Consider the following 72,089-nt stretch of genomic DNA (forward strand, 5'->3'; position numbering starts at 1 on the left):
AAAAAAGCACTCGATGGAAGTCCTCCCTGCATCATCCACTCTCCAACCTCTATCCCTACACACCGTAGCAACGCACGGGCGGTTATGCTTCTTTTTTTACCCGGTGCAACGCACGGGCATTTGTGCTAGTTATGACAAAAAGGGAGAGTGTGAATTCTGACATGATAATTAATCTGGTGGTACATAATTGTAGTATATAGTGACAACAAAAATCACCTTGGAGGGAAATAATGGTCAGACAGATTAACGAAGCATGCAATAAGAAGTTATGATTTTCCTAAGAAAAGATAATGTAAATATGTCCATGGAATCAAGGATTGCCAGATGCATCAGCTAGAGGATCATGCTGAGGATGAAAAGGAAAGAAAATTCCCCGGTGTATCTTATTAGTTGATGGGCACAACAATTATATGAAGAGGAAGATCAATTATTGGAGATATACTTAATGCCTCCAGACTTGAAAATAAGATGAAAACAATAGTTGGTTTATTATTTGGAAGGCACTTTAATCTCGAAAAGTTAGCTATCAATCAGGACCTCGACCCTTCATGTAAACTCTGTCCGGTACTGTGGAACGGTAAAGACCTGGAGAAACCGGTTTGCACGGTGAGAAATGTAACACTACACAGTTTTTTAGACCTTTCATGTGAGTATTAGTGCTAACTACATTTACTCCTTTTGTAGGATAGGTATGAGTTGAGGAAGCAGGTTTTATTATACTTGCTCAAACATCGTTGAACAAAGCTAAAGACAACTTTCCAGATATTGTGCGATAATTTCTTAAGCGTCTCAAGTAGATATCAATCATTTGTAATATAGTTTTAGTTGGAACATCACTTCATATGTATACATTGTCAATTTTCAATTTTGTTATCATATGTGAAGACTTCAATTGTTATACAATTGTGACGATGTTATATTCCTCTACCTGTGAAATTTAATATGCATTAAATTTATATAACCTCAACAAAATATTTCAGAATCCTGTGGCAATGCACGGGCATTCTACTACCTAATGTTTGAAAATTATTATGAAACTTGTCTTGGCAGTACATGAAGCGTTGATTTATTCTTATGTGTACTAACCTATATCATGAGTTCTTTTTAAGATTTGTGTGGATGAAGTTTTTGAGACGTAGTTGAAACAGAGATATGAGAGGATTGAATGAGATACAAAAGCTCAAGCTTGGGGATGCCCAAGTCACCCCAAGTAAATATTACAAGAAGTCTCAAGCATATAATCTTGGGGATGCTACGCATCCCACCTCTCTTCGTCAACAACTATTAGTTAGACTATGCTGATCCTAAGTTTTTATTCAATCACATGACATGTGCTATTCTTGGAATGCATTTATGTTTTGTTTGTTGTTTGAATAAATGTCAAATCTAGAAATATTTATTGAGAGAGAGTCCTCACAAGATACTTAATTGTTTTAGTATTCACTGATCTTCACTTATATCTTTTTAGAGTAGTTTGATGTTCACTCTTGTGATTAACTTATATCCTAAGATAAAACATTTAATGGATTGAATGTCATAAATGTGAAATTATATATGTTTCATATGCTTGTCCCATGGTGAGTAATGACTTCACATACTAGAAGTATAAGTGGTAAAATTTATTGGAAGTTAGTAAACGTAGCATTGGTCACTTCAACATTTCATGAAATAATATTGAAGGAAGAGAGAACTATCATATAATATACTATCTTGGACATCCTCTATGATTGTGAGCCCCCATTAATTATTTTCCAACTTGATCAAGTAGTTGATGTCGGCCGGGGAAGACAACATAATGGTTATGTTTGTTTATATTCACATAGAAGCTATATTCTCAGGGATCCTCTAACATGTGATGCTTTCTTAGGATCTTTTGCTAGCCCAAAATTCGTACTAAGTAGAGATACTACTTGTGCATTGAAAATCCCTTAAACCCAATTTCTTGCCATGAGATCCCACCATATCAACTTATGGATTGAATAAGATCCTTCAAGTAAGTTGTCATCGGTGCAAAAAGAAATAAAATTGCTCCTAAATATGTAAGATCTTTTATTGGAAGCTAAAATAAGCTTTATATGAACTTGTGGTGGTAAAGAAATAAAAGCGGTAGACTGCATAATAAAGGTTGATATCACAAGGGAAATATAATGTGGCATTCCTTTCCATTCAGAGTTTGCACATCCAAAAATAAAAAAAGTGCATGGCAACCTGTGCTTCCCTTTGCGAAGGGCCAATCTTTGGCATTTCTCTATTTGCTTTTCTATAATTACTTTTATGAAAGAGTCAATAATGTTCATCCCAATTCCAATCTATTAATTCTTTAGTGGCAAGCATCACGTGGTGGGGAAACATCCATGCACATATATCCAATTGAATATAGGTGATCATGATTCATTATTGTTGACATTAACCCTAAGATAAATAAGTTGGTAGGTGAAACATTAAGCCGCTATCTTCCTATGTGTTTGACCAAAACTGTCTATTATAAAAATATGCTTTGAGTGTCAGCAATCATGGAAGACTAAATGATAGTTGAGTAGGTGGAATTTTCTAAATCAAAGCTCTTACATAGACCCTTTCTAAAAATAAGATGAATTGTAATTGTTCGATGACGGAAAACATAGTTTGTTGGTTTTGAAGAAAGTTTATGGATTTACTTTAACATGTGAGTAGCTTGCTATTTAATCGTGAGGAATTTTATGAGAGAAAGATGCTGGTTATGATGCTCGAAAAGTAACTAAAATTATCATTGATAAAAAATATATACTATGCTAGAATTCACACTTCATAAATTACTTCTTTTATCATTTAACTACTCGAGGACGAGTAGGAGTTAAGCTTGGGGATGTTGATAAGTCTCCTACATATTGATAATTTATGAAGTATTCATGCCATATTTACCTATGTTTACAATACTTTTATATGGTTTTGATGCACTTAATATATTTTAATTAGAAATAACCCGCATTGACACTATTTTTAGGAGAGTTACCGTGGTGTTGTTTTTTGTTCACAAAATAAAAGTTCTCGGAATCGCCCAAAACTTTTTGGTGATTTGTTTTGGAATATATAAGAAATACTGGAGCAAAGAACCATCGGAGAGGGGCCATAGGGTGCCCCCAAGCCAACAGGGCGTGGCCACTCCCGAAGCGCGCCCTAATAGCTTGGGACCACCTCATGGCTCCGTTTGGCATGATTCCAACACTGAAAAATCCTATATATACATAAACCCTCAGAAATAAACCTAGAACTTCCACTCCACAGCCGCAAGCCTCTGTACCAAAGACAACTCATCGGGAGCCCTGTTCCAGCAACCTGTTAGAAGGGACAATCAACACTTGGCGCCAGCTTCATCATTTGACGGTTTGTATGTCAAAGATGGAGCAGTTCACTCTCGGGGCTGAGGGTATGTACCAGTAGTTATGTGTTTGATCTCTCTCTCTTTCTCTCTCTCTCTCTCTCTCTCTCTATCTTGTTCTTGAGATGTCATGATCTTGATGTATCACTAGCTTTATTAATATAGTTGGATCATATGGTGTTTGTCCCTTGCTATCTTTATGTGATGAATTGAATCGTTCCCTTGAGACTTTGTTATGATGGATTGAATATTGGATTTGAGATCACTTGATGTATCTGTTGCATGTTCACATGGTGACAATGGGGTGTTCTACTGATTCACTAGATATATATTTTGGTACTCAACTTACGGATTCCTGTGGTGTCATTGGGGTAATCTATGCATATGGGTCGATACACGTTCTTGTCGTACTTTCTTCGATAGAAATCTTTGGGTACTCTTTGAAGTTGTTCGTATTGGAGTGAATATGATGAATCTGAAATTGGTTGATGCATGTCGAATAATTAACCCACGGATACTTGAGGTCACTTTGGAGTATCTAGGTGACATTAGGGTTGATTGATGTGCATCATAGGTGTTATTCCAGTACAAACTCTAGGTCTGTTCGTGATACTTTCATCATAGGTGCATCATAGGAATAGCATAATAGATTGATCAGAAAGAATAACTTTGAGGTGGTTCTAGTACCTACAACAATTTCATCTTATGTTCTACACTAGATATGAACTTTGGGGTGATTCTTTATCGCACATTGAGGGATGATCGTACAATTCTATTATGTTAGCATTGTTGAGAGATTGCACTAGTGAAAGTATGAACCCTAGGTATTATTTCCAAGCATTGCAACGCCGTTTATGCTCACTTTTGTTACTTGGTACCTTGCTATTTTCAGATTTTCAGACTACAAAAACTTATATCTACTATCCATACTACACTTGTGTCACCATTTCTCTTATTTGATTGCAGGGTCATTTTAGGGAGACCATCTTCATCTTACACCTCTCATGGATTGATAAACCGTAGGTCATCTACTTGAGTGAAAATTTCTACTCTCCTACAATAATCTGTGCTTACAGGCCCAACAAATTAAAGCCTACGAGAATAAAGTTGCATAGTAGACATCAATGAATTGTTGGTTTATGAACAGATTATTCACTGAAAGTAATTGACTTTTCTGTGAATTCTATTATGTAGGATTATTATAGCTTTGTATTTCTCCCGATCTATCCGTTTGTTTAGCCAACTAGATTGGTTTATCTTCAGTGGGACTCGTTTGTAGTAGCAGGTTCAATCTTGAGGTGCTCTATATTCCACTGACAGAACGGGATAAGACACATATTTGTTTTGTTGCTACTAAGGATAAAATGATCAAGTCTGAACAAATTTCTTGCCTTAATTTGTCTACATCATGTCACGTTGCTCCAAGCATTACTCTGTTTGCATGCACTTAATACCTAAAGAGGCAAGCATAGAAGCGCTCTAGAATTGGCATAACCTTAGTAGATGCATAATCATTTTGGTCTAATTGGTTATGGATGTTATGCCTATATGGATTATCATTGTCATGAGTAACATCATAACTATGCATTTTTCTATCAATTCACCAACAATAATTTGTCTATGCTTTGCTTTTGAGAGTGAAGCTTCTAGTGAAAACTATGCCCCCTAGGTCTAGTTAATCAATTTGCTGAAAACTACAAATCTCACTGCCTTTTATTACTTCTTAGTTTACTTCTACTTTCACATATGTATCTCTATCAGAATTAATCCTTGCAAGTAACGCGTCCAAGGGGATTGACAACCCTCTTGCCTGCGTTGGGTGCACATGTTTGTTTTTGAGTCTGTAGGTACTGATGATGGGAGTTTACCTTGATTGTCCTATTGGTTCGATAAACCTTGGTTCTCAGGTAAGGGCAATAGTCACTGCTACTATATTGATTCTCCCTTCCTATTCGGGGAAAAACCCAACTCAGGTCACTCATAACCCACAAGTGTAGGGGATCACAACAGTTTTCGAGGGTAGAGTATTCAACCCAAATTTATTGATTCGACTCAAGGGGAAGCGAAAGAATATTCTCAAGTATTAGCAGCTGAGTTTGTCAGATTCAACCACACCTGAAAGATTAGTGTCTGCAAGCAAAGTATCAGTAGCAAAGTGGTATGATAGCAACGGTGTCAGAAAAAGATCTATTGATGGCAGACTATTCCTAACTGTTGTATCAATGTCGCCAGTAAATAGCACATGGACGGGGAACTATTCTTCCCCTGCAACGGTGTCGGAAAAGTCTTGCAACAAGTAACAGCAGCAGCAAGTAGCAGTAGTAGTGACAGCAGTAGCAACAGTAGTAGCGACAAAGTAACATAGCAAGGACCAGTAGTAAAAGACTCGTAGGCAGTGGATCGGTGATGGATGAGTATGACAGATGTGATTCATCATGTAACATCTATAACACGAAGAGATAAGTAACTAGCTCCCGTTCATCAATCTAATGTAGGCATGTATTCCGTATGTAGTCATACGTGCTTAGGGAAAATAACTTGCATGACATCTATTGTCCATCCCTCCCGTGGCAGCGGGGTTCTAATGGAAACTACGGGATATTAAGGTTCTCCTTTTAATAAAGAACCAGACCAACGCACTAACACTTGGTGAATACATGAACTCCTCATACTATGGTCATCTCCGGGAGTGGTTCCGACTATTGTCACTCCGGGGTTGCCGGGTCATAACACATAGTAGGTGACTACAACTTGCAAGATAGGATCTAAACACACATATATTGGCGACAACATAATAGGTTCAGATCTGAAATCATGGCACTCGGGCCCTAGTGACAAGCATTAAGCATGGCAAAGTAGTAGCAACATCAATTTCAGAACATAGTGGATACTAGGGATCAATCCCCGTCAAAACTAAATCGATTACATGATAGATCTCATCCAACTCATCACCGTCCAGCAAGCCTACGATGAGATTACTCACAAATGATGAAGAGAATCATGGGATTGGCGATGGAGGAAAGTTGATGATGACGATGGCGACGAATTCCCGTCTCTGGAGCCCAAAACGGACTCCAGATCTGTCCTCCAGATGAAGAACACGGGATGGCGGCGCCTCCATATCATAAAACGCGATGAATCCTTCTCTCTATTTTTTTCGGGCGAGGTGGAATAAATAGAGCTAAGTGTGGAGGCGGTGGTGCCATGTGGGCCCCACAAGCCCTCACGGTGCGGCCAGGGGGGGTGGCCGCGGCCCAGGGGTTTGTGGCCCACTCGCACACCTCCTCCGGTGGATCTTTGTGCAGGTATTTTTCATTAATTCCAGAAAAATTCTCCGTAAATTTTCAGGACATTCCGAGAACTTTTATTTCTGCACAAAAACAACACCATGGCAATTCTGCTGAAAACAGCGTTAGTCCGGGTTAGTTCCATTCAAATTATGCAAATTAGAGTCCAAAACAAGGGCAAAAGAGTTCGGAAAAGTAGATACGACGGAGATGTATCAACTCCCCAAGCTTAAAGCCTTGCTTGTCCTCAAGCAATTCTGTTGACAAACTGAAAGAGACAAAAGGAAAACTTTGACGAACTCTGTTTGATCTTGTTGTTGCAACTATGCCTAACTCATAACCAGAATTTCAGCAAGATCACAAGAAAACCACATAAGCAAATGACATCTAGGTCTCACGGTAAACTCATATCAATGGCATAATCCACTAGCGAGAAAATAATAATAAGCCTCAAATGTCAACACTTCAATCAAAACAACATGAAGTAGTACGAATAGATGGTATCTCGCTAGCTCTTTCCGAGACCGCAAAACATAAATGTAGAGCACCTTCAAAGACCAAGGGCTGACTAAACATTGTAATTCATGGCAATGAAGATCCAGCCACAGTCATACTCAACACAGTTAAAAGCAAAGCATAAAAATGACAGAGGTGCTCTCTAATTGGTGCTTTTGTAAGAGGAGGATGACTCAACAGGAACATAAATAAACAGGCCCTTCGCAGAGGGAAGCATTGATTTGCAGAGGTGCCAGAGCTCAAGATTTGAAAACGGAGATAATAATTTTGGGTTGCATGCTTTCAGTGTCAACGAAATGACTAAGAGTTCTCAACATCTTCCATCCTACACATGCTATAGGCGGTTCCCAAATAGAAAAGTAAAGTTTTGACTCCCCCACCACTAATCAATCACACTCCACGGCTAGTCGAATCCTCGGGTACCGTCCATACAAACATCAATCCTGGGGTAGTTTTGTTTGCAATTATCTTTTCGATTTGAGCATGGAACTGGGAATTCTAATTACCGGCCCCTTTCTCGTGAATGATAGTGAATAAACACATATCAAGGATAACATGCCTAGCATGGAAGATGCCAATAGCCCCCTGTCACCACATGAGCGGTTCGGGCATGCAAAACAGATTATTTCTTGAAGGTTTAGAGAATGGCACATGCAAATTTACTTGGAACGGTAGGTAGATACCGCACATAGGTAGGTATGGTGGACTCACATGGAACAACTTTGAGTTTATGGAGGTGGATGCACAAGCAGTATTCCCGCTTAGTACAAGTGAAGGCTAGCAAAAGACTAGGAAGCGACCAACTAGAGAGCGACAACAGTCATCAAAATGCATTGAGATTAACCGACATTGAGTGCAAGCATGAGTAGGACATAAATCACCATGAACATGAACATCAATGCCGCCAGTAAATAGCACGTGGACGGGGAACTATTCTTCCCCGGCAACGGTGTCGGAAAAGTCTTGCAACAAGTAACAACAAAGTAACAGCAGTAGTGACAGCAGCAGCAAGTAACAGCAGTAGTGACAGCAGTAGCAAGGAACAACAGTAGCAATAGTGGTAGCGAAAAAGTAACATAGCAAGGACCAGTGGTAAAAGACTTGTAGGCAGTGGATCGATGATGGATGAGTATGACGGTTGTGATTCATCATGTAACAACAATAACACGGAGAGATAAGTAACTAGCTCCCTTTCGTCAATCTAATGTAGGCATGTATTCCGTATGTAGTCATACGTGCTTAGGGAAAAGAACTTGCATGACATCTATTGTCCATCCCTCCCATGGCAGCGGGGTCCTAATGGAAACTACAGGATATTAAGGTTCTCCTTTTAATAAAGAACCGGACCAACGCATTAACACTTGGTGAATACATGAACTCCTCATACTATGGTCATCTCCGGGAGTGGTTCCGGCTATTGTCACTCCGGGGTTGCCGGGTCATAACACATAGTAGGTGACTACAACTTGCAAGATAGGATCTAAAACACACATATATTGGCGACAACATAATAGGTTCAGATCTGAAATCATGGCACTCGGGCCCTAGTGACAAGCATTAAGCATGGCAAAGTAGTAGCAACATCAATGTCAGAACATAGTGGATACTAGGGATCAATCCCCGTCAAAACTAACTCCATTACATGATAGATCTCATCCAACCCATCACCGTATAGCAAGCCTACGATGAGATTACTCACGAACGATCAAGAGCATCATGGGATTGGCGATGGAAGAAGGTTGATGATGACGATGGCGACGATTTCCCTCTCTAGAGCCCAAAACAGACTCCAGATCTGTCCTCCATATGAAGAACAGGGGGTGGCGGCGCCTCCGTATCGTAAACCGCGATGAATCCTTCTCTGTGATTTTTTTCCGGACGGGACAGAATAAATAGAGCTGAGTTTGGAGGCGGTGGTGCCACGTGGGCCCCACAAGCCCTCACGGAGCGACCAGGGGTGGGTGGCCGCGGCCCAGGGGCTTGTGGACCACTGGCACACCTCCTCTGGTGGATCTTTGCGCAGGTATTTTTCATTAATTCCATAAAAATTCTCCCTAAATTTTCAGGACATTCCGAGAACTTTTATTTCTACACAAAAACAACACCATGGCAATTCTGCTGAAAACAACGTTAGTCCGGGTTAGTTCCATTCAAATCATGCAAATTAGAGTCCAAAACAAGGGCAAAAGAGTTCGGAAAAGTAGATACGACGGAGACGTATCAGTCACAAGTAGCAAGGATTGTTGTTCTGAAATATGGAATTATTTAGGTTTTGTCCAGCCTTTTATATATATATATTATCGGGACCCCGATCCTAAGCCATAGGAATCCAGCCTATAACATATTGCATCCCTTTGTGGTCTCATGCACGGTTATCCCCACGGCTGCCACCTTATCTTAGCCGGGACCGTTTGCGCCTTTTGACTCACGTATGCATGAAGAACCCGGGTCGACATATCTAGTCATAAACTCAAGTGGCTCGACTGTACATGTAACATCCCAATTTTCCTAATTGGGAATGTTTTACATTGTAGCTAAGCATATATGCATATTGAGTGAAATAAATTTTTGCACGTGAGTTTTCCTTCGTTTTTGTTTTGCATTACCATTTTCCCTCGCACGAGAAATGCCCGGAGAAAACTCTCTTGCACGCAAGAAAGAGAGCGGAGGAAAATGACACTCCAAAGTGCGGGCAAATTTCTGAAATATTTGAGCCAAGAAAACCCAAAGTTCTTTTGCAAAAATAATTGCAAAAATAAATAAAGCAAATTTGGGAATTTCTGAAAAAAACATTTTTTTTAAAGTTTTTATTTTGCTTTGGAAAAATGTTATTCGGGTAGAGATTTTTTTCTGATTTTTTTGGTATATAATACCCTATATAAATATTTTGATTTATTTCCCTTTTTTTAGCTTTTGTTTTCTGTTTCGGAAAAATGTTAGAAATTAGGAAGGTTCAGTTTTTTTTAACCGCCGCCGCCGGGCGCACTATAGGCTGGGCCGAATCCCCACAGCCCCGGGATCCCGAATCCCTTTGATATAGGGCGACCGCCCCTTCCTTTGCCTCCTCTCCCTCACTTACCTGCGGGCCCCCTGGCCAAGCCAACCTCCCCCGTCGGCCTTCCCTTTCTTCTCCTTCCTTCTACTACAGCCGAGACCGACTCCTCCCACGAAACCAGGGATTTCTTCCCCGAGTTCTACTCCCTCTCCTTCCTTAGCCCACCCCTCCTAGCCTATAAATACCCAGCGCCCCGAGCCGACCCCGTTCCCACCCTCGCCGCCACCCCGCCCCGTCCCCTCGCCGCCCGAGCCACCGCTGCCGGAGCCCAAGCTCCTGCCACCGTCTACCCCACTGGAGCAGCCCCCGCCCCCGAGCCCCTCTCTCCCCCGAGCGCCTCCCCCCGAGGAGGAGGAGTGCCCCGCCGCCGCCGCCCCATCCCCACCGCCCCGGAGCTCCCCCTCCCTCGCCGGCAGCCACCCCCTTGTCGGAGCTACTGTCCCAGCACGGTAGACATCTCTCCCCCTCTGTTCTTTTTCCTTTTCTTTTCTTAGCCGTTGGATCTTAGCTATAGGGTCTAGACTAGATTCCTAGTTACCTCTTCGGTTTATCTTAGAAAACCAGTGGTTTTTTTAGTTCACTTATATTTAGCCAGCAGTTTTTGCTAGCCTTCGGCCGTTTGCTCAATGCCATGAATCAAACAGCACCCGCAGCCAACAGTAGCTTGCCACGTGTACCCCATTGGTTAGCTAGCTAGTTTTATAGTTTTCTGCCTGTTTGCAAAAACAGAAACTTTCTGTTTTGTTTTAGCGACAACGTTTTATCCCAAAGTCCAATGACATTGATTCTTTTTCCAGTAGCTCACAAATTTCCTGTAGTTTTTAAAAACATACAATTTGTCGATGTTTGAAATTTTTAAATATAAGTTAGAGCAGATTTAGTTTAAACCTTTTTTTGCCTATTCCAGGAGTTTGAAAAATGATTTTGAGTTGATTCTTTTTGCTACTGCTTCCTAGTGATAACATATTACTGTGGTAGAAGTTTCAGAATTCTTAAAGTATTTTTACTGGTGTTTTCAACAGAAACAAGTTTCTGCCATACCGGCGCACGTTGAATTCTTTTGCTTAGGCTTTTGCAAATCAATACTTGTGATGTTATTTTTACTTGTGGCTTGATTGAAGTGCTTATGGTGTGCTTTGTGTTTGTATCGGTAGATCATCCGGAGTGCGAAGCGTGTTACTTAGAGGCGCTCGAGCAAGACAACTATCACCAAGGCAAGTCATTTTGATCATGTTATTTAACCTATGTTTCGATGCATGGTAGATCACCTTTCTTTTGCCCAATTGCATGCTGCCTAGGTACTTGGAAACGTTAGCTTAAGTTGTAGTATCATGTGGTAGGAACACAACAACCCCGACACTTGGCCCCGGGACGACTATCTCTTAATGCTATGCTTGAGTAGACGGGTTATCGCTTGAGTGTATACCACGAGTGATGCGAGATTCATATAATAACCAAGACCGGATTAAGACAAGATTTTCAAGACCTCGGACGCAATGCAACTCTGGGTGAAGGACGGTTGATCAGCTCCCTAGAGAACCCAGTGGATGCCCGGGATGTTGGAGAGGCCATGTCATCCTACGGAAAGCTTCACCCAGGCTCGAAGAGACGGACGGAGACTTCAAGACTCAAGGCTTACCTGCACAGCCACAAGTCATTATGGGCTCTGGCTTGGTTGGACAACGTGGCGACTCTGGACAGGCGGTGCTAGCAGATGTAGACGAACGGTAGGAATGGATGGGCACCGACAGGGATTCAGAGGGACCCGTTGAAAGACCATGTTTTGATCATCCGGTCTTCAAACACCCTGAAGTGCAAGGACAACCCCGAGGCGATCAAATCTTGTGGGGAACGTGTGCAAAACTCTGTAGAGTGCCCAACCTAATCGATTAGCCGTGTCCACGGTCATGGACAACTTGAGCCGAAGGCATTGAATTTCCCCTGAACTCTCGACACAACTTAATAATGATGTGGGTGTTAACAACTATTCGGGTACGAGAACTGGTTGGCGGAACCATCTCGTTAACAACAAACATTGTAGTAATATTTTGCTTTCAACCCCTTTTGTTGCAGGATAAAACTGGCTTTATGCAAAACTTAGCCCCACGGGCCAAATATGCATGTAGAGATAGTTGGTTATTATTTTGCCCCTCTCTTTGATGACTTGCCGGCATATTCAATATGCTGACCTACACGGCTACAACGTATCATGTTGCAGAGTACTTTTCCGACCATGAGTGAGGCTATGATTCTACGCTCAGCGACATGCCCTTGGAGTCGGATGGACTCGTCTACCTGATGCTTCCGCTTAGTCTTCGTTAGATAATCTCATGAGTTGGCCTTCAACCACTTTATTGTAATCCTTTATTGTAATAAAGTACTCTTTATGAGATTTCGATTAATAAAGCTATGTGATTGAACTCTTGAATATATACATTATGTACTGTGTGTGTACCATCATGATCTTGGGATGGTACAGAAACACCAGAGGCTTGACTCGTCTCGAGTCGGGTCGCTACAGAAATGGTATTCAGAGCACACGCTGGCCTTAGGACGTAACCTCTAGGAATGGAAAAGCCTTAGGAAGAAAACTATTTTCTCTTATGTCTATAAATCTTCTATTTTCTCTTCTGATCATTTCTGACTTCTCTCCGATTTTCCAATGTTTAGATGGCCACCTTCATCCCTGTTAAGTTCACGGAGTTTTGCCAGCCCGACACCACTATGCCGTTCGGAAAGGAGCTGGTGCAGATCACCAGGGATTTGAGGATTGCTCTGCCAACTATCACAGGGAAGCCAACTTCGTCTTACCTGGAGGATTCACGCTACAGGATCGAGGTGCATATTCCCGGAAGGACATTCCAGCCGCGCACTGAGCCGATGGATTTCAAGTTCATCGCACCCAACTGGATTCTCGGAAGGGACATGGCGATCCATTGTGCACTCGGACATATCAAGGAAGAATACAAAGACTGCCCTATTTCTCCAGACCTATTCACCGTATCCCGGAGAAACGAAGACGGAGATATCATCTCAAGCAAGACCAAGGACGCTCTCTTGTCTTATGCCCAGACCTTGGAGAAGCCCAGCGGGACTCTGGAGTATCACGTGATCAAGGACGCCGGGAAGATCAAGCAACTGTCACTCCGCGAGCTCGAGCTTGAAGATGCAGCCCGGGAAGCCCACTATGAACATGAACTGGAGGTGAAGGACTTTCTGGAGCGGATCGAGAAGCTGAATACTCGAGTTGCATACCTGGAGGAGGAACTGGACATGGGCGAGAACCTTCATCCCGAAGGAGACATAGCCCCCTTGAACAGCGACGACGGGGACTATGAAGAAAGCTCCACCGAAGGATCCGTCACCATGTTTTTCTAAGGAGGACACTTAGACTAGACCACCAAATTTACTTTATCGTTATACGCTTTAGGCCGATGTTTAGGATTATTGAATTTTGTATCCCCGTGTGAACCTTTGTGATGGTATTGAATGAAATGTGTGGTGTGATACTTGTGTGTTGCATTCATATGGGTAGTGTAATTACTCTTAGACCATTATTCTATGCTAATCTCCCCCTCTACAAACACCAAATGCCTCCGAGACGCGCCCCTGAGTCCAACTTTCCGCCGGAACTCACCCAGTTGATCCAGCAACAAAACACCCTGATGCAGCTGATCATCCAGAACCAGAACAACAACAACCATCATCCACCTCAGGCTGACAATCTCACCCGTTTTCTGAGGTTGAACCCTCCAACTTTCTCCAGCAGCATTGAGCCCATTGTGGAAGATGATTGGCTCCACAAGATGGAGCGTGAACTTATCACTACTGGTTGTTCTGAAGCTGAGAAGGTGCGTTTTGCCACGCATCAACTTTAAGGTCCTGCAGCTGCTTGGTGGGAGAACTACACCACCACTTATCCCATTGCTGGAGTCACTTGGGAGCAATTCAAGCAAGCCTTCCGCACCGCGCATGTCTCAGCTGGTGCAATGAGTCTGAAGAAGCGTGAGTTTCGCAATTTACGCCAGGGGAATCGCTCTGTGGCCCAGTACGTCGATGAATTCAGCATGCTCGCCCGTTATACACCTGGAGATGTGACTGATGATGCGGCCAAGCAGGAAAAGTTCTTGGAAGGACTGAATGATGAGCTGAGCATTCAGTTGACTGTAGCAACCTGCAACAACTACCAGGAGCTGGTTGATAAGGCCCTCATCTTGGAGGGGAAACACCAACAGATGGAGAACCGCAAGCGAAAGTATGGGGTTGGAAAGTTCAACTCCGGCACTCAGAAGAAGCCTCGCTACACCCCTTATCCAGGGAATACCGGGACTGGATCCGGTAAGTTTGGAGGACCCGTTCAGCATAACCACCCAGTGCACAACCATGGAGGCCACAACCATGGAGGAAATGGGAACCACTACAACAACAGCAACTTCAAGAATGGCGGTACTGGCACTCAGCAGCATTCAGCTCCAGCTCAAAAGGATCTGACTCACATCACTTGCTTCAAGTGTTAGAAGACGGGACACTATGCCACTGATTGTCCCCAGAACAAGCAGGGAAATGGAAACGGCAACGACAACTCTGCAGCTAAGAAGCCCAATCCTTTTCCTCGAGCTCAGGTGAACCACATTGATGTTGAAGAGGTCTATGATCACCCCGATACTGTGGTTGGTAAGTTTTTACTAAATTCACATCCAGTATTGGTACTTTTTGATTCTGGTGCAACGCATTCATTCATATCAAGGGTAGTTGTGGAAAAGTATAGTTTGCCAACTAGAACCCTCAGCCAACCTATTAAGGTCAGTTCCCCAGGAGGCATGATGACAGCCGGGATATGATGCCATGCTTTGAGTCTCAACATCGGGAACCATAATTTTCCCAGCGACCTCATCGTATTAGAGTCCCAGGGATTGGATGTAATCCTAGGCATGGATTGGTTGGCCAAGTATGAAGGGAATATTGATTGTGCCCTTAAGTCTATTTTGCTCACCACCCCCGAGCAGAAGCGGATTAAGTACGTGTCTCAGCGCCCGACACGGAGTAAGCGAGTAAACTCTCTCACGGGAGTAGTTCAGGAGGAAGTACCGATTGTACAGGAGTACCCAGATGTATTTCCAGAGGAATTTCCGGGCATGCCACCCGATAGAGAGATTGAGTTCTTGATTGAGCTATTACTCGGAACAGCCCCGATATCCAAGAGACCCTATCAGATGCCCGCAAATGACTTGATAGAAAACAAGAAGCAAATTAAGGAGTTATTGGACAAAGGGTATATTCGCCCAAGTTCTTCACCTTGGGGAGCCCCAGTGCTCTTGGTTGAAAAGAAGGACAAGTCCTTGAGAATGGTTGTCGATTATCGTGCATTGAACGATGTGACCATCAAGAACAAGTATCCCTTGCCGATGATCAATGATCTGTTTGATCAGTTAGTTGGAGCTCGCATATTCTCAAAGATCGATCTTCGATCCGGGTATCATCAGTTGAAGATTCGTGAACAGGATATACCCAAGACAGCCTTCACCACTCGATACGGCTTGTATGAGTACACGGTCATGTCATTTGGACTGACTAATGCTCCGGCATATTTTATGAATCTGATGAACAAGGTATTTATGGAATACTTGGACAAGTTTGTCGTGGTGTTCATCGATGACATACTGATATTCTCCAAGAACGAAGAGGAACACAAGGAACATCTGCGTCTAGTTCTGGAGAAGCTTCAAGAGCATAAGCTATATGCAAAGTTTAGCAAATGTGAGTTTTGGTTGAAGGAAGTCGGATTCCTCGGACACGTCATCTCAGGAGAAGGAATGGAAGTGGACCCTGGCAAGGTCGCAGCAGTCACCGAATGGGTAGCACCCACTTCAGTCAAGGAGATCCGCAGTTTCCTCGGACTTGCCGGATATTACCGTAGGTTCATTGAGAATTTCTCAAAGATTGCCAAGCCCATGACAGAGTTGTTGACGAAGGAATCCAAGTATATTTGGACTGAGGAATGTGAAACCAATTTTCAAGAGCGGAAGAAACGTCTTGTTACAGCCCCAGTGCTGATATTACTGAACAGTCGGAAGGATTTCCAGGTTTAGTGTACGCTTCTCGTCAAGGACTTGGAGGAGTGCTCATGCAAGAAGGCAAAGTTGTAGCCTATGCATCCAGACAGCTCAGACCTCATGAGTTGAATTATGCCACACATGAGTTGGAACTAGCAGCCGTAGTGCACGCTCTCAAGACCTGGAGACATTTCCTGATCGGAAATAGTTGTGATGTTTACACTGATCACAAGAACCTGAAATATATCTTCACGCAGAAGGAGTTGAACCTAAGACAGAGGCGATGGCTAGAGTTGAGCAAGGACTATGACATGAGATTGCATTATTACCTAGGCAAGGCAAATGTTGTAGCCGATGCGTTGAGCCGCAAGAGTTATGTGAACACGCTCACAGCTGGAGGATTACCCCAGGAGTTAGTCGATGATCTCCGAGAGCTCAAATTGGAGATAGTTCCAAGAGGATTTGTTGCCACTCTAGAAATTCAGTCCACTTTGACAGAAAAGATCCGCGAAGCACAGGAATCAGACAAGGAGATAGCTGAGATTAAGCAGAAAATGGAAGACGGGAAGGCTAAAGGTTTTCGTGAGGATGAACACGGAACTTTATGGTTTGAGGATCACATCTATGTGCCCAATGATCCCGAACTCAGGAAGTTGATACTTCAGGAGGCCCATGATTCCCCGTACTCGATACACCCCGGTAATACCAAGATGTATCTGGATCTGAAAGAAAGTTTCTGGTGGAAAGGATTGAAGAAAGACATTGCCGAGTTCGTAGAAATATGCGATGTTTGTCAGCGAGTAAAAGCCGAGCATCAGAAGCCAACAGGTTTGCTCCAACCTCTGCTGATACCCAAATGGAAATGGGAAAAGCTTGGCATGGACTTCATCACAGGATTACCCAGGACCCGTTCTGGCTATGATTCTATTTGGGTTGTGGTCGATCGTTTGACCAAGGTAGCTCACTTCATTCCGGTGAAGACTACTTACACGAGTGCCAAGCTGGCCAATATATATATGACGAGGATCGTATGTCTGCACGGAGTATCGAAGAGCATTGTGTCTGATAGAGGGACTCACTTCACATCAAAATTTTGGCACCAACTGCATGAAACGTTGGGAACGAGATTGGAGTTCAGTACAGCTTTTCACCCGCAGACAGATGGACAGACCGAGAGAGTTAATCAGATTCTGGAGGACATGTTGAGAGCTTGCGCACTAGACAATGGGTCTAGTTGGGATGACAATTTACCGTATGCCAAGTTCTCATACAACAACAGGTACCAGACCAGTCTGAAGATGGCCCCTTTCGAAGCTCTATACGGAAGGAGGTGCAGAACACCGTTGATGTGGGATGGAGTTGGAGACCGACAACTTTTTGGTCCCGACCTTATCCGAGATTCTGAAGAGAAGGTCAAGCTAATTCGTGACCGACTCAAGATAGCTCAGTCCAGGCAGAAGAGTTATGCGGACAGCAAACGCAAGGAAGTAACGTATGAAGTGGGAGACCGAGCATATCTTCGGGTGTCTCCACTTCAAGGAATCAAGAGATTCGGTGTGAAAGGAAAATTAGCCCCTCGTTTCATTGGCCCCTACAAAATTCTTGAACGTAGAGGCGAAGTTGCATACAAACTGGAACTGCCGGAAGGATTTTCCGGAGTTCATGATGTCTTCCACGTTTCCCAGTTGAAGAAATGCCACGCTGAGATGGCCGATGTTCCGTTGAGAGATACAGTGCCCCTAGAGGCCATACAGCTTGACACTGATCTGACGTATGAGGAGAAACCCGTCAGGACTCTCGAGACTGCCAACCAAGTTACCCGCAGCAAGATCATCAAGTTCTGCAAGGTGTTGTGGAGCCACCACACCGAGGAAGAAGCCACCTAGGAACGAGAAGAGGATCTTCGTCGAGACCACCCGCACCTGTTTTCTAGCCAACCCGAATCTCGAGGGCGAGATTCATCTTAAGGTGGGTAGGTTTGTAAGATCCCAATTTTCCTAATTGGGAATGTCTTACATTGTAGCTAAGCATCTATGCATATTGAGTGAAATAAATTTTTGCACGTGAGTTTTCCTTCGTTTTTGTTTAGCATTACCATTCTCCCTCGCACGAGAAATGCCCGGAGAAAACTCTCTTGCACGCAAGAGAGAGAGCGGAGGAAAATGACACTCCAAAGTGCGGGAAAATTTCTGAAATATTTGAGCCAAGAAAACCCAAAGTTCTTTTGCAAAAATAAGTGCGAAAAGAAATAAAGAAAATTTGGGAATTTCTGAAAAAAACATTTTTTTTAAGTTTTTATTTTGCTTTGGAAAAATGTTATTCGGGTAGAGATTTTTTTCTGATTTTTTTGGTATATAATACCATATATAAATATTTTGATTTATTTCCCTTTTATTATCTTTGGTTTTCTGTTTCGGAAAAATGTTAGAAATTAGGAAGGTTCAGTTTTTTTTAACCGCCTCTGCCGGGCGCACTATAGGCTGGGCCGAGTCCCCACAGCCCCGGGATCCCGAATCCCTTTGATATAGGGCGACCGCCCCTTCCTTTCCCTCCTCTCCCTCACTTACCTGCGGGCCCCCTGGGCGATCCAACCTCCCCCGTCGGCCTTCCCTTTCCTCTCCTTCCTTCTTCTACAGCCGAGACCGACTCCTCCCTGGAAACCAGGGATTTCTTCCCCGAGTTCTACTCCCTCTCCTTCCTTAGCCCACCCCCTCCTAGCCTATAAATACCCAGCGCCCCGAGCCGACCCCGTTCCCACCCTTGCCGCCACCCCGCCCCAACCCCTTGCCGCCCGAGCCACCGCTGCCGGAGCCCAAGCTCCTGCCACCGTCTACCCCGCTGGAGCAGCCCCCCCGAGCCCCTCTCTCCCCCGAGCGCCTCCCCTCGAGGAGGAGGACTGCCCCGCCGCCGCCGCCCCATCCCCACCGCCCCGGAGCTCCCCCTCCCTCGTCGGCAGCCACCCCCTCGCCGGAGCTACTGTCCCAGCACGGTAGACATCTCTCCCCCTCTGTTCTTTTTCCTTTTCTTTTCTTAGTCGTTCGATCTTAGATATAGGGTCTAGATTAGATCCCTAGTTACCTCTTCGGTTTATCTTAGAAAACCAGTGATTTTTTTAGTTCACTTATATTTAGCCAGCAGTTTTTGCTAGCCTTCGGCTGTTTGCTCAAAGCCATGCATCAAACAGCACCCGCAGCCAACAGTAGCTTGCCAAGTGTACCCCATTGGTTAGCTAGCTAGTTTTATAGTTTTCTGCCTGTTTGCAAAAACAGAAACTTTCTGTTTTGTTTTAGCCACAACTTTTTATCCCGAAGTCCAATGACATTGATTCTTTTTCCAGTAGCTCACAAATTGCCTGTAGCTTTTAAAAACATATAATTTGTCTATGTTTGAAATTTTTAAATATAAGTTAGAGCAGATTTAGTTTAAACCTTGTTTTGCCTATTCCAGGAGTTTGAAAAATGATTTTGAGTTGATTCGTTTTGCTAATGCTTCCTAGTTATAAAATATTACTGTGGTAGAAGTTTCAGAATTTTTAAGGTATTTTTACTGGTGTTTTCAACAGAAACAAGTTTCTGCCATCCCGGCGCGCATTGAATTCTTTTGCTTAGGCTTTTGCAAATCAATACTTGTGATGTTATTTTTACTTGTGGCTTGATTGAAGTGCTTACGGTGTGCTTTGTGTTTGTATCGGTAGATCATCCGGAGTGCGAAGCGTGTTACTTAGAGGCGCTCGAGCAAGACAACTATCACCAAGGCAAGTCATTTTGATCATGTTATTTTACCTATGTTTCGATGCATGGTAGATCACCTTTCTTTTGCCCAATTGCATGCTGCCTAGGTACTTGGAAACTTTAGCTTAAGTTGTAGTATCATGTGGTAGGAACACAACAACCCCGACACTTGGCCCCGGGACGACTATCTCTTAATGCTATGCTTGAGTAGACGGGTTATCGGTTGAGTGTATACCATGAGTGATGCGAGATTGATATAATAACCAAGACCGTATTAAGACAAGATTTTCAAGACCTCGGACGCAATGCAACTCTGGGTGAAGGACGATTGATCGGCTCCCTGGAGAACCCAGTGGATGCCCGGGATGCTGGAGAGGCCATGTCATCCTACGGAAAGCTTCACCCAGGCTCGAAGAGACGGACGGAGACTTCAAGACTCAAGGCTTACCTGCACAGCCACAAGTCATTATGGGCTCTGGCTTGGTTGGACAACATGGCGACTCTGGACAGGCGGTGCTAGCAGATGTAGACGAACGGTAGGAATGGATGGGCACCGACAGGGATTCAGAGGGACCTGTTGAAAGACCATGTTTTGAGCATCCGGTCTTCAAACACCCTGAAGTGCGAGGACAAACCAGGAGGCGATCAAATCTTGTGGGGAACGTGTGCAAAACTCTGCAGAGTGCCCAACCTAATCGATTAGCCGTGTCCATGGTCATGGACAACTTGAGCCGAAGGCATTGAATTTCCCCTGAACTCTCGACACAACTTAATAATGATGTGGGTGTTAACAACTATTCGGGTACGAAAACTGGTTGGCGGAACCATCTCGTTAACAACAAACATTGTAGTAATATTTTTCTTTCAACCCCTTTTGTTGTAGGATAAAACTGTCTTTATGCAAAACTTAGCCCCACCGGCCAAATATGCATGTAGAGATAGTTGGTTATTATTTTACCCCTCTCTTTGATGACTTGCCGGCATATTCAATATGCTGACCTACACGGCTGCAACGTATCATGTTGCAGAGTACTTTTCCGACCAGGAGTGAGGCTACTATTCTACGCTCAGCGACATGCCCTTGGAGTCGGATGGACTCGTCTACCTGATGCTTCCGCTTAGTCTTCGTTAGATAATCTCATGGGTTGGCCTTCAGCCACTTTATTGTAATCCTTTATTGTAATAAAGTACTCTTTATGAGATTTCGATTAATAAAGCTGTGTGATTGAACTCTTGAATATATACATTATGTACTGTGTGTGTACCAGCATGATCTTGGGATGGTACAGAAACACAGAGGCTTGACTCGTCTCGAGTCGGGTCGCTACAGTACAGAGACAGACATACATAACCCAGCAAAGTAGGTGTCGGTCAACAGCGAGTGTAGACGACTCTTAGCAAGCTACAAGGACTCCATTACTCCGCATGACATTTCCTCACAGGGACAGACACATCCGCTAAGAAGGATACATGCCGGTCAACCAATGTGTCCGGAGTAGTAGCGAACTACCAAGGCTCGGTGGAATCACAAAGGGGCATTTCTCTGTATAGAGAGCTACTAAGGCATACGACTAGGTGTCGAATCCCATACATATCACAATGCATCACACATACGCATGACATACTAGATATGCATAGATACAACAATGGCATCACAATATAACCATACAACATCACGACATTTATTTAGAAGGCTCGGAAGAGTCTTGCATAATATGTTCATACAAGCGGGGGTCACACGACCCGACACTCAAAGTCATACAATCAAAGTCATACAAACCAACGGAAGCATAATAGATGTCTGAGTAGAGATAGATGAAAGGATAAGGCATAAAGCCTGACTATCTACAGATCCCTTCTGAAAGGGGCCAGATCGTAGCTGGGACACCAGCTACTCATCATCATCGATTTCTAGAAAGAACCCACCTGTTGGCTCGTGGGTATCCTCTGCAACAATTATTAGGCAAACATGAGTACAAAAGTACCCACCAAGACTTTAGAACATATCTATCTACTCATGCTCAGGTATCAATAAAGGGGGTTGTGGTGTTTCATGCAGTAAGCCAACTTTGACTCTTGGCTAGACAAAGCTACATTTTTAAATAGATTTGACAACTTTGTTTTCTCGCACACGAGTCCACTAACTCCACAACAATACGCCATCATGGAATCATTCCCGTCTTCCTACGGAGATGCCATCCATGACACTCACACTTATCTTGATACTTTTATGAGTAGCCATTAAAGTTATCTATGAACAACATATGTCTCCAAGTAGTCCGTATCCGCGGATGCGGCTATTCGAATAGATCATAACCCTGCAGGGGTGTACTTCTTCAAAGACGCTCTCGCCACTTATCGCCATGTGCACGTCATGCACCTCGGCAACCTTCAAGCGGAAACCCAGCGAGGGAGTCGGCCACGACCGTTAACCACGCTAATACCTAGCCCAGGTTTATCGCCTATTTGAGAGTAACCCGCACAGAAGTCCGGCTGAGGTTTCCGCCACGGCCCCAAACGATGTGCATAGGGTTTCCAGGCCGACCATCCGGGTGCCACTCAGTACACCGTGCCATAGCCTACCGCATCATAGCCCACCTCTAAGGTTAGCACTATGCATGGCCTCCAGCATGACTACAAACACCAGAAACTACTTGCAACTCCTGGACCGGGTGCTAGGCGATTAATAAGTCGAGAGGGTCAATTAAGTATCCCAATGTGTGGTAGTATCTAGTCTTGGATTACATACACGGAACTCAGTTCCTAAGGACGGTTCCAATGAAACAACCCGCCATGTACTCCTACATAGCCTTTCAACGGTACCTTTACCAAATCAGGTTCCACACTGAAACTTTATCACTAGAACACACTCATCCATTCCTGTTCATCACCCAGATGAAACAGACCTGACACAACTTCTAGGCATAGCAAGTATAGCAGGTATAATCACATCACATCTCAAACGTATACCAGGTATGCTAAGTTCCATGGTTTGGCTATTTACTGTGACAATGACAGGTCATGCAAAGGAATAGGATCAGCTACCGAAGTAAAGCATTTGAAATAGTTTCTCCTAATTTAATAAGTGGGAACAGGAGCAAGAACATGGGATGATATTGGGATGATCAAAAGGGTGCTTGCCTTGTTGCTCAGCAGAGGGGTAATATCCGTCAGTCGGATATTCAGTCGTATCCGGAGGGGCGGGGCCTATCGAATAACAATCACAATTAATAGCAATCATATGCAACAATCATCATGCATGAACATGGCATGAAATGAGGAGTGATATGATTCAATGTGGTTGGTAAAACCTTTGTTTGCATCTGGTTTCAAACCCAAATTCAAATATTATTTGAAATGACATATTTATTGTAATCATTTAATTGATTTGACATGATGTTGTTTCATAACTTTGTTTTTCATGCACGAAAGTAGCACCATTGTGTTCATTGAATTTTTCTGATCAATTTGCATATATTATTTGTCTCCTTTGGAGTTATAATCAAATTTCTATGAAATTCCAAAGTTTGCAATTGTTCTAGAATTATTTTAAACCCAGAATTGAATTTATTGCATCACCATGACATCAGCAGGTCAGCTGGCCGTTTGAAAGTCAAACCTAACCAGTGCGACCCACTGGTCAGTGACTCTGGCCAGAAGTTAGTTAAGTTTAAACTTAACTAGGTATTTAACAGGGCTGGACCCACATGTTAGTGTCTGATTAACTTTTAATATAATTTTTATTTTTAATTTTACAAATCTCAATTAGTCAGGGGGCTGGCCCCACTTGCCAGTGACTCAGGGGAGTCAACCCCACCTGCGATTGGGTCAAACCCACCGGCAATGAGGCTCCGACGACCACCAGAACGGCGGAGGTCGTCGGGAGTCTGATTCCTGGGACCAAACGAGCGGCGGAGGGGCTCAAACGATCGTCCACTCAACCATGAGAAAGATGGAGCAAGCCTCGGGGACTGAGATGTCCGGAATCGACGCCAGCGACGAGCTCAGCGGCTGCCGGAGCTCGGCCATCGTCGAGGTCATCAAAATCAAGGGCAAAACGCGTGGGGTTGGGCTCCGAGATCATCTACGCGACGAGCTGGAACTGTTGCAGGCCTTGGGTGGACCAACCAGTCACCGTAGGGTCACCGACGACGAGCTACAGCGTCGGTCCTCGTCGGGCTCCGTTGAAACTGGGCCTAGAGCTCAGGAAAGAGAGGGGAAGATGGGGGAAACATTCCGGAGCTCACTACAGTGTCGAGGGGAGGCTCAGGCTACTCGGGGAGGCACTGGATCCGACGAATCGATGGTGGCTTGCCGGCGGCCGAAGGTGGAAGACGACGGTGACGAGGGTGATGCAGGGCTCGGGGGCTCTTCTTCTTTGGCAGGGACGACCAACTGGATGAGGCAGAGCGAACGGCGCACTCGGAGGCGAGGGAGGACAGCCGGAGCGATGGCTAGCTCGAGCTCGAGCTCGCAGAAATGGCGGTCGAGAGAGAGAGAGAGAGAGAGAGAGAGAGAGAGAGAGAGGGCGAGTGAGGAGGGGGAGAGGATGGGAACGAGTCCGGGGAGGCTTATCCTCCCTCTCCAGCTCATCAGGGCGAGCCAGGCACGCACATAGGTGCGTGGGTGCACCGGGAGAAGCGGCGGCCAGCTCCTTCTCCGACTCGCGAAGGAGGAAGACCACACAAGGGGAGTGGGCTTGGGCCAGGTAAGCGAGGTATATTCTTTTCCCATTTATTTTCTGTCCCAGTTTCTGTTTTATCTTTTCTGACTTGGTTTTGTATTATTTTTGGCTCCAAACTATTTCTAAAATAGTTTGAAAAATGCTGGGGTGTTATTTGGAATATTTCCAAACACATATAAAGTTTCAACATTTTTGAGAGAATTTGAAATATTTGAAATCAAATATATAATTGATTTCAGTGGCTTTTATATTTAAAATAAAATGCGAAAAGCATTTTGAAAATATATTTCACCCTTGATATTTTGTTTTCAAGAATTATCAGAAAAGATGAACTTTTATGATGGCCATTTTGGGTTCATTGATTTGCCACCAAATTTGAATTGCTTTTGAAAATAGAGTTGCTTGGGCTTGCTTTAGTTTTCATTTCTTTGCTTTTGATTTGCTTTCATTTCTTGGATGCAATGAAAAAGACATGAGCATAATCTTGCTAAACTCTATTAGGGATTCAGGGATGTGACAACTCACCCCCACTCAAAAGAATCTCGTCCTGAGATTTGGAAGTTGTCGGCAATAGGGAGGGATACTCAAGTCGAAGATAATCCTCTCTTTCCCATGTTGCCTCTTTTTCAGAATGATTTGACCATTGAACTTTAAGGAACTTGAGGTTTCGACGTCGAGTGGTACGCTCAGCTTGATCAACAATACGAACAATATGAAAGGTTATCTTGGAGATCAAGCATTTCATGGTCCACTTCACGGATAGGATCCAAAAAGAAACGCCTGAGTTGCGAGACATGGAATACATCATGGACCTTGGAAAGATGCGGAGGAAGTTCCAATTGGTAGGCAACTTCTCCTCGTTTGGCAAGAATGCGAAAAAGACCAATGTAACGAGGAGCCAACTTTCCCTTGATACCGAAACGATGGGTACCCTTCAGAGGTGTAACCCGAAGGTAAGCTTTCTCGTCAACTGCAAAGGTCACAGCCTTATGATGACGATCATATTGGCTCTTTTGACGAGACTGGGCTGTTTTCAACTTTTCACGAATAATGCGAACTTGCTCTTATACTTCCTGGATCATATCCAGACCAAAGAGTTGCCTCTCTCCGGTTTCTGACCAATTACGAGGTGTTCGACATCTTCGTCCATAGAGAACTTCAAAAGGAGCATTTCCCAAGCTTGATTGATAACTATTGTTATAAGCAAATTCGGCGAATGGAAGGCACTTCTCCCAATTCATGCCGAACGATATAACACAAGCTCGGAGCATATCTTCTAGGATTTGATTCACTCTTTCTACTTGACCACTTGATTGAGGATGGAAAGCAGTGCTAAAAGATAGGTGAGTCCCCATGACATTCTGAAAACTTCCCCAGAAGCGAGAAGTAAAAATACTTCCACGGTCCGAGTTAATCTCCAGAGGAACACCATGAAGAGACACTATTTGAGAGATATATAACTCTGCTAGTTGGCTAGCTGTTATACTCTCACGAACTGGAAGAAAATGAGCTACTTTGGAAAGAGTGTCAATGACCACAAAGATAGCATTATTTCCTTTCTTGGTCTTGGGAAATCCAGTGATGAAATCCATACTGACTTTATCCCATTTCCATTCAGGAATAGCTAAAGGTTGATGTTCTGCCTTAACTCGACGACAAACGTCATTGTTAGCAACGAACTCAGCAATTTCTCTCTTCATCCTAGTCCACCAAAACCTCTGGCGTAGGTCCTGATACATCTTAGTACTACAAGGATTAATGGTGAGAGGAGAATCATGAGCCTCCTTGAGGATCAACTGCTGCAGACGTTTGCTCTTAGGAACCACTAGACGGTTCTGAAAGAACACGACACCTTGCTCATTGATAGAGAAATCCCTAGCGTTACCGCTAGCAATATTCTCCTTGATCTGGGATATACCCTTATCATATGTCTGCACAGCTATGATTTGATCCTCAAGAGTAGGTTTCGCCACCAGGTTAGAAAGGAATCCTTGAGGAACAATGTGAAGATTTAACTTACAAAATTCCTCAGAGGGATGTGGTTGACCTCGTTATAGCATCAGATTGTTACAATAAGACTTATGACTTAGTGCATCAGCCATAACATTGGCCTTCCCCAGGGTGTAAGTTATCCCTAAGTCATAATCTGTGATCAACTCAACCCACCGTGTTTGCCTGAGATTCAAATCCGTTCGGGTGAAGATATATTTTAGACTTTGGTGATCAGTGAATATTTTGCAACGATTACCAAGAAGGTAATGTCGCCAGGTTTTAAGTGCATGGACTACAGCTGCAAGCTCAAGATCATGTGTGGGATAATTATCCTCATGTGGACGCAACTGTCTAGATGCGTATGCAATCACATGATGATCCTGCATGAGAATGCAACCTAATCCTTGTCGCGAGGCGTCGCAATAGATAACAAAGTCCTTAGAAAAATTTGGTGGTAGCAACACAGGTGCGAAAGTCAGGCGTCTTTTCACTTCCTGAAAACTATGCTCACACTGTGGTGTCCACTCGAACTTTTTATCTTTCTCGAACTTTTTATCTTTCTTGGTGATAACAACCTTGGAGAAATTCTCGACAAAGCTACGAAAATAGCTCGCTAGACCAAGAAAACTCCTAACTTGCTTAATCGATTCAGGTTGAGTCCAATCAAGGACGGCTTGAACTCTCTCGGGATTGACAACAATACCCTTACCAGAGATTACATGCCCTAGATAGGTCACTTCTGGTAGCCAAAATTCACATTTTGAAAACTTGGCATAAAGGCGATGCTCTCGAAGTTTCATCAATTCCAGCCTTAGATGCTCGGCATGTTATTGTTCGTTCTTCGAGTAGATGAGAATATCATCGAGGTATACCACGACGAATTTATCCAAATACTCCATGAAGATTGAATTCATCAAACGAGAGAAGGTGGCTGGGGCATTGGTAAAATGATGACCCACAAGTATAGGGATGAATCGTAGTCCTTTCGATAAGTATGAGTGTCGAACCCAACGAGGAGCAGAAGGATCTGACAAGTGGTTTTCAGCAAGGAAAAATCTGCATGCACTGAAATTGTCGGTAACAAGTGATTGTGTGGTGAGATGATTCATAGCAAGCAACAAGTAACAAAAGTAGAAACGGTGTAGAAAAGTGGCCCAATCACTTTTGTAGCAAGGGACAAGCCTGGACGAAGTCTTATAGGAGGAAAAACGCTCCCGAGGACACACATGAATTTCTGTCATGCTAGTTTCATCATGTTCATATAATTCGCGTTCGTTACTTCCATAGTTTGATATGTGGGTGGACCGACGCTTGGGTACTGCCCTTACTTTGACAAGCATCCCACTTATGATTAACCCCTCTTGCAAGCATCCACAACTACGACAGAAGAATTAAGACAAAGTCTAACCATAGAATTAAACTAGTGGATCCAAATCAGCCCCTTACGAAGCAACGCATAATCTCGGGTTTAAGCTTCTATCACTCTAGCAACCCATCATCTACTTACTACTTCCCAATGCCTTCCTCTAGGCCCAAATAATGGTGAAGTCTTATGTAGTAGACGTTCACATAACACCACTAGAGGAAAAACAACATACAACATATCAAAATACGGAATGAATACCAAATTCACATGACTACTATTAGCATGACTTATCCCATGTCCTCGGGAACAAAAGTAACTACTCACAAAGCATAATAATATTCATGACCAGATAGGTAATGAGTAGCATCACGGATCTGAACATAAACTCTTCCACCAAATAATCCAACTAGCATCAACTACAAAGAGTAATCAACACTACAAGAAACCTTACAAGTACCAATCGGAGTCGCGAGACGGAGATTGGTTACAAGAGATGAACTAGGGTTTGGAGATGAGATGGTGCTGATGAAGATGTTGATGGTGACGAGTCCCCTTTGAGGAGAGGAGTGTTGGAGATGACGATGACGACGATTTCCCCCTCCGGGAGGGAAGTTTCCTCGGCAGGATCGTCCTGCCGGAGCTCTAGATTGGTTTTGCTCAAGTTCCGCCTCTTGGCGGCGGCGAAACCACGAAAAAGCTCCTCCCTGATTTTTTTTCCAGACGAAACCCTTCATATAGAAGAAGAGGGGGGAAAGTGGGCCAGCAGGCTGCCCACAAGCCCTTATGGTGCAGCCTGGGGGGCTGGCCGCGCCATGCAGGCTTGTTGCCAGCTGCACGCTCCACTTTCAGGAAAGAATTCCAGTTGCCGACATTCTCCCTCTTCATGTAAACCTTGCAAAATAAGAGAGAAAAGGCATAAGAATTGTACCGTGAAGTGAAATAACAGCCAAAGAAGCGATAAATATGAACATGAAAACATGACGCAAAATGGACGTATCAACTCCCCCAAGCTTAGACCTCGCTTGTCCTCAAGCGAAAGCCTAGCTCAATAAATATGTCCACATGTTTAGGGAGAGAGGTGTCGACAAAACAAGATACGAACATGCATGCATCATGATCATGATCAGAACATCAAAACCAACATATAATCTCTCATGCTAAGTGATAATTCCTTCACAAAGTAAAGCATGGATCAAGAACCTTACCGAGAAGTAACAACCGATAGCCTTTAGTCATTGAAGCAATTGCAATTTATCACAACATCAGACACAGTCAAATAAGAGCTTGTAAAGCAAATCCACATACTCAATCATTCTTTCGTTTTCTACAATTGCTACAACTCACGTGGTACTCATGAGATCAAAGTTTCAGCTGGACACAGAGAAAGATAGGGGCTTATAGTTTTGCCTCCCAACTGCTTACCTCAAGGGTAATGTCAACAATAATAATTCATGAATGCCTACCTCCAAGTTGACATATGAATATAGATATTTCCCAAGCATATGACGTTAGCCAAGATAATGGAGAAATAAGGAATTGGTGAAGATCACCATGACTCTTTCAAGGGCAAAAAGTAAAGGTACAAGATAGGCCCTTCGTAGAGGGAAGCAAACGTTGTCATGCGCTTTTGAGGTTTGGATGCGTGTCCTCTTAGTGCGGAGGAACGCCACTTTTATATTGCCTCCTGTGATAAAGAACTTTATTATGCAGTCTGTCACTTTTATGGCTTCCTCATCACAGGTTCGTATAAACCTTATTTCCCACACACTAATAGATCATACATATTAGAGAGCAATTTTTATTGCTTGCACCGATGACAACTTACTTGAGGGATCTTATTCAATCCATAGGTAGGTATGGTGGACTCACATGGCAAAACTGGGTTGATGGTTTTAGGGATGCACAAGTAGTATCTCTAATTAGTGCGGGAGGTTTGGTTAATCTGAGGTGGAAGCAATCGTCACATGCTAAGGGATCTCTAATCATATAACATTGTTCGGAACCAAGCAAACACAATTCATTATGTTGTCTTCCTTGTCCAACATCTACCTCTAAGCATGCAATAGTTTAGTGAGTGTTCACAATCATAGATGGTGTCATAGATGATATATTTATATGTGAACCTCTCCTTCTTTATCACTTCCTATTAATTGCAACAATGACCAAGGTCTACGTTTTCCTACCCACAACAAGTTTCAATCCTCATTCTTTTTATATGTGAAGCCATCACTTCCCATAAGATCATTACATGATCTTTCATGCTTTTGTTCTATTCTCACTCTTTTGATCATGGCAAGAGGCAAAGCCCTTCAACTAAGACACTCTTTATTATATAGCTCACGAGCTCGAATACATGAGGGGTGACACCAAGCAAAACTCAAGACTAAAACACTAAGATTTTCAATCTACTAGAGAAAGAGAAAACTGAAAATGAAAACTAAAACAAAGGTAAAGGCAAAAGATGTGATGGTGATACGATACCGGGGCAACTCCCCCAAGCTTGGCACAAGCCAAGGGGATTGCCCATACCAATGCTCAGTTGTCTTTCTTCGGTGGTGATGGTGGAGTTGTTGCAACATGAGTTTGATCCTTTGTCTTCCAAGGCATAGGTGCTCCATCATGGAAAGACGAACGAGTCTTCGGAATCCTCAAATCTGCAGCCAACCATATTGATTTAAATCTATACTCATACTCAGTTTTGGTTATGCAGGTCATAGATCTGGGCCTGGAGTTGATCGATCCTGTCATAGAGCCTGGAGAGATGCTTCCCAATGTCATTGGCATCAATCATGTGCTTGTTGGTGAACTCCGTGATCATCATGTGGTTGGCGTTGAGTCCACGCTCCACCATCCCTTGGCACTTGAATACTTGTTGCTCCATTGCTTCGAGCCTCGTCTCCACGCTTCCGGTCTTCTTAGGCCCCTCAACATCATGGATGTGCAACATCCCCTCACGCATCTCGATAGATTGAGGGTGTTATAGCACTCCCGTGAGGTAGGGATTGATGACCTTCTTGAAGATCTTGTCCTTCGGAGCTTTTGGGGAAGTCATAGTGATCTAGATCTGCAGCAGAAACAGGCTCAAAACAAAAAAAAGAAGAGATCTGCGTGACGCAGGGGTCAGACCAAACGGGAGTATATATAATGATTTTTTTCATACTAGAAGGAGTACCCCGCAAGAAAATGGAGTCCAGGAGGCGCACGAGGTGGCCATAAGCCCTCACGGCGCGGCCAGGGGGTGGGCCCGCGCCGTGCAGGCTTGTCGCCTCCTCGCGCACTTTCCGGACTACTTCCAATTTTTGTATTTTTTTGAATATTCCAAAAGGGAGAGAATTTCCTACTAGAAAAGTTTTGGACTCTGTTTTCTTACTGAATCACATACCTCTTCTTTTTCGGAGTCTGAAACAGGTTGATAAACGTCCCTTAGGTATTCTTCTGGAGTTATGGTATTGATGATATTGCTTTCAACATTTATGGGAGTACCTGAGATATAATGCTTGATTCTCTGCCCATTTACAACTCTCGGACAATTACCTTCCGTGTTGTTGATCTTGATAGCACCGGAACGATATACTTCCTCAACAACATAGGGACCTTCCCATTTAGAGAGAAGCTTGCGTGCAAAGAATCTTAAACGAGAGTTATATAGCAAGACATGATCACCTACATTGAACTCACGCTTTTGTATCCTCTTATCATGCCACCTCTTAACCTTCTCTTTGAACATCTTGGCATTCTCATATGTCTGAGTTCTCCACTCATCAAGCGAGCTAATATCAAATAAGCTCTTCTCACCGGCAAGTTTGAAATCAAAGTTGAGCTCTTTGATTGCCCGATAAGCTTTATGCTCTAGCTCAAGAGGTAAATGACATGCTTTACTGTACACCATTTTGTACGGAGACATGCCCATGGGATTCTTATAGGCAGTTCTATAATCCCATAGTGCATCATCGAGCTTCTTAGACCAATTCTTTCTAGTCCTGTTGATAGTCTTTTGCAGAATCAGTTTAATCTCTCTATTACTTAGTTCTACTTGACCACTGGATTGTGGGTGATAGGGAGACACAATTCTATGGTTGACATCGTACTTAGCAAGCGTTTTACGGAAAGCACCATGAATGAAGTGTGAACCACCGTCGGTCATTAGATATCTAGGGACTCCAAATATAGGGAAGATAACTTCTTTCAGCATCCTGATAGAGGTGTTGTGATCAACACTACTAGTGGGGATAGCTTCTACCCACTTAGTGACATAATCAACAACAACTAGGATATGCGTATACCCGTTGGATTTTGGAAAAGGTCCCATATAATCAAAGCCCCAAACATCAAATGGTTCAATCACAAGTGAATAATTCATAGGCATTTCCTGACGTTTACTAATATTACCTATTCTTTGATATTCGTCACAAGAGAGGACAAACTTACGGGCATCCTTGAAGAGAGTGGGCCAATAGAAACCTGATTGCAATACCTTGTGTGCAGTTCTATCTCCCGCATGGTGTCCTCCGTAGGCCTCGGAGTGACACTTCTATAGGATCTGCCCCTGTTCCTGTTCAGGTACACAACGTCTAATAACACCATCTACTCCTTCCTTATAAAGGCGAGGATCATCCCAAAAGTAGTGTCTCAAGTCAAAGAAGAATTTCTTCTTTTGCTGGTACGTGAAACTAGGTGGTATATATTTGGCGACTATATAGTTTGCATAATCATCATACCACGGTGCACTACGTGAAGCATTGATGACATTCAATTGCTCATCGGGAAAGCTATCATCAATAGGTTGTGGGTCATCAAGAACATTCTCCAACCTAGAGAAGTTATCTGCTACCGAGTTATCAGCACCCTTTCTGTCGACAACGTGCAAATCAAACTCTTGTAACAAGAGAACCCATCTGATAAGTCTAGGTTTAGCTTCTTTCTTCTCCATGAGTTACTTAATATCAGCATGATCAGTGTGAATAGTGACTTTGGAATCAACTATGTAAGACCTGAACTTTTCACATGCAAACACGACTGCTAAAAGTTCCTTCTCCGTAGTAGCATAGTTTCTCTGGGCACTGTCTAGATTTTTACTAGCATAGTGAATAACATTCAACTTCTTATCAACTCTTTGCCCTAGGACAACACCAACAGCATAATCACTAGCATCATACATGATCTCAAAAGGTAAGTTCCAATCAGGTGGTTGAACAATAGGTGTAGTTATCAAAGGCCTCTTAAGTATTTCGAAGGCTTCCTCACAATCATCGTCAAAAACAAAAGGAATATCCTTTTGTAAGAGATTGGTAAGAGGCCTAGGAATCTTAGAGAAGTCTTTGATGAACCTTCTATAGAAACCAGCATGACCAAGGAAACTTCTTATACCTTTGATATCTGTGGGGTATGGCATTTTGTCGATTGCATCAACCTTAGCCTTAACGATTTGAATACCTCTTTCAGCAATTTTATGTCCTAAGACGATGCCTTCATTAACCATAAAGTGGCACTTCTCCCAATTCAAGACAAGATTGGTGTCTTTACATCTCTGCGAGACTCGATCAAGGGTGCTGAGGCAATCATCAAAGGAAGACCCGTAAACGGAAAAGTCATCCATGAAAACCTCGACAATCTTTTCACATAAGTGAGAGAATATAGCCATCATACATCTTTGAAAGGTGGCAGGTGCATTACATCAGCCAAAAGGCATACATCTATAAGCAAAGGTACCTAAAGGGCAGGTGAAAGTGGTTTTCTCCTGATCAGATTGTGCAACTGGTATTTGGGAGAAACCAGAATAACCGTCTAGAAAGCAAAAGTGTGTGTGTTTGGACATCCTTTCTAGCATTTGGTCGATAAAAGGCAAAGGGTAATGATCTTTCCTAGTGGCTTTATTCAATTTCCTAAAATCAATCACCATCCTATAGCCAGTAATAATCCTGTGTGGGATCAATTCATCCTTATCATTAGGGACAACGGTAATACCTCCCTTCTTAGGAACACAATGCACCGGACTCACTCAATCGCTGTGAGCAACATGATAAATTATACCCGCTTCCAGGAGCTTTAGTATTTCTTTTCTCACTACTTCTTTCCTCTTAGGATTCAATCTCCTTTGGTGATGAGCAACTGGTTTGATTTGAGGATCAGTTTAAACTTGTGCTGGCATAGAGTGGGACTAATGCCCTTAAGATCATCAAGAGTATATCCAATAGGAGCACGGTGCTTCCTCAGAGTTTTTAGTAACTTCTTTTCTTCATGCTCTGAGAGGCTAGCACTAATTATAACAGGATATATCTCTTTTTCATCAAGATAGGCATACTTAAGAGTATCAGGCAACTGTTTAAGCTCGAACACAGGATCACCCTTTGGTGGTGGTGGATCCCCAAGCAGTTCAACAGGCAAGTTATTCTTAATAATAGATATTGTTCTAAGACAACTCTATCTATCTCATCCCTTTCATCCATATGCATATCATTTTCATGCTGAAGCAAGTATTGCTCTAAGGGATCAGTAGGAGGCACGACAATAGAAGCTAAGGCAATAGTTTCATCCCTACTAGGCAACTCCTTTTCATGAGGTTGTCTACCAAACTTAGAGAAATTGAAGTCATGTGACACACCTTCAAAGCCAACAGTGACAGTTTGCTTCTCACAATCAATATGAGCATTGACGGTATTGAGAAAAGGTCTGCCAAATATGATGGGACAAAAGCTATCTTGTGCGGTAGCAAGAACGAGGAAATCAGCAGGATACTTCGTTTTACCACACAAGACTTCAACATCCTTAACAAATCCCACAGGGCACATAGTATCTCTATTGGCAAGTTGAATAGTGACATCAATAGGTTCTATCTCAACATGTGCAATCTCATCTTTGATTTCATCATATAAGGATTGAGGTATTGCACTAACGCTAGCACCCACGTCACATAATCCATGATAATAATGATCTCCTATCTTAACAGAAATAATAGGCATGCCAACAACATGCCTATGTTTGTCTCTAGCGTGAGGTTTAGCAATTCTAGCAGCATCTTCACAGAAGTGAATATTATGTCCCTCAACATCGTTGGACAGAAGATCTTTGATAATAGTAATGATAGGTTCAACTCTAATTTTCTCAGGTGAGTAGGTGTTCTAATATAGCCTCTACATATCACAGTTGAAGCTTTAGAATGATCCTTTATCCTAACAGGGAAAGGTGGTTTCTCAATGTAAGCACTGGGAAGAACATGATCATTATAGGCAATGGCTTTCTCTTCGACTGGAGTGGATTTAACTACATTGACTTCTAAAGGAGGATGATATTTAAACCACTTCTCTTTGGGGAGATCAATATGAGCATCAAATGATTCACACAATGAAGCTACTATCTCAGAGTCAAGTCCATACTTAGTGCTAAAATCACTAAAGGTATTTGTCTCAACAAAGGATTTAACGCAATCAAACGTGAAATTCATACCTGAATCCTTACCTTATTCAATCTCCCAATCTTCAGAGTTGCGTTTAATTCACTCCAATAAATTCCATTTGAATTCAATATCTCTCTTCATAAAAGAACCGGTATAATAAGTGTCAAGCATGGTGCGATCATCATGAGAAAGCAGAGCATAGAAGTTCTAAATGATAATTTCTCTCGTGAGCTCATGATTGGGGCATGAATATAGCATTGATTTAAGCCTCCCCCAAGCTTGAGCGATGCTTTCTCTGTCATGAGGCCAAAATTTTTAAATATAATTCCGATCACGATGTACTAAATGCATAGGATAAAACTTTTGATGAAATTCCAATTTCAACCGATTGTAGTCCCATGATCTAGTGTCATCACATAGCCTATACCATGTCAACGCCTTATCCTTCAAAGATAAAGGAAAGACCCTCTTCTTGAACTCATACTTGGGCAAACCTGCAAGCTTAAATAAACCACAAACTTCATCTACATAGATTAGATGCAAGTCTGGATGTGATGTTCCATCTCCTTTAAAAGGATTAGCCAGTAGTTTGTCAAGCATACCCGAAGGAAATTCAAAGCAAATATTTTCATTAGGTGCAGAAGGTTGAGGAGCAACTATTTGTGCTTCTGTTCGAGGTGAAGATACCCCGAACAAGCCCCTCAAAGGATTAGTATCCATAGTGACAAGTGACAATAAATTTCAGCACACTATATGAGTGTTTCCTTACCAAGTTCCACTTACCAAAGGCGCTTCACTCCCCGGCACCAGCGCCAGAAAAGTGTCTTGATGACCCACAAGTATAGGGGATCAATCTTAGTCTTTGATAAGTAAGAGTGTCGAACCCAACGAGGAGCAGAAGGATCTGACAAGTAGTTTTCAACAAGGAAAAATCTACAGACACTGAAATTGTCGGTAACAAGTGATTGTGTGGTGAGATGATTCGTAGCAAGCAACAAGTAACAAAAGTAGCAACGGTGCAGCCAAGTGGCCCAATCCCTTTTGTAGCAAGGGACAAGCCTGGACAAAGTCTTATAGGAGGAAAAATGCTCCCGAGGACACACGGGAATTTCTATCATGCTAGTTTCATCATGTTCATATGATTCGTCTTCGTTACTTTGATAGTTTGATATGTGGGTGGACCGGCGCTTGGGTACTGCCCTTACTTGGACAAGCATCCCACTTATGATTAACCCCTCTCGCAAGCATACGCAACTACTGAAGAAGAATTAAGACAAAGTCTAACCATATCATTAAACTAGTGGATCCAAATCAGCCCCTTACGAAGCAACGCATAAACTAGGGTTTAAGCTTCTATCACTCTAGCAACCCATCATCCACTTACTACTTCCCAATGCCTTCCTCTAGGCCCAAATAATTGTGAAGTATTATGTAGTTGACGTTCACATAACACCACTAGAGTAAAAACAACATACAACATATCAAAATACCGAACGAATACCAAATTCACATGACTACTATTAGAATGACTTATCCCATGTCCTCAGGAACAAAAGTAACTACTCACAAAGCATAATAATATTCATGACCAGAGAGGTAATGAGTAGCATCAAGGATCTGAACATAAACTCTTCCACCAAATAATCCAACTAGCATCAACTACAAAGAGTAATCAACACTACTAGCAACCTTACAAGTACCAATCGGAGTCGCGAGACGGAGATTGGTTACAAGATATGAACTAGGGTTTGGAGATGAGATGGTGCTGATCAAGATGTTGATGGTGACGAGTCCCCTCCGATGAGAGGAGTGTTGGCGATGACGATGGCGACGATTTCCCCCTCCGGGAGGGAAGTTTCCCCAGCAGGATCGTCCTACCGGAGCTCTAGATTGGTTCTGCTCAAGTTCTTCCTCTTGGCGGCAGTGAAACCACGAAAAAGTTCCTCCCTGCTTTTTTTCCAAATGAAACCCTTCATATAGCAGAAGACGGGGGCAAGTGGGCCAGCAGGCTGCCCACAAGCCCTCATGGCGCGGCCTGGGGGGGTGGCCGTGCCGTGCAGGCTTGTGCCACCTGCACGCGCCCCTCTGGCACTTCTTCGGCCTAGTATTTTTTATAAATCCAGAAAAAAATCCTCGTTGATTTTTACGGTGTTTGGAGTTGTGCAGAATAGGTATCTCAACTTTGCTCCACTTTCAGGCCAGAATTCCAGTTGCCGGCATTCTCCCTCTTCATGTAAACCTTGCAAAATAAGAGATAAAAAGGCATAAGAATTGTACCGTGAAGTGAAATAACAGCCAAAGAAGCGATAAATATCAACATGAAAACATGATGCAAAATGGACGTATCATTAAACCGGAGGACATGACGGTGTACTCGTATTGGCCATAATGAGTGACAAAATCCATTTTTGGAATGTCCCCGTTTTTGATTTGGATATGATGGTAACCCAACCTCAAATCCATTTTGGAGAAGACTGAGGATCCAGCGAGCTGATCATACAAATCGTTGATCCTGGGGAGAGGATACTTGTTCTTTATGGTAACCAGGTTAACTGGTGTTTAATCTACAACCATCCGATCTGTTCCATCTTTCTTCTTGACAAAGAGGACCGTAGAAGCCCAAGGAGAAGAGCTAGGACGAATGAAACCTTTATTCAAGGCCTCATCTAGTTTCTTCTTAAGTTCGGCTAGCTCCAGGGATGCAATCTTAGAAGGTCTTCTGGCTATTGGAAAAGTTCCCGGAACAAGGTCTATCACAAACTCTACATCCCTGTCAGGTGGAATTCCTGGCAGATCTTCTGGAAAAACATCCGGGAAGTCACGGACTACCGGAATGTTTTCAAATTCTCGAAGAGGATTGGCATTGAGGGAATAGAGTTGGCATTTGGCAACTCGAGTAGAGACATTAACTATCTCACCTGAGGGATGGGTAAGCTGAACATTTCTAGAATGAGTATCAATCTTGGCATGATGAGCTGACATCCAGTCCATACCCAAGATGATATTGATATTCGAAGATTTCAGGGCTATCAAAGATGCTAGAAAAACTAGCCTGTCTACTAGGATTTCATTGTCATAGGTTATCCTGGAGGTTTGCCACTTGCTACCAGGGGTTTGGACAACCAATGGGATTGGCATATTACAAAAGGACATGTTATGCAACTGTGCATAACTTTCGAATGAGATGACACAGTGTCAAAAAGGACAGACGTTGGGTGATGATTAACAAGGAGCGTACCCAATATGACATAGAGATCCTCTGCAACTTCTTCTGCTGAAACATAATTCACGCGGCCACGTGCAGGAGTTGGCTTCACATAGTAAGCTTTGCCCAACGGACTTTCCAGGTTGCTTGGCACCTATATTCTGAGGACACTCTCGTGAGTAGTGCCCTGGTTCTCCGCACTTGTAGCAGATCACCTGATTGGCACGTGGTGTAGCATTGCTAGCTGGACCACCATAGGTCTTTGCTGGAGGGTTGGTCTGATTCGCCTCAGGCGCCACATAGGATGGCCTTGGGGTATATCTTGGCGACAGAGAGCTATTCGGAACCCACAGCCTGCATTTTGGGAACGCGGAACCAGATGAGGAGCCAGAGTCGCGGGAGTGCTTCTTCGTGGCTTCATAATCAGTATGACCAGTCTCGGCACTGATCGCCTTGTTGACAAGATCTTGAAGGCTTGTACATCCGTGGAGGCGCAGGTCACGACGAACTTCAGGGCTTAGACCCTTGCTGAATCTTGCTTGCTTCTTGGTATCAGTTGACACCTCTTTAGTTGCATAGCGAGCGAGATTACCGAACTCGTGGCTATAAGCATCCACGGTCAACTTTCCCTGGGTGAAGGCATATAATTCCTCTCTCTTATGGTCCATCAGACCTTCTGGAATGTGGTGCAGACGGAAGGCTGCATTGAAGTCTGCCCATGTGGCTGCTGGTCCAGCTTGACGCATAGCTTCAAAGTTCTCCCACCATAGATTGGCGGGTCCTTCCAGAAAGTACGCCGCAAAGGTCACCTTGTCGGCCTCAGAAACATTGGCAGAGCGAATCTTGCGCGATATACTGCACAACTAGTCATCAGCGTCGAGAGGATCGACGGAGTGATGGAACTTCGGAGGATCCAGCTTCACGAAGTCATTGAGGGACACTGCATCATTCCTCGGCTGACGAGCCGTATTTTTCTCAATACGCTCTAGCAAACGGTTGGTCTCTCTTTTGTTTCTTTCCGCCTCAAGCATAACTTCCGCCACAGAAGGCGGGTGAGGCAATTCATCCTACGATGCCTGACTACCTTCTCCCTGCACATGGGCAGGGGCACGGTTCAACCTGGTGAACACCATCTTGACAAACAAACTCATAGCTTAGACCAATATCAACATCAATACTAGCTATGGATTAAGAATGCACTGAACATATGGAATGCGGAAATGAACATCTGAATAACATGGTAACAAGCAATTGCTATATATACACCATGGTTCATACACACAATTACATAGTTCAGTACAACCTTGACCGAAGAGCAAACTACTGAAAAGATGATACTACTCATCAGAGGCTTTCCAAGCTTCCTATACATTATTTATCTATGCCTCCGGAACTCATCTCACGACATAAGAATACTCCACAAGACACACAGGACCATGGAAGTACAGCTACTACCATACTACTCATCCACTCACGGTTCAAGTATCCACATAAAACATCTCATAAAGGTTGCCTCCATGGCCTGGGAGCTCAACCCACGGACCAGGAAATACTCGAGCCTGAGACCCCTGGGAACCGTAAGTACACGGGTGTGGCCTTGGTCCCCTGACTGGTGGTAGTAGAGGTCCCCGAAGAGGTAGCAGGCTAGTCAACATGAGCTGGAAGATGGGTCCTAACAGGGTTCAACATCTCCATATCTCCATACCCTGTCTGGACAACAGGTGTGAGCTGTGGCAAAGTTGTCCACAAACATGCACGTGTAGCATAGAGCTCCATACGAAGGGCACGACCATCTCTGTCTCTATTCTCTAACATCTCAGCGGTGGACTGGAGCAGCGGATCCTCCATAGAGGAATCAAACTAGACCCCACTGAGGTATCCTTCTTCTCCTGGCTGAGAGGCGGGAACATAGCAGAATTCTGAGTTCTGCAGAAGTGTATGTCTGGCTCTCATGATGGTCAACATTGAATAGGCAACATCTTGTACCGCCATATCAACAGTAACCCCCAATCCATAAGACCAATGGATCGGCTCCTCGACTCCAGGGTAATCTGGGAATACCCTAACAGTGCATAGGTACTGACTCTAGTTAAAATCCCGGTACTGCTCCTCCACTGTATACTCTGGGTACCAGCGGTAACCGGCTACTAACATCATCCTGACCAGCATGGCCCTATGACCCGGCACATCAATGCACCTAGTCAGACGGACCACCTGACGAGAAGGACGGCCAGACATATGAAAATAGAGAGTAATGCAAAGGCATTAGAGCTCTGGAGACATAATTGGGCAGCATAACGGCTGTAAATGCTCAAAAACAATTTTGAGACAACCCACAAAATATAGGATAGCATAACCACTCAACTATCAAGTTCAATTCCATGGTCATCAACACTTGCTTTCTTTTCCTTGGAATAAAAGAAACTCGGAGTAACTCTCGACTCGTTGTCTTATAATCTACCGATTAGTAATAACGATCCTGAGAGAAAGATAAGTAACCTAGTTCTTAATCCTCACAGAAAAGACGAGGATGACCTGAATAGAATGACTTGAGAAGGGAAGCAAGAATCTTACGTTCGCTTCCAGAAATGATTCCCTTATATTTAACTAAAGCAATTCTAGACTCAACTTCGACCAATTTGGTTTGGCAATCCTACAGTCAGTCAGGCTCTGATACCAACGCTGTCAGGACCCCGGTCCTAAGCCATAGGAATCCAGCCTGTAACAGATTGCATCCCTTTGCGATCTCATGCACGGTTATACCCACGGCTGCCACCTTACCTTAGCCAGGACAATTTGCGCCTTTTGACTCACGTATGCATTAGTGCCGCTAGAATTCCAATGTCAAAGAACCCGGGTCGACATATCTAGTCATAAACTCAAGTGGCTCGATTGTACAGAGACAGACATACATAACCCAACCAAGCAGCTCTCGGTCAACAGCGAGTCTAGACGAGTCATAGCAAGCTACAAGGACTCCATTACTCCGCGTGACATTTCCCCGAAGGGACGGACACAACATCTAAGAAGGATACATGCCAGTCAACCAATGTGTCCAGAGCAGTAGCGAACTACCAAGGCTCGGTGGAATCACAAAGGGGCATTTCTCTGTATAGAGAGCTACTAAGGCATACGACTAGGTGTCGAATCCCATACATATCATAGTGCATCACACGTACGCATGACATACTAGATATGCATAGATACAACAAAGGCATCACAACATAACCATACAACATCACGACATTTATTTAGAAGACTCAAAAGAGTCTTGCATAATATGTTCATACAAGCAGGGGTCACACGACCCGACACTCAACGTCATACAAACCAACGGAAGCATAAAAGTTGTCTGAGTATAGACAGATGAAAGGATAAGGTATAAAGCCTGACTATATACAGATCCCTTCTGAAAGGGGCCAGATCGTAGCTGGGACACCACCTACTCGTCATCATCGATGACTAGAAAGAACCCACCTATTGGCTCGTGGGTATCCTCTGCAACAATTATTAAGCAAACATGAGTACAAAAGTACTCAGCAAGACTTTAGAATAGATCTATCTACTCATGCTCAGGTATCAATAAAGGGGGTTGTTGTGTTTCATGCAGCAAGCCAACTTTGACTCTTGGCTAGACAAAGCTACATTTTTAAATAGTTTTGACAACTTTGTTTTCTCGCACACGAGTCCACTAACTCCACAACAATACACCATCATGGAATCATTCCCGTCTTCCTATGGAGATGCCATCCGTGACACTCACATTTATCTTGATACTTTTATGAGTATCCATTAAAGTTATCTATGAACAATATATGTCTCCAAGTAGTCCATATCCGCGGACGCGGCTATTCGAATAGATCATAACCCTGCAGGGGTGTACTTCTTCACACACGCTCTCGCCACTTATCGCCATGTGCACGTCATGTACCTCAGCAACCTTCAAGCGGAAGCCCAGCGAGGGAGTCGGCCATGACCGTTAACCACGCTAATACCTAGTCCAGGTTTATCGCCTATTTGAGAGTAACCCACACGGAAGTCCGGCCAAGGTTTCCGCCACGGCCCCAAATGATGTGCGTAGGGTTTCCAAGCCGACCATCCGGGTGCCACTCGGTGCACCGTGCCATAGCCTACCGCATCATAGCCCACCTCTAAGGTCAGCACTATGCATGGCCTCCAGCATGACTACAAACACCAGAAACTACTTGCAACTCCTGGACCGGGTGCTAGGCGATTAATAAGTCAAGAGGGTCAATTAAGTATCCCAACGTGTGGTAGTATCTAGTCTTGGATTACATACACGAAACTCAGTTCCTAAGGACGGTTCCAATGAAACAACCCACCATGTACTCCTACATAGCCTTTCATCGGTAGCTTTACCAAATCAGGTTCCACAGTTATACTTTGTCACTAGAACACATTCATCCATTCCTTTTCATCACCTAGATGAACCAGACCTGACACAACTTCTAGGCATAGCAAGCATAGCAGGTATAAACACATCATATCTCAAACATCTACCAGGTATGCTAGGTTGCATGGTTTGGCTATTCACTGTGAAAATGACAGGTCATGAAAAGGAATAGGATTAGCTACCAAAGTAAATCATTTGAAATAGTTTGTCCTAATGCAATAAGTGGGAGCAGGAGCAAGAACATGGGATGATATCGAGATGATCAAAAGGGTGCTTGCCTTGTTGCTCAGCAGAGGGGTAATATCCGTCAGTCGGATATTCAGTCGTATCCAGAGGGGCGTGGCCTACGGAATAACAACCATAATTAATAGCAATCATATGCAACAATCATGATGCATGAACATGGCATGTAATGAGGAGTGATATGATTCAATGTGGTTGGTAAAACCTTAGTTTGCATCTCGTTTGAAACCCAAATTCAAATATTATTTGAAATGGCAAATTTGTCTTAATCGTTTAATTGATTTGACGTGATGCTGTTTCATAACTTTGTTTTTCATGCATGAAAGTAGCACCATTGTGTTAATTGAATTTTTATGATCTAATTGCATATATTATTTGTCCGATCTGGAGTTATAATCAAATTTCTATGAATTTCCAAAGTTTGCAATTATTCTGGAGTTATTTTAATCCCAGAATCAATGCCGGCGATGAGCTCGGCGGCTGCCAGAGCTCGGCCATCGTTCAGGTCATCAAAATCGAGGGCAAATCGCGCGGGGTTGGGCTCCTAGAGCATCTACGCGATGAGGTGGAACTGTTGCACGCCTCGGGTGGACCAACCGGTCATCGTAGGGTCACCGATGACGAGCTACAGTGGCGGTCCTCGTCGGGCTCTGGTGAAACTGGGCCTAGAGCTCGGGAAATAGATGGGAAGATGGGGGGAACACTCCGGAGCTCACTGCGGTGTCGAGGGGAGGCTCAGGCTGCTCGGGGAGGCACTGGATCCGACGAATCGACGGTGCCTTGCGTGCGGCCGAAGGTGGAAGACGACGGTGCCGAGGGTGATGCAGGGCTCGGGGGCTCTTTTCCTTTGGCAGGGACGACCAGCTCGACGAGGCGGAGCGAACGGCGCACTCAGAGGCGAGGGAGGACGGTCGGAGCGATGGCTAGCTCGAGCTCGAGCTCGCAGGAATGGCGGCCGAGAGACAGAGAGACGCAGGGGGCGAGTGAGGAGGGGGAGAGGATGGGAACGAGTTCGGGGAGGCTTATCCTCCCTCTCCAGCTCATCAGGGCGAGTTAGGCACACACATAGGTGTGTGGGTGTGCCGGGAGAAGCAGCGGCCAGCTCCTGCTCCGACTGGTGAAGGAGGAAGACGGCAGAAGGGGAGTGGGATTGGGCCAGGTAAGCGAGGTATAGTCTTTTCCCATTTGTTTTCTTTCCCAGTTTCTGTTTTATCTTTTCTGACTTGGTTTTGTTTAATTTTTGGCTCCAAACTATTTCTAAAATAGTTTGAAAAATGCTGGGGTGTTATTTGGAATATTTCCAAACACATACAAAAGTTTCAACATTTTTAAGAGAATTTTAAATATTTGAAATCAAATATATAATTGATTTCAGTGGCTGTTATATTTAAAATAAAATGCCAAAAGCATTTTGAAAATATATTTCACCCTTGATATTTCGTTTTCAAGAATTCTCAGAAATGATGAACTTTTATGATGGCCATATTGGATTCATTGCTTTGCCACCAAATTTGAATTGTTTTTGAAAATAGAGTTGCTAGGGTTCACTTTTGTTTTCATTTCTTTGCTTTTTATTTCCTTTCATTTTCTTAGATGTAATGGAAAAGACATGAGCACAATCTTGCTAAACTCTATTAGGGATTCAGGGATGTGACATATATTTAGTTGAGTATTTAGGCATTTCATGTGCACATTCAAATATGAACTACAATCACAAGGTCCATTTCACCGAAATGTGTAGAAAAATCATAAATATGTCCCTGGTTGCATGTTTAGGTCCAATGCAAGAAATAGAAATTAATATCGAACATCTCAGCGTCTTGGCTTGGCTTCGCAAACATTGAGAAACTTGGTTCTTGAATTCATGTGAATCCAAAAATCATCAAAAATTCATGAAACTTGGCATGGTGTCGTGACATGGCACAAATGTACCATGGTAAAAAATTGTTCACTTTTGGACAAGTTATGGCACAAGCCTCTTACAAACCAGAGCTTATTACATGAAGCCTTCGGGTTATAATAGGCAAAATGTCACCTTTTGTGGGTGAAACAACATTTGTTGCCTCTTATCTCCTTTAAGTTTTTTAGATAGGAAACATACACTAATAGGGTTGTCATGGTAAAATATGGAATTATTCACAGTCGTTCGTTTGGCATTTTTTATACATTAGTTTAGTCTTTGGGCATTCGATGTGCATAATTCAAATTTGACTACAAGCACAAGGTCCATTGCACAAAAATGGGTTGAAAAATCATAAACGTGTCCCTAGTTGCATGTTTAGGTCCCATGCAATAAATGTGAATGAATTTCAAACATCCCAACATCTTGGCTCGACAACAAACATTGAGAAACTTCTTTTTTGAATGCATGTAAATCCAAAACTTGCCAGAAATTCATGAAATCTGGCATGGTGTCATGACATGGCATACAAAGGCATCATAGGATTATGTCTTCCAATTTGGGACACATTTTAAAAAACTCTTCTGGAGCCAATAGTGAGAATAATAGTTTAAATTATAGTAAATATAAAATGCACACAAAATTCAAGAAATTGGGCGGGGCTTCATGATATTACACAAATATGTTGTGGTATTTTTCCTGACTGTTTGGTTAAAAGGAGCACACATTGATAGCCAACAAAAGCATTTGAAAAAAAACTATCACGCTACCGTAACAAAACGACTGTATTTTTTATAGATCGTGGGCATTATACTACCCATTTACATGGTGCCATGCATCACACTCTTTATTGGCTAGGAGGTGTCGTGCGACAAGCTGTTTGTGTAGGCGGGAGGCCTGCGAGCTGGCCTCCGTTGCGCTGGCTCACTGGGAGGCGTGCGAGCAGCACGTTGCAGGCTCACGAGGAAGCGAGCCCTTTGAACTCCATATCTATCCGCATCGCTTCCAACCTTTTCATCAATGGCGCCCGAGCCGCTATTTAATAGGCCGATTAACTGCCCACTCACTCACAATCCTCTCTCTTCGACTCCCATTCTCATTTATCATCCAAAGCTCCATCTACACCATCACGCACAAGGATCATATGCCCCGAGCCAGAGAAGATAGAACATTAAGACGAATGGGACATCATGAACATGGTCATGGACGAGCTGCAAGACGCAACGGATGCTGCCCTGGTGCACTCACCAGCAACCATCCAAGCGCGTGTGCTAGTAACCATCCCTGTGGCATTGACAGACTGGTTCATCACAACACTAGAAACCATAGGCGTCGATGAGGTCCTCATGGACCCGCGCGAGCTCGTTGACGTGCAAGTCTCAGTGCCTCCTCATGTGCATGGGATCGTGCGTGCCCATGCACATGCCGCGATGGTCCCCTGTGCGTGCCCGCATCGACCGTGCCCGTCCCCGTGAGCTTGCCTGCACCAACCGCTCCCATGCCCGTGTGAGCGCCTGCACCCATTACGCCCGTGCCTGCACCCATCGTGGCATCCTCAACGGATTGTCACTCCGCCGTCGATCGCTTCCTTGCAGCATCGCTAGTCGCCACCCCTCGATCACCCACTCATCGATCACATGATGACCGACTCTTTAATTGGGAAGTCTGTGACATCCTCAGCTTTTGCTACAATGATCTCTGTAATTAAGCTATCGTAATCATATGCTAATGATGCCACGTCACCATGATTACTATTGTTAAACTCGCGTTGGTTCAAACCACGTTTAAATTCAAATTTAAATAAAGTCAAACGATAATAGTTTTTTTTCAATGTCAAAATAAAAATGTTGGGTGTGTGTTAAATATTACATAGGAAATTGCACTTTAGGAATCATTATTTTTGAAGGTATTTGAGTTCACTAAAATAAAATAAACTAAACTGGAAACTGAAAATAAATAAAATAAAATAGAAAAAAGAAACTGAAAAAGAAAACAAAAAAATAAAAAAACCCACCTCGGCCAACCGGCCCATCTAATCGTACCCAAACCGGCCCACCCACCCATGGGTATAAACCCCCCCTCACAAAAAAACCTAACCCTCGTTCCCCCAGCTCCCTCCCGTAGCCACACCCACCAACCCCAACGCCTCCCAGCGAACCCACCAGACCCCCACGAGCGAGCCCCTCCCCTCGCTCGCCCCTCGTTCTCCCTCCCCCATCGAACCAACAGTCGATCCCCCATTCCCCCTCGAGCGCAACCCCAGCCACGATCCCCTCTCCTCAACTCCCTGCCTCTCCCTCCCAATCCAAGTTGGATCGGGGTTGGGGAGTCCGACCTCGCCATCGGCCAACCCTCCTCTGGCCTCCGGAGCCCGCCAGCTGTCACTCTTCGGACCTCCTCCGGCCAAGCACCCCCCACCTGCTGGACCTCCTCCGGCCGAGACCCTCACCGGCCGGCCCTCCGCCGCCCCCTCGTCCTCGGCGCCATCTCTGGACGGCCCCCTCCTCACCACCGGCTCCTCGCCATCCGCACTGATAAGTCTCCAACGTATCTATAATTTTTGATGGTTCCATGCTATTATCTTGTCAACTTTGTATGTTTTATATGCATGAATATGTTATTTTATATCTTTTTTGGGACTAACCTATTAACTCAGTGCCAAGTGCCAGTTTCTGTTTGTTCCGTGTTTTTGACCCTTTTTCAGACGGAGTCCAAATGGAATAAAACTTTACGATGATTTGTTTTGGACCAAAAGAGACCCCCGAAGGTTTGGAAGAAGGACATAAGGGCCACAAGGGAGTCACAAGCCTGGGAGGCCCCCCTAGGCGGGGCCTAGCAGGCTAGTGACCACCTCGTGGGTCCAACCGACGTAATTCCACCGCCATAAATTCCTATAAATACAGAAACCCCCTAATAGAAACCTAGATCAGGAGTTCCGCGACCGCAAGCCTCTGTAGCCACCAAAAACCAATTGGGAGCCCGTTCCGGCACCCTTCCGGAGGGGGAACCCATCTCCGGTGGCCATCTTCATCATCCCGACGATCTCCATGACGAGGAGGGAGTAGTTCTCCCTCGGGGTTGAGGGTATGTACCAGTAGCTATGTCTTTGATCTTTCTCTCTCGTGTTCTTGAGATGTCTTGATCTCGATGTACCATGGGCTTTGCTACTATAGTTGGATCTTATGATGTTCTTCCCCCTCTCCCTTCTTGTAATGAATTGAGTTTCCCTTTTGAAGTTATCTTATAGGATTGAGTCTTTGAGAACACTTGATGTATGTCTTACACGTGTCTATCTGCGGTGATCAACTTGCGGGTTTGTGACATTGGGAACCTATGCATATGGGTTGGCACACGTTTGATTCATGTGAGTACTCGATGTAAGTTATGGTGATCAACTTGCGGGTTCGTGACATTGGCAACCTATGCATAGGGGTTGGCACATGTTTTGACTCTCCAGTAGAAACTTTGGGGCACTCTTTGAAGTTCTATGTGTTGGTTGAATAGATGATTCTGAGATTGTGTGATGCATATCGTATAATCATGCCCACGGATACTTGAGGTGACAATGTAGTATCTAGGTGACATTAGGGTCTTGGTTGATATGTATCTTAAGGTGTTATTCTAGTACGAACTCTATGATGGATCGAACGGAAAGAATAGCTTCGTGTTATTTTACCACGGACTCTTGAATAGATCGACCAGAAAGAATAACTTTGTGGTGGTTTCGTACCTGACAATAATCTCTTCGTTTGTTCTCCGCTATTAGTGACTTTGGAGTGACTCTTTGTTGCATGTTGAGGGCTAGTTATATTATCCAATTATGTTATCATTGTTGAGAGAACTTCACTAGTGAAAGTATGAACCCTAGGCCTTGTTTCCACGCATTGCAATACCGTTCGTGCTCACTTTTGTTACTAGTTACCTTGCTGTTTTTGTAATTTCAGATTACAAAAACCTATATCTACCATCCATATTGCACTTGTATCACCATCTCTTCGCCGAACTAGTGCACCTATACAACTTACCATTGTATTGGGTGTGTTGGGGACACAAGAGACTCTTTGTTATTTGGTTGCAGAGTTGCTTGAGAGAGACCATCTTCATCCTACGCCTCTCGTGGATTGATAAACCTTAGGTCACCCACTTGAGGGAAAGTTGCTACTGTCCTACAAACCTCTGCACTTGGAGGCCCAACAACATCTACAAGGAGAAGGTTACGTAGTAGACATCAAGCTCTTTTCTGGCACCGTTGTCGGGGAGGCTAGGCAAGCGGCACTAACATCCCGTCTACGAAGCTCTTTTCTGGCGCCGTTGCCGGGGAGGTTAGTGCTTGAAGGTATATCTTTAGATCTTGCAATCGAATCTTTTTGTTTCTTGTTCTTTCTCTAGAAAACAAGAAAAATGGAATTGAGGATGCCTCATATGCTCCATCTTTTCAATGTCTTTCGTGAGCATGATGGGAAGGAAAATTGTGCTCAAGTGCTGAAAGAAGAATTACATAGAATGCTTGGCATAGAATATGTGAATGATGAGCATGATTGCAATGTTGTTAGCATGAATTCTTTGAATACCCATGATGCTAATGATATGCAAAGCCACAAGCTTGGGGATGCTATACTTGATGAAGATGATCTTTTTAGTTCTTCCACTTTGAATGATCAAAATCATTTTGATGAAAGCATGCCCCCTATCTATGATGATTATTGTGAGGATACTTATGCTATAAAGAAGAGGGATGATAAAACTTGCCATACTCTCGAGAGCCCCTTTGCTAAACCTTGCTTTTTCATTGTGGGCACAATTTGTAGTGCTCAAGTCTATTACGATACTCCCACTACTATTCTTGATAATAGATTTCCTTATGTGGAGAGTAGTAACATTCCTATGCTTGTTGATCATGAAAAGAAAGCCTTAGGTGCTGGTTATATTGTTGAATTCATTCATGATGCTACTGAGAATTACTATGAGAGAGGATCATATGCTTCTACTTATTGCAATAGTATCAAGGTTCCTCTCCATGTGTTGAAAATTTTGAAGCTATGCTTGTTTTGCCTTCCTATGCTAGTTGATTCTTGCTTCAAAAAGTTGTTTGTTCACAAAATCCCTATGCATAGGAAGTGGGTTAGACTTAAATGTGCTAGCCATATGCTCGATGATGCTCTCGTTGTGCTTCAATCCTTATCTTTTATGTGAGCATCATTGAATTCATCATGCCTAGCTAAGGGCGTTAAACAATAGCGCTTGTTGGGAGGCAACCCAATGAATTTATTTTTTCTTTTTGCTTTCTATTTTGTTTTGTCCACACCATCATAATTCTGTTATGATTGTGTTTTTTGTGTTTTAATTAGTCTTTGAGCCAAGTAAAACCTTTATGACTAGTTTTGTTGATGGTTGTTTGATCCTGCTGGAAAAAGACAGAAACTTTTCGCTCACGAAATGATTTTTCATTTTTATTCAGACAGAGCTTTTCAGTTGATTCTTTTTTCCTGCTGGTTGACATGCCTTTTGCCCAGGCAGTCGTAATTTTTCACAATTTTTGAGGTACCAGAAGTATACGAAGTATACAGATTGCTACAGACTGGTCTGTTTTTGACAGATTCTGTTTTTGTTGAGTTGGTTGCTTGTTTTGATGAAACAATGGATAGTATCGGGGGGGGGGTACTAGCCATGGAAAAGTGAGAATACAGTAATCTAACACTAATATAAATAGAAATCAAGATTGCTACAGTACCTAAAGAGGTGGTAGTTTGTTTTCTTGTGCTAATGTTATCACGAGTTTCTGTTTAAGTCTTGTGTTGTGAAGTTTTCAAGTTTTGGGTGATGTTCTCATGGACAAAGAGATAAGGAGTGGAAAGAGCTCAAGCTTGGGGATGCCCAAGGAATCCCAAGCCAAATTCAAGGACACCAAAAAGCCTAAGCTTGGGGATTCCCCGGGAAGGCATCCCCTCTTTCGTCTTCAATCCATCGGTAACATTACTTGGAGCTATATTTTTATTCACCACATGATATGTGTTTTGCTTGGAGCGTCTTGTATCTTAGGAGTCTTTTCTTTTTGTTGTGTCACAATCATCCTTGCTGCACACCTTTTGAGAGAGACATGCACTCATCGTGAATTTGCTAGAATGCTCATTGAGCTTCACTTATATCTTTTGGAGTAGTTTGTCTTTTGCTCTAGTGCTTCACTTATATATATCTTTGTAGAGCATTGCAATGGTTCTATTTTAGAGAACTAGTTGAACTCTCGTGCTTCACTTAGGTCATTTTGAGAGTCTTAAACAGCATGGTACCTTGCTTAGGTTATGAATCTAGTCCTAATATGATAGGCATCCAAAGAGGATAAAAACCTTCATATTCATGTGCATTGATTAGTAAGAGAAGTTTGATTCCTCTCAATTGGTTTTGAGATATGGATATGTTAATATCAGAGTTATGCTAGTAGGGTGTTGTGAATCTAGAAATACTTGTGTTCAACTTAGTGATTCCCGTAGCATGCACGTATGGTGAACCTCTATGTTAGAAAGTCAGAGCATAATTGATTTATTGACTGTCATCCTTTGTGTGGCGGTCAGGATCGCGCGATGGTTAACACCTACCAACCCTTCCCCTAGGAGTATGCGTTTAGCACATTGTTTCGGTTACTAATAAAACTTTCGCAATAAGTATATGAGTTCTTCATGACTAATGTGAGTCCATGGTATATATGCACTTCCACCTTCCACCATTGCTAGTCTCTCTAGTACCGCGCAACTTTCGCCGGTGCACAAACCCACCATATACCTTCCCCAAAACAGCCACCATACCTACCTATTATGGCATTTTCATAGCCATTCCGAGATATATTGCCATGCAAATCCCACCGTTCCATCTCATGACATGTGTCGTCACTCTTATATTGCCATTACATGATCGTAAGATAGCTAGCGAGATGTTTCAACGTCATACGCCAAGCTAGATCGTTGCACATCCCGGTACACTGCCGGAGGCATTTCCTATAAAGTCATCATCGTTTTAAGCTTTGAGCTGTGAGTAAATAAAAGTGTGATGATCATCATTATTAGAGCATTGTCCCATGTGAGGAAATAAAAAAAGGCGAAAGAGCCCAAAAAAAGGGCCAAAGAGCCCCCCAAAAAAAAGAGAGAAAAAGAGAGAAGGGACAATGCTACACACTTGTGCTTCATAATAGCACCATGTTCTTCATGATTGAGAGCTTCTTGCTTTGTCACCACCATATACTAGTGGGAATTTTCATTATATAACTTGGCTTGTATATTCCAATGACGGGCTTCCTCAAAATTGCCCTAGGTCTTCGTGAGCAAGCAAGTTGGGTGCACACCAACTAGTTTTCTTTTTGAGATTCCATACACTTATAGCTCTAGTACATCCGTTGCATGACAATCCCTACTCATTCACATTTATATCTATTGATGGGCATATCCATAGCCCATTGATACGCCGAGTCAATGTGACCATCTGCTAGTTTTTGCCTCACAACCTCCACCACACTCTATTCCACCTATAGTGCTATATCCATGGCTCACGCTCATGTATTGCGTCAGAGTTGAAAAAGTTTCAGAAAGTAAGAGTGCAAAAACAATTACTTGGCCAATACCGGGATTGTGCATGATTTAAATCCGTTGTGTGGGGATGATGGAGCATAGCCAGACTATATGATTTTGTAGGGATAACTTTCTTTGGCCTTGTTATTTCGAAAGTTCATGATTACCTTGCTAGTTTGCTTGAAGTATTACTGTTTTCATGTCAATAGCAAACTATTGTTTTGAATCTTACGGATCTGAACATTCATGCCACAAGAAAGAAGTTACAAAGGACAACTATGTTAGGTTGCATTCCACATCAAAAATTCGGTCTTTATCACTTCCCTACTCAAGGACGAGCAGGAGTTAAGCTTGGGGATGCTTGATACGTCTCCAACGTATCCATAATTTTTTATGGTTCCATGCTATTATCTTGTCAACTTTGCATGTTTTATATGCATGAATATGCTATTTTATATATTTTTTGGGACTAACCTATTAACTCAGTGTCAAGTGCCAGTTTCTGTTTTTTTCGTGTTTTGACCCTTTTTCAGACGGACTCCAAATGGAATAAAACTTTACGATGATTTTTTTGGACCAAAAGAGACCCCCAAAGGTTTGGAAGAAGGCCAGAAGAGCCACGAGGGAGTCACAAGCCCGGGAGGCCCACCCCCCCTAGGCGGGGCCTAACAGGCTTGTGACTTCCTCGTGGGCCCAATGATGTAATTCCACCGCCATAAATTCCTATAAATACAGAAACCCTCCAAAACAAACCTAGATCGGGTGTTTCGTCGCTGCAAGCCTCTATAGCCTCCAAAAACCAATCGGGAGCCCGTTTCGGCACCCTGCCAGAGGGGGAACCCATCTCCGGTGGCCACCTTCATCATCCCGGCGATCTCCATGACGAGGATGGAGTAGTTCTCCCTTGGGGCTGAGTGTATGTACCAGTAGCTATGTGTTTGATCTCTCTCTCTCTCGTGTTCTTGAGATGTCTTGATCTTGATGTACCGTGGGCTTTGCTACTATAGTTGGATCTTATGATGTTCTTCCCCCCTCTCCCTTCTTGTAATGAATTGAGTTTCCCCTTTGAAGTTATCTTATCGGATTGAGTCTTCGAGAACACTTGATGTATGTCTTGCACGTGTCTATCTGCGGGGATCAACTTGCGGGTTTGTGACATTGGGAACCTATGCATATGGGTGGGCACACGTTTGATTCATGTGAGTACTCGATGTATGTTCTGGTGATCAACTTGCGGGTTCGTGAGATTGGGAACCTATGCATAGGGGTTGGCACACGTTTTGACTCTCCGGTAGAAACTTTGGGGCACTCTTTGAAGTTCTATGTGTTGGTTGAATATAAGATTCTGAGATTGTGTGATGCATATCATATAATCATGCCCACGGATACTTGAGGTGACAATGGAGTATCTAGATGACATTAGGGTCTTGGTTGATATGTATCTTAAGGTGTTATTCTAGTACGAACTCTATGATGGATCGAACGGAAAGAATAGCTTCGTGTTATTTTACTACGGACTCTTGAGTAGATCGATCAGAAAGAATAACTTTGTGGTGGTTTCATACCCGGCAATAATCTCTTCGTTTGTTCTCCGCTATTAGTGACTTTGGAGTGACTCTTTGTTGCATGTTGAGGGCTAGTTTTATTATCCAATTATGTTATCATTGTTGAGAGAACTTCACTAGTGAAAGTATGAACCCTAGGACTTGTTTCCACGCATTGCAATACCATTCGTGCTCACTTTTGTTACTAGTTACCTTGCTGTTTTTGTAATTTCAGATTACAAAAACCTATATCTACCATCCATATTGCACTTGTATCACCATCTCTTCGCCGAACTAGTGCACCTATACAACTAACCATTGTATTGGGTGTGTTGGGGACACAAGAGACTCTTTGTTATTTGGTTGGAGGGTTGCTTGAGAGACCATCTTCATCCTACGCCTCCTGCGGATTGATAAACCTTAGGTCACCCACTTGAGGGAAAATTGCTACTGTCCTACAAACCTCTGCATTTGGAGGCCCAACAACGTCTACAAGGAGAAGGTTGAGTAGTAGACATCACGCACCACCTCACCGGCCTCCTAAACCTCCTCCCTGTCGGCTCCTCCAACCTCGCAGTCCCTCTTCCCGGCAACGCAAGTGAGCCCCCGGGCTCCTCCCTCCCCTTCCTCTCTCCTCGGACTCCGACGAGCTGCTGGCCCCATGCTCGCGTGCACCGTGGCCACCTCCCTGTTAGACAGGGGGATAACCCCTGTCATTAGTGTATTGTGTACGTAAAAGAACAAAAACAAAAATAGGATATATATGTATCTATGTATGTGAATATGTATGTGATACGTCTCCATCGTATCTACTTTTCCAAACTCTTTTGCCCTTGTTTTGGACTCTAATTTGCATGATTTGAATGGAACTAACCCGGACTGACGCTGTTTTCAGCAGAATTGCCATGGTGTTGTTTTTGTGCAGAAATGAAAGTTCTCGGAACGTCCTGAAAATTTACGGAGAATATTTCTGGAAAATATGAAAAATACCTGCACAAAGATCCACCGGAGGGGACGGGCCAGTGGGCCACAAGCCTTGTAGCCGCGACCTCCCCCCTGGTCGCGACTACCAGGCTTGTGGGGCCCACATGGCTCTGCCGCCCCCAATTCCAGCGCTATTTATTCCCTTTCGTCCCAGAAAAAAATCAAGAGAGAAGGGTTCATCGCGTTTCACGATCCAGAGGCGCCGCCACATCCCGTTCTTTCCCTGGAGGGAAGATCTGGAGTCCGTTTTGGGCTCCGGATCAAGGAGATCGTCGCCATTGTCATCATCAACCTTCTTCCCTCTCCAATTCCATGAAGCTCTTCATCGTCCGTGAGTAATCTATTCGTAGGATCGCTGGGCGGTGATGAGTAGGATGAGATCTATCATGTAATCGAGTTAGTTTTGACGGGGATTGATCCCTAGTATCCACTATGTTCTGAGATTGATGTTGCTACTACTTTGCTATGCTTAATGCTTGTCACTCTGGCCCGAGTGCCATGATTTCAGATCTGAAATTATTATGTTGTCACCAATATATGTGTGTTTTAGATCCGATCTTGCAAGTTGTAGTTACCTACTATGTGTTATGATCCGGCAACCCCTCAGTGACAATAACCAGAACCACTCCCGGTGATGACCATAGTTTGAGGAGTTCATGTGTTCACCAAGTGCTAATGCGTTTGTCTGGTTCTTTATTAGAAGGAGAACCTTAATATCCCATAGTATCCATTTGGAACCCGCTGCCACGGGAGGGATGGACAATAGATGTCATGCAAGTTCTTTTCCCTAAGCACGTATGACTACACACGAAATGCATGCCTACATCACATTGACGAACGGGAGCTAGCCACATATCTCTCCGTGTTATAACTGTTGCATGATGAATGTCATCCAACAAATCACCGATCCATTGCCTACGAGTTTGTCGCACTACTGATGTTACTTGCTTTGCTCTGCTTCTGTTACTACTGTTGCTGCTACTGTTACTTGCTGCTGTTGTTACTTGCTTTGCTCTACTGTTGTTACTACTATTACTTGTTGCTACTGTTACTTGCTTTGTCCTGCTGCTGCTGCCACTACTGTTACTTGCTGTTGCTGTTACTTGCTACTGCTGCTACTTGCTACTGCTATCACTACTGCTGTTCCTTGCCACTCCTGTTACTCATTACACCGCTACTACCTGCTACAATACTTTACTGGCACCATTGATACTTCAGTTAGGAATAATCTGCCATCAACAGATTCTTTCCTAGCACCGTTTCTATCATACTACCTTTGCTGCTTATATCCTGCTTGCACATACTAATCTTTTAGGTGTGGTTGAGACGACAACTCAACTGCTAATAGTGGAGAATATCATTTCACTCCCATCATGTCGAACCAACAAATTTGGATTGAATACTCTACCCTCGAAAACTGCCGCGATCCCACGCGCTGGTGGGCCATTGCAAGACAATTGCTAATTGTTGAGCAACTGGAAGCAGTATGTCTGTCTGTATGTATGTATGTGAGTGTATGTGCAATGCATGTGTATATATATATGTATGTATGTATAATTAAAGTTGTGTACAGGATGTATGCATTTAGTGTATGTGGTGCTCGTTGTCCCAATGACATGCGGGGCCACGCCCATAAAACAGAAAAAAATAAGTAAAATAATAATAATAATAAAATAGTTTTATAAATAACTAATATTAAAAAACTAATTATTTGGATTAACTATTTAGTTAAGGAGTAAATACTGTTTTGGAATATATAGGATTTACTATAATAAAAATAGATAAATAAGTATTAGTTAATATAATGTTTAAGATTAGGTATGTTTGTTAAATAAACTATTAGCTAAATATGTTAATTAAAATAAATTAATAGCCTAAGCAGTGTATGATAGCTGTGTCCCACCCCACTAATTAATCTGATTAAATATTTATTAAATCCTAAAAATAGAAGTGTCTATGACACATGGGACCCATTGGTCATATTTGACCAGTCAAACCGTGTTGACTGCTGATGTCATGATAACATCACAGCGATGTCATATTTAGTTATCTAATATAATTAGATCTGTTAATTCCTAAACAAATAAATAAGACTTTAAAATTTAATATAAAATAAACCGTAAGTCAGATGAAAATATTTTGAATATGAGAGTTGATCAGCAGAACGAGACGAACCCGGATACGGTGTCCATTCGTTTGTCTCGCGTCCCTAGCATAGAGAACATGGAACTTTTCCACCGTTTTTGTGTGACTGGTAGTAGCCAGAGACACGGGAAATATCTTCTGATATTTTCCCGATCCGTCTATGACGGATGGTACCGCGTTAGTTCGTGCCTAGACATGCATATTGCCATGTCATGCTATGTGTTTGCATCTGTGCTTATATTTATTATTTCTTCCCCCCTCTTCTTACCGGTAGATCCCAAGACTAACGCTGTTGTCCGGTACGACGACCCTCCTGACGACCAGCCCTTTGCCGCAGAGCAAGAAGGCAAGCAAACCCCCCTTGATCATCCGTATATCGCCTATTTCTTTCTTCCTCATACTTGCATTAGAATTGCTACTGTTGTAGATAGATCCTATTCTGATGCATAGCCTCTTTTTGATGAACTGTTACTTTATTGTACCGCAATCTAAACTGTTTAGTATATGTGGAGCAGTCATCCCCTCTGAACCGTAGTCTTGTTGCCCCCGCTTTATCGGCAAGTCTCGATCCCTGATCGACGAGCCAAGACCCGACACAACACTCACACCCCTTAGTTGTACGACACCGCAGAGCTACTATCGAGTAACAAGGGTGACACCTCGTTACATACTCTGATGTTAGCGTTGTAGTGCAGTTGACCGACGGTGGTTCTCGGAGGGTTATTCCTCATTCACCACTTCCGATAATGACTCTATCGTACAACCCATCAGGCGTGGCCCATTGAGGGTGATTCCTCCATGGCCACCTTGATGGTTACATCGTTCGAAATCCAACGAGGGTGATACCTCGGATCTGCCTGATGTTACAACCACATAGTTACTTGACCGTGTTACTTGGAACATTGTTGAATAAATGTTAGGAGGGTGGATTCCCGCGTGGATGTGTCGATGAATTAGTTAAAATGTTAATGGATTTGGGTATTTGATTTGGGTTGGTCAGACACCTTTTTGCACTAAATGACTACGCGGGAGAAGTTATGGGTAGTCGGCGTCGTGGTATCAGTCGAACCTCTTCAGACGTTAGCAATGGAGCGGCACGCGCCCGGGTGGTATGGATTATCACCATTCTTGTATAAGAGGGGCCATGACTGAGCTCGGCCGCCCATGCAACATGCAGGAGCGCAATGGGCGATGCACCCATGACCCCTGCGCGCATAGGATTTTGACCGACGAGCTGGCCTCTTGATACGTCTCCATCGTATCTACTTTTCCAAACTCTTTTGCCCTTGTTTTGGACTCTAATTTGCGTGCTTTGAATGGAACTAACCCGGACTAACGTTATTTTCAGCAGAATTGCCATGGTGTTGTTTTTTATGCAGAAATAAAAGTTCTCGGAATGACCTGGAAATTTACGAGGATTTTCTGTGGAATATATAAAAAATACTCGCGCAAGAATCAACCGGAGGCATGGAGTGAGGAGCCCACAAGCCCAGGAGCGCGCGGCCCCCCCTCGTCGCGCCTAGCAGGCTTGTGGGGCCCTCGGGGCTCTGCCGCCTCCAACTCCAGCTCTATCTAGTCCCTTTCGTCCGAAAAAAAATCAAGGAGGAGAGTTCATCGCGTTTTACAATACGGAGGCGCCGCCACCACCTGTTCTTCCTCTGGAGGGCAGATCTCGAGTCCGTTCTGGGCTCCGGAGAGGGGAGATCGTCGCCGTCGTCATCACCAACCTTCCTTCATCGCCAATCCCGCGATGCTCTTCACCATTCGTGAGTAATCTCATCGTAGGCTTGCTGGACGGTGATGGGTTGGATGAGATCTATCATGTAATCGAGTTAGTTTTGATGGGGATTGATCCCTAGTATCCACTATGTTCTGAGATTGATGTTGCTACTACTTTGCCTTGCTTAATGCTTGTCACTAGGGCCCGAGTGCCATGATTCCAGATCTGAACCTATTATGTTCTCATCAATATATGTGTGTTCTTGATCCTATGTTGAAAATTGTAGTCACCTACTATGTGTTATGACCCGGTAACCCCGGAGTGAAAATAGCCGGAACCACTCCCGGAGATGACCATAGTATGAGGAGTTCATGTATTCACTAAGTGCTAATGCTTTGTTTCGGTTCTCTATTAAAAGGAGAACCTTAATATCCCTTAGTTTCCATTAGGACCCCGCTTCCACGGGAGGGATGGACAATAGATGTCATGCACGTTCTTTTCATAAGCACGTATGACTATATACGGAATACATCCCTACATTACATTGGCGAACTGGAGCTAGTTACATATCTCCCCATGCTATAACTGTTGCATGATGAATGTCATCCGGCGTAATTATCCATCACCTATCCAATGCCTATGAGTCTTTTCCTACTGGTCCTTGCTATGTTACTTTGCCGCTACTGCTGTCATTGCTGCTACTTTACCGCTACTGATGTCATTGCTACTACCGTTACCATTGCTACTATTGTTATCACACCACTTTGCTACTGATACTCTGCTGCAGATACTAAGTCTTTCAGGTGTGGTTGAATTGACAACTCAACTGCTAATACTTGAGAATATTCTTTTGCTTCCCCTTGTGTCGAATCAACAAATTTGGGTTGAATACTCTACCCTCGAAAACTGTTGCGATCCCCTATACTTGTTGGTTATCAAGACTATTTTCTGGCGCCGTTGCCGGGGAGGCATAGCTCTATTCTCTGAGTCACTTGGGATTTATGTCTGTTGATCACTATGAGGAATCCAAGAGATCCAAAAACTAAAGTCTTGCCTTCAACTACGAGGACAGGTAAGGAACTGCCATCTAGCTCTGCACTTGATTCACCTTCAGTTATGAGTAAGTTTGCGACACCACCTCCTGCTAGAAATATTGATGCGTCGCCTGTGCTTGATGATGCTACTTATGCTATCCATGATGCTTGTGATGATGCTTTTCTTGATACTGCTTTGCCACTAGGTGCATTCCTTGATGCACAAATTGCTAGAGTTGGTGCTGAATGTGATGATACTTCTGAGACTGCTGAGATTATTGTAGTAGAACCTCTGGTTTCACATGTTAGAACTAGCTCTCCTAGATATGAATTGCCTAATATACCTGAGGGTTATGTTATGGAGGGAGAGATAGCTGAGGACTTTCTTGCTTGTAAGGATAGCTATGATCTTGAGAAATTATTGCGCAAGTGGAAAGAAAAATCTCTGAACGCTAGGATGAAATACGACCCGAAGTTTGCTACTTCGCCTATCTTTGTGACCGATAAGAATTATGAATTCTCTATCGACCCTGAGGTAATCACTTTGGTCGAATTTGATCCTTTTCATGGTTATGAGTCTGAAATGGTTGTAGCACATCTTACTAAGCTGCACGATATAGCCACCCTATTCACGAGTGAGGAAAATATCCGCCACTACTATATCCTTAAGTTGTTTCCTTTCTCGCTAAAGGATCATGCTAAGACTTGGTTCACTTCTCTTGCTCCTGGTTGTGTGCGTAGTCCCCAGGATATGATGTGCTACTTCTCTTAGGAATATTTTCCTGCCCATAAGAAACAAGCTGCCTTGCAGGAAATATATAACTTTGTGCAAGTTGAAGAAGAGAGTCTTGATACATCTTCATCATATCTCCTTTTCCGAACTCTTTTGCCCTTGTTTTGGACTCTAATTTGCATGATTTGAATGGAACTAACCCGGACTGACGCTGTTTTCAGCAGAATTGCCATGGTGTTGTTTTTGTGCAGAAATAAAAGTTCTCGAAATGTCCTGAAAATTTACGGATATTTTTCTGGAATAAAAGAAAAATACCTGCGCAAAGATCCACCGGAGGAGGTGGACCAGTGGGCCACAAGCCCACAGGCCGCGGCCACCCCGCCTGGCCATGTCGTGAGGGCTTGTTGGGCCCACGTGGCTCCACCGCCCCCAAACTCAGCTCTATATCTTCCGTCTCGCCCAAAAAAATCAGAGAAAAGGTTTCATTGCGTTTTGCGATACGCAGGCGCTGCCACATCATGTTCTTCATCTGGAGGGCACATCTGGAGTCCGTTTCGGGCTCCGGAGAGGGGAAATCGTCGCCATCGTCATCATCAACCTTTCTCGACAATTCCATGATGCTCTTCATCGTACGTGAGTAATCTCACCGTAGGCTTGCTGGACGGTGATGAGTTGGATGAGATCTACCATTTAATTGAGTTAGTTATTGACGGGGATTGATCCCTAGTATCCACTATGTTCTAGATTGATGTTGCTACTACTTGGCTATGCTTAATGCTTATCACTAGGGCCCGAGTGCCATGATTTCAGATCTGAACCTATTATGTTGTCGCCAATACATGTGTGTTTTAGATCCTATCTTGCAAGTTGTGGTCACCTACTATGTGTTATGACCCGGCAACCCCGGAGTGACAATAGCTAGAACCACTCCCGGAGATGACCATAGTATGAGGAATTCATGTATTCACCGCGTGTTAATGCGTTGGTTCGGTTCTTTATTAAAAGGAGAACCTTAATATCCCATAGTTTCTATTAGGACCGCGCTGCCACGGGAGGGATGGACAATAGATGTCATGAAAGTTCTTTTCCCTAAGCACGTATGACTACATATGGAATACATGCCTACATTAGATTGACGAATGGGAGCTAGTTAGATATTTCCCCATGTTATAGCTGTTACATGATGAATCACATCTGTCACACTCATCCATCACCGATCCACTTCCTACGAGTCTTTTACTACTGGTCCTCGCTACGTTACTTTGTCTAGGCTTGTCCCTTGCTACAAAAGGGATTGGGCCCCTTTGCTGCTACTGTTGCTACTGTTGTCACTTTGCTGCTACTGTTACTACTGCTGTTACTCCGCTGCTGCCGCTACTGTTGTTCCTTATTACTCCGCTGTTACTTGTTGCAAGATCTTTTCCGACACTGTTGTCGGGGAAGAATAGTTACTCGCCTACGTGCAACTTACTGGCACCATTGATACGACAGTTAGGAATAGTCTGCCTTGTCAACAGATCGTTTCTGGCACCGTTGTTAGCATAGTACTTTGCTACTGATACTTTGCTTGCAGACACCAATCTTTCAGGTGTGGTTGAATCTGACACACTCAGCTGCTAATACTTGAGAATATTCTTTCGCGTCTAGTTTGGCTAACCAACAAATTTGGGTTGAATACTCTACCCTCTAAAACTGTTGTGATCCCCTACACCTGTGGGTTATGAAGGCTTTTTCTGGCGCCGTTGCTGGGGGGGCACTGCTATATTCTCTGAGTCACTTGGGATTTACGTCTGCTGATCACAATGAGGAATCCGAAAGATCCAAGAACTAAAATCTTGCCTTCCACTACGAGGAGAGGTAAGGAACTGCCATCTAGCTCTGCACTTGATTCACCTTCAGGTTTGAGTAAGTTTGCGATTTCGGCTCCTGCTAGAAATCTTGATATGTCGCCAGTGCTTGATGATGCTACTTCTGCTGCCCAAGATGCTTATGATGATGCTATGCTAGATACTATGCCTGATGATGCTATGCTTGATGATGCTATGCTTGATACTATGCCTGATGATGCTATGCGTGATACTGCTTTGCCACTTGGTGCATTCCTTGATGCACATATTGCTAGAGTTGCTGCTAGATGTGATGATACTTCTAAAACTGCTGATATTATTGAAGTAGAACCTGCTACTATGCCTAAATTCCCTGTTATGCCTGATACGTGCTATGTTATGGAGGGAGAGATAGCTGAGGACTTTCTTGCATGTAAGGATAGCTATGATGTTGAGAAATTACTGCGCAAGTGGAAAGAAAAATCTCTGAACGCTAGGATGAAATACGACCCGAAGTTTGCCACTTCACCTATCTTTGTGACCGATAAGGATTATGAATTCTCTGTCGACCCTGAGTTAATCACTCTAGTCGAATCTGATCCTTTTCACGGTTACGAGTCTGAAACGGTTGTAGCCCAGCTTACCAAACTGCACGATATAGCCACCCTATTCACTAGTCGGGAAAAGATTTGCCACTACTACATGCTCAAGCTGTTTCCTTTCTCGCTAAAGGATGATGCTAAGACCTGGTTCACTTCTCTTGCTCCTGGTTGTGTGCATAGCCCCCAGGATATGGTCTACTACTTCTCTGAAAAATATTTCCCTGCCCATAAGAAGCAAGCTGCCTTGCAGGAAATATACGACTTTGCTCAAGCTGATGAAGAGAGTCTCCCACAAGCTTGGGGAGGCTCCTCTAGCTACTGAATGCTTTGCCTGATCACCCTCTTGAGAAGAATGAAATACTTGATATCTTTTATAATGGACTTACCGATGCTTCCAAAGACCACCTAGATAGTTGTTCCGGTAGTGTTTTTAGGGAACGAACTGTAGAACAAGTTGAGATTCTATTTAACAACATCTTGTGCAATGAGAATGCTTGGACTATTCCCGAGCCACCTCCTGAGCTAACTGCAAATAAAAGAGGTATTCTATTCCTTAGTCCTGAAGATATGCAAGAAGCCAAGAAATCTATGCGAGAGAAAGGCATTAAATCTGAAGATGTCAAAAATCTACCACCTATCGAAGAGATCCATGGTCTTGATTACCCCATACAGGTAGTAGAAGTAAATTCTCTGCGTAGGTTTGATGAGAGTGATATTCCTTTTAATAAACCTACTAGCTTATGCATGGATGAATTTGATAACTTCGTTGCCAAACAACAAAGTTTCAATGACTATGTTAGAACACAATTGGAAAAGAATGCTCGTATGCTTAGTCATTTAAGTGCTTGTGAGGAGAGAAATGTCAATGATCTTAAGCTTTTGAGTAAACATGCCTCCATGGTTACTACTCAGGTAGAACAAGTACTTAAAGCTCAGAATGACTTGCTCAATGAGTTGATTGACAATTCCGTTAGAGTCGTTACTAGAGGCGGTAGAATGACCCAGGAACCTCTGTATCCTGAGGGTCATCCGAAGAGAACTGAACAAGATTCTCAAGGAGTTAGCACTGATGCACCTAGTCATCCTAGAAAGAAGAAGAAAGATGATAGGAACCTGCACGATAGCAACCCTATTGCTGCTACACTTGAGAGTCCAAATGATATCTCTGTCTCTGATGCTGAAACACAATCTGGTGATGAACATGAGCTTAATAATAATATCAATAGTGATGTTCATGATGATGCTCAACCTAGCAATGATAAGGATGTGGAGATTGAACCTAGAGTTGATCTTGATAACCCAGAGCCTAACACTAAGAGATACGATAAGAATGACTTTGTTGCTTGGAAGCACGGTAAAGAAAGGGAACCATGGGTTCAGAAACCTATGACCTTTCCTCCCAAACCATCCAAGAAAAAAGATGATGAGGATTTTGAGCGCTTTGTTGAAATGATCAGACCTGCCTTTCTGCAAATGTGTTTGACGGATATGCTCAAAATGTCTCCTTATGCTAAGTACATGAAAGATATTGTGACTAATAAGAGGAGGATACCTGATCTTGAGATCTCCGCCATGCTTGCCAATTACACTTTCAAGGGTGGAACTCCTAAGAAACTAGGTGATCCCGGTGTGCCCACTATACCTTGCTCCATTAAAGGCAACTACATTAGAACTGCGTTACGCGACCTTGGAGACGGTGTTAGTGTTATGCCTCTCTTTCTTTATTGTAGACTTGAACTGGATAAGTTGACACCCATTGAAATCTCTCTGCAAATGGCCGACAAATCAACTTCTTTCCCTATCCGCATTTGCGAGGATGTGCCTGTTGTGGTTGCTAACACCACTATCTTTACAGACTTTGTTATCTTGGATATTCCCAAGGACGATGCCATGGCTGTCATCCTCGGAAGACCCTTTTTAAACACCGCAGGGGCTGTTATAGATTGCAACAAAGGCAATGTCACTTTCCATGTCAACGGTAAGGAGGATACGGTGCACTTTCCGAAGAAACAATATCGAGTACATTGCATGAATGCTATCGAAAAAACTTCATCGATTCTTATTGGGAGCTTTGAATGCCCTATTCCTCGTGTCAAGATGAAGTATGATTTGCTTGTTGGGGAGATACACATCCCCATTGAGGTGACCTAGTGAGTATTCGGAAATTCTCCGTCTTCTTTTGCGATTCGAGAAAGTTTTGTCGAAGGGACTTGATGAACCCCATTCACGGGTTTCTTTCGATGACCATGAGATGGCTGAATCAAGGAGTCACAAACCTCTGTTCCGAGCTTTCACTTTAGGTTGCTTAGAAGCAAAATGATAGATTTAGTTTAGTTTTCCCTGTTTTCTGTTTTAGCGCTTGGTAGAAAAGTACACCGAAAATAAAAGTTCTCCGAACGTCGTGAAAATCAAGTATGATTTTTTTCTGTTTTTTTAAATACTGGGACAAAGAGTCTGTCTGGGGGCCACACAAGTGGGCCACAATTCCAGGGGGCGCCGGCACCCCCCTGGCCAAGCCACCCAGGCTTGTGGGGCCACAGGCACCCCCTCCACTCATTCTTGCTCTCACCTGGTTTTCCTACCTCCAGAAAAAATCATTTCGCAGCTCAAACCCGTGTTCTTGCTCCTCTTACTGGGATTTTCGATCTCTTTGCTCAAATCACCGTTCTTCGAACTGTTTTGGGGAAATTCCTCCTTGGTAAGTGACTCCTCCATTGGTCCAATTAGTTTTTTCTCTAGTGCCTTATACTCCGCGTATTTTTGCTACCTTGGTGACCATGCTCTTGAGCTTTGCATGCTAATTCTAGCTGGTCCCAAGTAGTTTTGATGCCTAATATGGTCTTTAGGCACTTGTGGGAGTAGTTGCTATGAGTTTCATTGAGCCTTATTCACTTTTCCTTAGAATCACTAAAAATTTCAGAAATTTTCAGAGATAGAAAAGGGGAAAGATGAGAAGGTTCTTAAGAGGCTCGGCAAGACGTGACCCAAAGGATGATGGGAGTGAGAAGAAGCCCAAGTATTTGGTCCCTCGAGTCGCAGAAGTTCGAGCGTGCGAATGGCCAAGCGACGTGTTCTTACGCGCCGTTGGAATTTATGAGGACTTTTGTCACTTGGTGGAGAACACAGGCCTTACCGCCTTCATTGAAGATAAGTGTCCGCAATACCTCCTCCTCACTAATATCTTCGTACAAAGGTTTAACTTCTATCCGAGGAAGAATCCTCCTACGGTTGAGTTCAAACTTTATGATATCCCCCAGCGCATGTCACTCCAGAATTTTTGCAATGTTTGCAAATTGCCTTACGTTGGGGATATTCATGAACCTCGTCCACGGGACTTGGAAGCTTTCATCGCTACAATTGTTGTAGGAGAGAAGAGAGGAGTGTCTTGCGCTAGAGCTACCTAGCATACATTTTCCCGTGCTTCGGTACTTCTCACTATTTGTGGGAAAATGTTTGATTGGCCGTGGGAAAGCTGGGTCACTTAGTTCCCCAGATCTTGCGGTGTTGCACGAAGCCCTTTATAACGATAAAACTTATAGCTTGGGTGCTATAGTAGCTCTACGGTTGAACCTGAACCGTTCTAAGGGTGTTGTCTATGGAGGCATCTATGCTAGTCGTCTTGCTAGACACTTTGAGATACCTATTAGACTGGACGAGGAAGAAGAGATTCTTCTTCCCGAGAGATATCTAGATTATGACAGCATGGTTCACCATGACTTTCTTGATAGAGATATAAATAGAAGGATGATTTATAACCTGGTATTTAGTCAGGGTACTCGTGAGACTATTACTTTGCCTACTCTTTCTTTGTTCAATCTTCAAGCAGGCAGGTACACTATTATGCCCTTGGACATCCACACATATTGGGGCTTAGCCCAACCACAGGTGCCCGTGCCCGAGCCGCCAGTCGAGTACCAGACGCCGGTTTATCAGTGGGAGCCAGAGGATCTCACACAACAGTGGCAGCCTCAGTCCACTCCGGAGTACCTCGGAGCTGGCTATTTCCCTCGTGGGGACTAGACCAACTTAGGCCAAAAGCCTAATCTTGGGGGAGTACGTGTCTCACCGACTTTACATTCTTGCTTATGCTTTCACTTTGTTAGCCGGTGTTCACACTTTGCCACTGTATCATCCATGCTAGTTTATTTTCTTTTTCTCGTTTTCTTTTCGTGTGTCTAGCTAGTTTGAGAAAACCCAAAAAGATTTTATTTTCTTCTTTTGCTTGTTGGGAGCTTTCCCGTGTAGATAGTTTTCTTTTTCTTTGGGTCAAGGTAGAAGACCATGGTTACAATGTTTAGTGGCTCTTCATGCATACCTATTTAGCTTTCAAAGAGCTATATTACTATGTCTTCTCCTTTGTGTTTGCTTGCAGATTCCAGCGTAGTCCAATGCACGAGCACTCCTATTATTGTTCACATCGTTCGGTCATGCAAGTGAAAGGCAATAATGACGATATATGATGAAGTGACTGAGCCTGGAAAAGCTGGTATGAACACGATCTATTTTGTTTTTGTAAATATGACTAGCTCACTGTTCCTAGTTCAGCTTTGTTGTGAGAGAAACATGTTTGCAATGACAACTTAGAGATCATAGTTTCTTATGCAATGCTTACTTAGCTAGGAGCTTATAATGGTTTGTCTTGGTTGCCAACATGAATGTTGAGATGACTATGATGTAGTATGATAGGATGGTATCCTCCTTTGAAAGATTCAAGTGGTTTGACTTGGCGCATGTTCACGCATGTAGTTGAAAAAAATCAACATAGCCTCTATGATGTTCATGTTCATGGTGATTTACGTCCTACTCATGCTTGCACTCAATGTTAGTTACTCTCAATACATTTTGATGACTGTTGTCACTCTCTAGTTGGTCGCTTCCCAGTCTTTTGCTAGCCTTCACTTGTACTAAGCGGGAATACTTCTTGTGCATCCACCTCCCATAAACCCAAAGTTGTGCCATATGAGTCCACCATACCTACCTATGTGCAGTATCTACCTGCCGTTCCAAGTAAATTTGCATGTGTCACTCTCTAAATCTTTAAGAAATAATCCGTTTTGCATGCCCGAACCGCTCATGTGGTGACAGGGGGCTATTGGTATCTTCCATGCTAGGCGTGTTATCTTCGATATGTGTTTATTCACTATCATTCCCGAGAAAGGGGCCGGTAATTGGAATTCCCAGTTCCATGCTCAAATCGAAAAGATAATTACAAAGAAAACTCCCCCATGATTGATGTTGGTATGGACGGTACCCGAGGATTCGGCTAGCCGTGGAGTGTGATTGATTGGTGGTGGGGGAGTCAAAACTTTACTTTTCTGTTTGGGAACCGCCTATAGCATGTGTAGCGTGGATGATGTTGAGAACTCTTAGTCATTGCATTGACAATGAAAGCATGCCACCCAAAATTATTATCTCTGTTTTCAAAGCTTGAGCTCTGGCACCTCTACAAATAAATGCTTCCCTCTGCGAAGGGCCTGTCGATTTATGTTCCTGTTGAGTCATCCTCCTATTACAAAAGCACCAATTAGAGAGCACCTCTGTCATTTTTATGCTTTGCTTTTAACTGTGTTGAGTATGACTATGACTGGATCTTCATTGCCATGAATTACAATGTTTAGTCAACCCTTGGTCTTTGAAGGTCCTCTGCATTTATGTTTTGCGGTCTTAGAAAGAGCTAGCGAAATACCATCTATTCGTACTGCTTCATGTTGTTTTGATTGAAGTGTTGACATTTAAGGCTGATTATTATTTGCTCGCTAGTTGATTATGCCATTGATATGAGTTTACCATGAGACCTAGATGTCATTTGCTTATGTGGTTTGCTTGTGATGTTGCTGAAATTCTCGTTATGAGTTAGACATAGTTGCAACAACAAGATCAAACAGAGTTCATCAAAGTTTTTCTTTTGTCTCTTTCAGTTTTTCAACTGAATTGCTAGAGGACAAGCAAGGCTTTAAGCTTGGGGGAGTTGATACGTCTCTGTCGTATCTACTTTTCTGAACTCTTTTGCCCTTGTTTTGGACTCTAATTTGCATGATTTGAATGGAACTAACCCGGACTGACGCTGTTTTCAGCAGAATTGCCATGGTGTTGTTTTTGTGCAGAAATAAAAGTTCTCGGAATGTCTTGAAAATTTACGGAGATTTTTCTGGAATAAAAGAAAAATACCTGCACAAAGATCCACCGGAGGAGGTGGACGAGTGGGCCACAAGCCCACAGGCCGCGCCGTGAGGGCTTGTGGGGCCCACGTGGCTCCACCACCCCCAAACTCAGCTCTATATCTTCCGTATCGCCCGGAAAAAAATCAGAGAAAAGGTTTCATCGCGTTTTGCAATACGGAGGCGCCGCCACATCCTGTTCTACATCTAGAGGGCAGATCTCAAGTCCGTTTCGGGCTCCGGAGAGGGGAATCGTCGCCATCGTGATCATCAACCATTCTCCATCGACAATTCCATGATGCTCTTCATCGTTCGTGAGTAATCTCATCGTAGGCTTGCTGGACGGTGATGAGTTGGTTGAGATCTATCATGTAATCGAGCTAGTTTTTGACGGGGATTGATACCTAGTATCCACTATGTTCTAGATTGATGTTGCTACTACTTGGCTATGCTTAATGCTTGTCACTAGGGCCCGGGTGTCATGATTTCAGATCTGAACCTATTATGTTGTCGCCAATATATCTTTTTTTAGATCCTATCTTGCAAGTTGTAGTCACCTACTATGTGTTATGACCCAACAACCCCAGAGTGACAATAGCCGGAACCACTCCCGGAGATGATCATAGTATGAGGAGTTCATGTATTCACCGCGTGTTAATGCGTTGGTCCGGTTCTTTATTAAAAGGAGAACCTTAATATCCCATAGTTTCCATTAGGACCCCGCTGCCACGGGAGGGATGGACAATATATGTCATGCAAGTTCTTTTCCCTAAGCACGTATGACTACATACGGAATACATGCCTACATTAGATTGACGAACGGGACCTAGTTACATATATCTCCGTGTTATAGCTCTTACATGATGAATCACATCCGTCACACTCATCCATCACCGATCCACTGCCTACGAGTCTTTTACTACTGGTCCTCGCTATGTTACTTTGTCTAGGCTTGTCCCTTGCTACAAAAGGGATTGGGCCACTTTGCTGCTACTGTTGCTACTGCTGTCACTTTGCTTCTACTGTTGCTGCTGCTGTTACTCTGCTACTGTTGCTACTCCTGTTCCTTGCTACTCCGATGTTACTTGTTGCAACATCTTTTCCGACACTGTTGTTGGTGAAGAATAGTTACTCGCCTACGTGCGACCTACGGGCGCCATTGATACAACAGTTAGGAATAGTCAGCCTTGTCAACAGATCGTTTCTGGCAACGTTGTTATCATACTACTTTGCTAGTGATACTTTGCTTGCAGACGCTAATCTTTCAGTTGTGGTTGAATCTGACACACTCAGCTGCTAATACTTGAGAATATTCTTTCGCTTCTCCTTTGGTGAACCAACAAATTTGGATTGAATACTCTACCCTCGAATACTGTTGCAATCCCCTACACCTGTGGGTTATCAAGTCTCCCACAAGCTTGGGGGACGCTTGTCCAGCTGCTGAATGCTTGGCCTGATCACCCTCTTGAGAAAAATGAAATACTTGATATCTTCTATAATGGACTAATCGATGCTTCTAGGGACCACCTAGATAGTTGTGCTGGTTGTGTTTTCAGGGAACAAACTGTGGAACAAGCTGAGATTCTATTTAATAATATCTTGTGCAATGAGAATGCGTGGACTATTCCCGAACTACCTCGGGAGACAACTCCGAAGAAAAGAGGTATCCTATTCCTCAGTCCTGAAGATATGCAAGAAGCTAAGAAATCTATGCGAGAGAAAGGCATTAAATCTGAACATGTCAAAAATCTACCACCTATCAAAGAGATCCATGGTCTTGATAACCCGACACAGGTAGTAGAGGTAAATTCTCTTCGTAGATTCAATGAGAGTGATATTCCTTTTGATAAACCTGCTAGCTTATGCCTAGATGAATTTGATAACTTTGTTGCCAAACGACAAAGTTTCAATGATTATGTTAGCAGACAATTGGAACAGAATGCTCGTATGCTTAGTCATTTAAGTGCTTGTGTGGACAGAAATGTCAATGAACTTAAGCTTTTGAGTAAACATGCCTCTATGGTTACTACTCAGGTTGAACAAGTACTTAAGGCTCAGAATGACTTGCTCAATGAGTTGAATGACAATTCTGTTAGAGTCGTCACTAGAGGTGGTAGAATGACCCAGGAACCTTTGTATCCTGAGGGTCATCCTAAGATAATTGAACAAGATTCTCAAGGAGTCAGCACCGAGGCATCTAGTCATCTTAGGAAGAAAAAGAAAGATGATAGGAACTTATATGCTAGCAACCCTGTTACTGTTACACCCGAGAATCCAAACTATGTCTTTGTTTCTGATGTCGAAACACAATCTGGTGATGAACATGAGCCTAGTGATAATATCGATAGTGATGTTCATGTTGATTCTCAACCTAGCAATGATAAGGATGTGGAAATTGAACGTGTTGATCTTGATAACCCACAACCTAAGAATAGAAGATACGATAAGAACGATTTCATTGCTAGGAAGCATGGTAAAGAAAGGGAATCATGGGTTCAGAAACCCATGTCCTTTCCTCCCAAACCATCCAAGGAAAAAATGATGAGGATTTTGAGCGCTTTGTTGAAATGATTAGACCTGTATTTCTGCA

The sequence above is a fragment of the Hordeum vulgare genome, chromosome 5H (genome assembly GCF_904849725.1).
Source record: "Hordeum vulgare subsp. vulgare chromosome 5H, MorexV3_pseudomolecules_assembly, whole genome shotgun sequence".
NCBI lineage: Eukaryota > Viridiplantae > Streptophyta > Magnoliopsida > Poales > Poaceae > Hordeum > Hordeum vulgare.